Below are 55314 nucleotides of genomic sequence, written 5' to 3' on the forward strand. Positions count from 1 at the left end.
GAGGCTGGACCGAGAGCAGCTGAAGGGGTGCTCATGCTGAGGCTCTCGGCTGCAGGGAGCCCAGCCGGACCAGATTTACCGCTAATCCAGCATAAGGAGGGTATAGGGACAACCTGCTGGACTTTCTTACTTTTCATTTCCTACCAGGACAGTCAGAGGAAGTTGTGTTCTGGCCTCTCTGGGGATGTGAGGATGCCATCTTTGCAGGCTTGCTGAGGAAAACCTGTTTGTGCAGGAAATTCATGGCCAAATGTAGAGTGGTGGTGGCCGAGGAGAAGCAGTTTAGGGGCACGATGTCGGCCACTCAGGGGATGAACCACAGCGGCGTCTACAACTACTTCCTCAACATGGTGGCCTATCAGGTGAGAGCTGACAGGAGGCAGTGAGTGCAGCTGGAGGTTGAAGTTTTTACAGGTTGTTTAGAGTTGATTTTTTTAAGTAGATGATTATATTTTTACTCTTGAGTTGATTTTTATTAATAACAATACAACAGGGGGAGTTAATCATATATTTAAGTAAAAGTAAAGAATAAAAAAAGATAAACCCAAAGTATCAAAAGTTAAAGTACTTGTTACGCTAAATATCCCCTTTCAGTGTTTTGTATAAGTTTTGTATAAGTATTTTTATCATATTTATTATCACTAATGATGTATTGATGATAAGGAGAAGGTGCTTTTTAACATTGTTGGGAAGAAAAGTCTCTAATATTGCATCATCATTTACGAAGTGATCGGCCAAAGCATCAGAAATTTAAGTAACCAGAACATTTAGTAACCCAACTGACAGAAGAAATGTTAAGCTAAATACATTTCTGCAAAACCACAGATAAATTCAAACTGAACGTTTCTTTATGTTGCGACTTTGTGTTTGTTTAAGTTAAATGTTCTATTTATTTCTCTATGTTTATGCTCAACACACAGAGACCACTTGGTTAGGGTTAGGAAAACATCACGGTTTGGCTTAAAGAAACTGTTTTGGTCGCCACGATCGCTGACGGAGATGATGGAGGTCCGACTTCTAATGAAAAACAGCTGGAAATGTCCGCAGGTGTCCTTAAAAATATCCAGTGGTGCAACTCAAACTCCAGTCGGTCGTTTGGCAGTCTTGTTGTCTTTTAATAACTCCACCTCTGTCTCCTCCACCTGCTGATGTGAAAGTCAGCTAATAAGCCTATAATGTGAAGGTGATATGACACGTTTGGTACAGATGTCAACCTCAGACGTGTGTGTGGTTTGCAGAAACGTTAACTGCTAACGTTATATCCTGGAGCCTGGGCTGAGAGATGTTTGTCCGGTCAGAGAGTGAGTTGGGATGTGTATCTGTGACTTCCCTAAACTGTGTTCCAGAAAACATTTAGGTAACTTGTCAGCCAGTGGAGGGAACTTATATGGTTGATTTGTTCGGGTCTATTTTCAGAGGTGGATGAAAACACCCTCGGTGCTCTAGTGAGTATTTTTGGCAGCAGGATGGCGTGTGTGGGAGTCAAAATTGACAGCAGTGTGCGTGTTCATGGTGATGAAGGAACAACAGTGAGGCTCACTGATGTGGTTTAATAGATTTTGGACAACAATGGAGCTCTGTGGCTCAGAGGAAGAAGATATATCAGGCTGTGACACACATGATACCTGTTAGGAACACTACCTGTGTGGCTGTACGGGACCACCACGCTGGGCGAGACTGAAATATTTGAACAACTACTGAATGAAATGCCAAGAAACTTTGTTTGGCATTCGGATGAACTGCCTTTAGTGAGCTCCTGACATTTCCTTTTAGCTAACCCAGCTGCTCATTTGTGGTTTTGAGAGAATTATCTACTATTAGATGGATTATGGCAATCCATCTAATAGTAGATATTTGGTTCAGACTTTCACGTTCCTCTCAGGATGAATTGTAATAACTCTCTCGCCATCATCAGTCAAATACTCGGTTTGTGACTAAATACCTGCAGGACATATTAATCCCCATCAGCCCCACCTGTACTTTGTGTTTAGCACTAATTTTTAAACGTTAGCTTGCTGTAAGCATGGCTGCTAAGCCAGACAATACAACCACAGCTGATTGAATATGCTAACACCTCAATTTAAGTGTACAGTCATGCCAAAGGTCATTAGAAAGCTTAGATTCTTGTGATTCGGTCAAAGCAAACCATTTCAAGTTAAAGCCACATCAGAAAGGTTTAATCAACGAACAAACAAAGGAGCTGGCTGAGAAACAACTCCCAGATGAAGGCTCTGGGTCTTCAGTTGTCTTCTTTTATTCCTAAATGTCCAGTAGATCTATTTCAGTAACATATTTAGTCCAAAGCACAGTATTTCTTGGATAAATGGCGACCAAATTGCAACAAGCTGTGATCATGGATGCTTTAGATCTGATGCAGCATGTAATCTGCAAAGTAACTAGTAACTAAAGTTATCAAATGAATGCAGTGGAGTAAAAAGTATAATGTTTGCCTCCAAAATGTAGTGGAGTGGAGGTGTTAAAGGGGAAAACAGAAATACTCCACTAAAGTACAAGTACCTCAAAATCATCAATCAATCAATCAATCATACGTCTCCAGGAAACATGTTTGTTGTTACCTGTCCATTCCTCTCAGTCAGGTCACCTGTTGATGATGTCGTTAAAGAATCCAGAGAATCATGGGAAATGAAGAGCAAGTGTTGTTATCCTGTCAGTTACCATTTTTTTGGCCACCGTTCTGCAAAAGCTTTTTTGTGAAGCATCAGGTGTGAATTAAAACAACATTTCCTATTTTCATGACAACATGCTGTTTCCATCAAGACGTCCTGATGGAGGCTTTAATGGCTGAAACACGCAGGGGTGTTTTTACTGTTACGATTCAATTGCCATGAGATATTAAAGGCTTTTTAACTCGTCACTCTCTTGAGTGCCTCAGACTTCTTCAACATTTCTAAGCTATTTTCATTATATTATACAGCACAAGTACATACAAATGAAGAATTTATTTTGCTACAGGTGTCAGAACAATCAAGTAAAATAAGAACAGAACTGAAGAGGTCTAAATGAAGGCAACCTAAGCTAAAGGTTAAAATCTGACCATAATATTAAAAATATTGACAACTCTAGATACAAAAGATAAATGCAGATAATATGATAATATGACCTTTGCAATAGCAAACGTCCACACATTGTTTCCTCATTGAATTGAGTCTCATTCCCAGGACGTCAAATAGCCACATGTTGGGTTGGTAAAGCGTCCGATGCGTGCGATGACACCAAATAAAAAATAATCCATAATTATCCTCAATTGCAACTTTTTGAAAATGTAAGGGGGACAAAGTTCAGATATTTGTGTTCAGATGTCGGGAGGGAAAGTCAAAAAATGTCACGTAAATAAATACTCAAGTAAAGTACAGACACCTGAAACATCTACTTAAGTACAGTGAAAGTATTTGTATTTAGTTACTTCCTGCAAAAGTTCCATAAAAAATACTTTCTGTTTCAACCTTCATTAATACCGACTGTTTGAATCAATCAGTAAACATTATAACACTGTACGACATTAATACGCACAAAGCCATGGCGGTATGATGAAAGGTGAATGTGGATCACTGGTGCATTATGCAGAATGTGATTCATGCAAGATTAGCTCTCAGATTAGCTTCTCGGAAACATGCAGGAGATCCTTTAATCATCGACAGACAAACAAACAGACGGATTGAGTCCTCGTCTGCAAAATAACGTTCCTGATTTTAAAAGCTGTCTGAATTAATGCTGAATCACAGGAGTTAAAAGATGAAGGATGCTCTGTTCAGCTATTATTCCTCAACACTTCATCTTCACATCAGACCAAACATGCTGCTGTTTGACCTATATTTACTGTATTCTGCATTCATTTGAACTCAGTCGACACTTTTAACCACAGTAGATTACTCTGTGTTTATACCGGGTTTAGAGCCCGCTCGCTTACTGCAACATCTCTACTCTGTGCCTATTAATCCTGTATTAAACTAGGCCAGAGGACAGACATGTGCAGTGCTGAGTGCGGTCATAAAACACCTGGCTGTCTGAGAGACGGATGCATAAAGATTTACACTTTCAAAACAGCAGATTTTGACTTTTATGTTTAGTTTTTGTTTGTTTTATTGTGACAAATTGAAGCAGCAAATCCAGCAAATGAAATGGTTTGTTTCATCTCTTAAAAGCAGAATTTATTCAAAAGAAATTGTATTATTTGCCACTAATATCTCTGAGTGGACATCCAGCCACAGGGCCTATAAATGGGAGATTAATAAAAAATGATTTGATTCAGGATTTGTGGAATAAGGAGGCCATCTTTAAACTGAAAGGTTGAATACTCAGTGATTCATTCTCGGTTGGAAACACGCAAATAAAGCATTGGTCTATATACTGCATCCAACAAAATCTCATGTGTTTAATCTTTTTAAGTCGTGCATGGTGAGCGATGTTGGCAGCGTCCGTTCGGTTTAGAAAGTAGGTTATTTTCTGGGGTGATTCAGGGTTTCTGTAGCCTTTTACTCACATTTTCACAAGTGCTGCAGCTCCGTCTGAAACGCTCTGTTTTAGCTCCTGTCTCTTTAAGGCCCCACCCCCTTCTAAATACCCAGTCAGCTCTGATTGGTCAGCTCACACACGCCTGAGACAGCAGTGCTAACAACAACAGAGCAGCTGTGCTAATCAATTCTTACGTGCCAAACTAGTATTATTTCTGCGAATATGTCTGTGTGACGTAGTGTGATGTCACAAAGTCACTGAATTACAGGCGGGACTACTGACGAGGCATTTGAGGAGCTGTGTTTTCTGTGGGAGAGAGGAGCTTCTGTTGGTGCGGACTTTGACCTTTTTTAACCTTCAAGATTTTATCATATAAAACTCTGACGGAAAGAAAAAAAACATAAGCATAATAGGTCTCCTTTAAAACAAGGAGAAAAGAACAGTAAAACCATTAACAAACATAAGTACATTTATAGATCGGTGTGTGAACCTTTGTAAGATTTTGAGATTGGAGTCACAATAACGACCTGAGAAAGAAGCTGAAGGTTCTGATCGGGGCAGTGTGAGCAGTCAACGGCAGAATTTGGACAAACTGTCCCTTTAATCTTGTTTCATCTGTTCCAGGATCAAATCATTTTTTGAGCTACTGTACGCGATTAAAGCTCTATTTTTATTCAGTCTTCGATTCAATGAGAAGATGCTGGATTATCTTCTCTGCATTATCCATCAGATCACGACCTGCACGTGATGAGAAATAATACATCTGCATTCACTGCGCCGGCATTCAGTCATGCATTCATAAATACGATGCAGGCTCAAAGAATTGAGTTTTACTTTGGCGTGTTACATCATGTGGTTATTCATAGATATTAAACATGATCTGACAGAGTGAGGCAGGAGAATACCACCACATGTGAGCGGCTGAATCCATCTCTCCTGTCCCGTACGCGACGTCGTTGCCCTGATAATGCAGACAGACCTCCAGACTGTAATCTGCAGGAGTTGACTGAAGCACCAGACAGATGTGCGTGCACGTTTTGCCTCCTTAGATTTAGTTCAGGATCAGCGGTGATGGGCTTACGTCCAGTCGTCCGCCACAGCCCTGATTTATCAGAATCAGAACCAGCCAGATGCCGCTGGACTCGTCAGATTAATCTGCCGCCGACCCCCGCGCTGCCAGACACTGACCTCCAAAAGTCTTCAGACAGCTTGAGTTTGAACTCCACGACTCAATCACAATCTCAAACTGCCCGGGCGGTGTTTGCAGCGCGTTGTGATGGGAACCTTTCCCTTTCAGAGCCACAGTGCAGATTATTTGATCTGTTTGTTGCTTTTAATCGGTGCAACATGTCAGAATTTAAAACATCAGACATCAACAAACAGAATGTGAAAAAATCAATAGATTTGATGTCATGTAAAACACATTTATGTGTTGTGTTGCAGAAATGTCTACTGATGTTAGCATGCTAATCAGCTAACCCCCGCCTGTCTTGTCTCATAAAAACAGATCTCTCTGAATCGCTGGCTGCACGGCTAACTGAGCGAACTTGATGGCAGCTACAGTTAGCAGTAATTAGCGGTTGCTCTGCTGATAGGCTGCCCTCTGTCTGTTCAGAGCGACCTTCGACAGATTGTCACTTTTAAACATTGCACCTTGAAGCATTTTGCATTCATTTGACAATCAACATGCAGAGCGACTGCAAAACATGGGAAGAGAGAGAGACAACATGCAACAATGATAGAGGCGGAAAAAATCTACAGTCCTCTTTCTATAAAAATGCATCCTAAAGTTCAGCAGAAGCTAATTTGAGACTTTAAGGAACAGTTCAACCAAAAATAAAAATTCAGGCATCATCCCCCATCATTAGAAGTTTAGTCCACTGACATAAACTAACGACCGGCTTCCAACACAACACAGAGGTTCAGCAGAGCCTCTTTTAAATGTAAAAAAACAAAATAAAAAATCAGCAAAAGAAATCAGCACTTAAAATAATAATAAAATGTGTTATCAATCAAAGTTTTTTAAATTAGTTTTTGCTTTGTGTGTACTGTTCCTTTCTGTACAGCACTTTGTAATCTAAAGAAAAAGTGCTATATAAATGTATTATTATGATTATTAGCCTGTATTACATCCTGTGACACGACATCCAACCTCATACATCACATGTGATGGGTGATGGATCATCTTTTTTCTTTTTGCAATATGTTTTAGCTGACGCACAATGTGCACGTACAATAGAAGAGGTCAGGATTAGGAAAATAAACTTATTTATTTAATACTGATATAAAAGAGGATTAGGGTCACTGTAAAACATTTTTTAGTTCTGTTGTTATAATCAGAATTCTGAGAAAAACTCAAAAACTAAATGTTTTAACAGTGACCCATATCCTCTTTTATATATCAGTATTAAATAAATAAGTCTATTTTTCTAATCTTGGCCTCTTGGTTGTGTTTGACTCATCAGACCTCCTCTCCTGTTGAAGGTGTGTCTCCTGTTGTTGTGTTTGTGTGGATGCTGAGCTGCCTCCGTCCTCTCCTCCTCAGATATGCTGTTGCTGTGGACCGGCTCCCTGCTCGCTCTGCTGTGCCTTCTGTCCTCCGGTCAAATCCTCCACCAGCACGCGGGTCATGTACACCCTCTTCCACATCATGAGCTGCGCCGTCTCCTGCCTCATGCTGTCCCGCACCGTCTCCGAGCTCGTCAGGGAAAATGTGAGTGCATGATCTGATCCTCCACGATGACGGACTGTAGAGCGAAACATGGCCACAAATCAAAGAAATCCACTGAAATATCACCACCAATAAACTCCTGCAAGAGAAATGTGCAATTATTTGGCTGGGGTGGAAAAGTAACTAAATACATTTACTCAAGTAAAGTAGAATTTTGAGGTTTATTTGCTGCTTATTGCTAATTAAAAACACTATTACTAATAAAGTACAGGCTCTGAAATGTACTCAGAGTATTTGTGTTGAGGAAAAGTCAGAAACTGCCAGAAAAATAAATACTCAAGTAAAGTATAGACACCTGAAACATCTACTGAAGTACAGAAACAAAGTATTTGTACTTAGTTACTTCCAACCTCTGTCCAAACTGTATAACAAGTAATTAATATGGGTCAATCTGTATAATTAGTACTTTAACTTTTGGTACTTGCGGTAAATAAAATGTGATGTGTGTGTGTTTCAGGTGCCTTTCTTCAACATGGTGTGTGACCAGGCGCACGGCGGAGGCCACTGTGAGATGCTGGTCGGCTACTCGGCGGTCTACAGAGTCTGCTTTGGCACTTCCTGTTTCTACCTGATGATGGCGATCTTCCTAATAGACGTGAAGTCCAGTCAGGACTTCAGAGCGCTCATACACAACGGGTCAGTCTCCGGGACTTTTGTACTTGCACATGAACAGTGTGAAGGGCTCACCAAAAATCTACAATCAACCCAAAACATTGCCCCAAAAAAATCTGACTGGATCTGATCGTAGCCACAAATGTTCCCACACCTCTCCTGAAATACTCACATCTTTAAATACTCCACTGCAGCCTTTAGGTGTTTCTCTCACCTGAGCTGGCCCGCTGCTCCATTTAAAGCTCTTTATTGCCACACTTTCCATTGCAGCACAGTAGATTAGAGCGGTGACGTGGCTCAGATTAGGATTTGACCGGCTGGATTGCTGCTGCTGCTCCTCTCTGGTATTAATCTACTCACAAGAGTCTTACTGGTGCCACAATGAAAGGCTTCAGGGTCTTTGGCAAAGGTTACAGCTCTTAATGGTCTGTAGGGAGCGACCCAGTGACCTCGTATGTTCTCTTATAGACCAGACAGTCACATGATCGTGCAGACTGAGCTGTTGATACCAATTTAAAATCTAAATGTTTACATATATATTGAAAATGTGCAACATTTAGCATGTATGGTGTATTATGGTAAATTTGTTTGATGCTGTATTTGGACTTTACACAGTAGAGATAATCTCAAAGTGCCAGTTTCAAAAATAACAGCTTTAACATCATGTTGATGGTTCAGTGTTGTAATAAGTTGAACGGTGTCTCTATCACTTTTTTCTGCACTGTGTAACTTCAGTGAGAGGGTCACACAAAATCACACAAAATGACAATTTCTACATAATGTTGCTTTAAAGGTACAGTAAGTAATAGTACGTTCATGTGGCATCGGAAAAATTGGAAAAAACGACATGGAAAAATTCAGCAGCTCGGAAAGTCTGAGAAAATCTCGGTACACAAGTTGCCGAGTCAACGTCATATGACGCTGAAACATGGTGGACGATAGTAAAAATTGGGCTGAATGTAAACATGCATATTCATGAAATATATTTCATGGTTTAGATGATGATGATGATCCATTTTCTTCCTTGTCACTCAAATCCAAGAAACAGCTGTTAATGTCTTGTTGAAACTGTCGCGATAAAATGCAAAACATCTTCCATGTTGCTCCGACACTCCGACTTGACGCACTGGAGTCGGAAGAACGAGGAGCACATGAATGCAGCATACAGTTGTCGATTGTTGAGTTGCATTCCCGGATTTTCAATAACTGACACCGGCCCAATGAATGATGGGAATGACATGAAAACGCTGCATTTTACATATTATTTGATATTTTCGACTTTAAATGTCACCAGAATGTCTCCAGTCCTTGGATCTTTTGTTGTTGTTACTTTTGAAATCTTTGCTGCAACCGTCATGGTGTTTTGGGAACAGTGATATATGTGGTTTTGGGAAATCAACCTATTAAGTGGTCTAGAAATGAGGATGTGTTAGAATCGCTTATTGCACCTTTAAATAATTGAATATAAAACAAGGAAATGTGACTTGCAGAGAGGTTAACTTAAGGAAAGGTTACCCACAGACGTATGTGCATGGAGAGAAGAAGCAAAACAAAAGATCCTGAAGAAAAGTAACACAAGAGTTAATAAATTAATGCAAATTCCAGTAACAGAGAAGATATTAGTTGAAGTTTCTGTTTTTAGATTTAAGCTTAACTGTGAACTGTTTCATCTCTCCTCGTGTCGACCTGCAGCTTCTGGTTCCTGAAGTTCATCACGCTGCTCGGGATGTGCACCGCTGCCTTCTTCATCCCCACAGAGTCCTTCCTCCACGGTGAGAAACTGTTTCCTGAATGTGATGATGATGATGTTGTTGTTGGTGGTGCACCTCCCTCCTCCTCCTGCCAGAGGGCAGCAGAGACCTTCTCCTGACAGCTCGCCTCAGGTTGTCTCTCTGCTGTGAATTATTGGACCATAAATCTCTGCAGCTGAATCTCACTTTGTTTGTGAACAATAAATCTGTTGCAGATACACACCTGATATGACAGCCGCTCGGTGATTTACAGCTCGCTCTCTCCTGCTTTTCTTTCCCTCTGTTTGTGCCTCCTCACTTCCCTGAGATAAATCAAACTGTATGGATCATGCTTCTCCTTTTTTTCTCCCCCCCTCTCTCAGCCTGGCATTATGTCGGTGTGGTGGGAGGATTTGCCTTCATCCTCATCCAACTCATCCTCATCACAGCTTTTGCACACACCTGGAACAAGAACTGGTGAGTGAGCGTGTCATATGTATTATATATATATATATATATATATATATATATATATATATATATATATATATGATGATTTATGACCTTTTCTGAACACTCTAAATAAAACGTAGTGTTGATGAAAAATACCTGAATTATGTGACCAAAAGTAAGTGGACACATTTCTCCACATTCTTTAGTGGAGCGATGAAATGTCACTTTTAATTGTATTTTCTTTATATTTTCCGCACCACTACATTTTGATGGCAAATATTGTACTTTTTAGTATTTGATAACTTTAATTACTAGTTACTTTGCAGCAGAGGTACTTAAGTAGATGTTTCAGGAATCTGTACTTTACTTGAGTATTTATTTTTCTGACAACTTCTGACTTCTCCTCCCTACATCTGTACACAAAACACACTTTCTCCTCCTCACATTTTCAAAATGGGCTTGTTTCTTTGACTTGAATGCATCTGAGGGGAATTATTTTTATTTTGCGTCATTGCACGCCACAATTAGCCAGTTAAAAAGAAGCAGGAGGAGATTTTTCTTTGATTTACATTATATTTTGAGGTGGAATCACGACCACTTTTGCCCACAGGGGCCTCCAAAATCAATGAAATATCAAAGTTACTTGTAGTAGCTTTAAATGAAGATGTAAAACTATTAGATTCAAATTTCAAAGTACCAAAAGTGAGTACATTATACAGACAGGTGGGAAGTAACTAGGTACAAACACTTTTTTCAGGTATGTGTACAAGTTTTTATTCCCTACACCTGAACACAAATATCTGAACTTTCTCCTCCTCACATTTTCAAAACAGGCTTGTTACTTTAGTTTGATGCATTTGAGGATAATTATGGATTATTGTTATTTGGCGTCATCGCACGCCACCTTCCCAACATCACAAGACTGATGTCGACCTATCAGAGCACATCACGCACGGCAGACGCAGCGAGACGAAACAAAGACGTAAAAGACGTAAGAAGACGTAAACAGACAGAGAGGGAGGCTGGAATGGGGAGAAAAGGCGTGTTAGTGTCTCGTATCTGCAGAATAAACATCCTTTCGGGAGTCATTCTACTTTTTAGGCTAAGTAAACCATCGGGGTGTCCTGGTGGTGTAGGGGCTGGACCATGGCCTCCATAGTTTGTGTCCACATTGACAAACAATGCCAAAAAATAATTCAAAATAATAAAAAAATAAAACCCAATTCCAAAAAGTTGGGACGCTGTGTAAAACATAAAACAGAATATGATCATTTATATATCACAGAAGGCAATCAACTCCACTGATTTTGATAAATTTATGCTTCTTCTGAATTTTTAGCAACACGTTTTTTAAACAAGTTGGAACAGGAGCAACAACAGTCTGTCAAAACTGTGGAATGATCCAAAAACACCTGTTTGGAACGTTCCACAGGTAAACAGGTTCATGTGATGAGATCATGATTAGGTATAACGGCCTCAGTCATTCAAAATCAAGGATGGAGCGAGGTTGTAGCTGTTGATGTAAAAACAGAGGTGTTGATGATGTGTTACACATCGAGACTCCAGCCTGGTTCACATCTGGAGAAGAGAGTCTTCTTCTCTTCCACACTTGTGATGATGGATTCATCTTCTGTCCAGCAGAGTAAATCATATAGACAGACTTCAGCCACATCTGTCCTAACCGTCCCAACATCTGGAGCTGTGTTTCTGTTTCGTTTGTTTTCACAGTTTGTGGTTTACATTTTTTGTTGTTTGCAGTTTTTGGACCCGTGTGGTGAATTTTTTTATTTTAGAGTCATTCTTCCATCTTATTGTTACAAAAAGTGAAATACTTGTCTCATTGTTTCCTGTATTTTCTGAGAAAAAGAAAACTTTCTCCCTGTACTGTTGCAGAAAATTATTTTCATATTTAAGTTTTTTTTAGCTGTTATAAGATTAAAGCTTGTTGGATTTGAAAATATCAGATTTTGAGGCCAACACGTCTGATCCAGCAGCACACAGACTGGAGTTTTATGTAAGAAACACACTGCAAAAAACTCAAAACTTACCAAATATGTTTGTTTAGTGTCTACGGAGCCCCACAAGGGTCATGGCGTGAACTTTCTAAGACTATTGTTGTGTTCCCTCGCAATACTTTTTAACTTCCTTTCCTTCTTAGGATCAAACACACTGGCCTCTCTCCTTGTCTTCTGCTGCTCTCGTCAGCGTCGCTCATCCTCTCGTCCTCCACTCGATTTAAGACACAATCTGCAAAATAGCATTTCATTGAGATCGTTTTTGTCAGAGTTCTGAGTACAATGAAACGCACCATGAAGCTAGAAAGTTTGGTGAATGTAAGTGCTGTTGAAATGGAGATTTCTGGCTCAGTCTTTAAATATATGTACTGCATAATTTCATACATTTTAGACAAAAGACAGGGAATAGGATTTTACTCAATGGATATCACCATAAAACTTCCCCATGTTAAAGTTCATCAAAAAGTGTCCCAAACTCAGGAAAACTCAGAGGCAGGTAGGTTAAACAACAAAAGTGAGCTTTAAAAACAAAGGTGATTTTGGCAGTCAAAAACAGAAGAAAATTAGTACAAACCAAAGAAGCACCGGGAACACGAGAAATGAAACTGGACCGGGGAACAGAGAACGCAGGACTGAAATGGAGAAACTGACAAACAGAGGGAAAGACACAAATACAAAAGGAGGGAAGACTAATAAGACAAGAGTGAAGCTAATAGGGCAATCGAAAGAAACAGGAAGTGGGAAGTCAGAATAAGACACATGAGGATGAATCCATCAAAATAAAACAGGAAACAGCTAAAACATGACACCCCAGTCAGTTACAGTACATGCATTACTTTTTTGTATTTTCGAATATGAAGCTACATTTCAGGAGCAGAATCTGAACTGAAATAAACACCTAAATCTGTATTTTGGATGTTTTCTTTCCACTCGTCTGAAAGAAGAAGGCCCAAAATGACCAGTGCATGAAAAAAAATAGTGTTTTCATGTGTAGTGTTTCTCCTTCAAACCGCCAACAGGTTTCTGTGATATCACACAGGACTAAAAAACATAAACCAAAACATTCAAAATGTTTCAGAGCCTCTTCCTCTGTCCTCTCTCAGGTTGACCGGAGCAGCGGAGAACAAGCGTTGGTATCTGGCGGTGATGTGCGCCACCCTCTTCTTCTACACTATCGCCACCATGGCCTTCACCTTCATGTACAAGTACTACACACACCCCATCGCCTGCCACTTCAACAAGGCCCTGCTGTGGATCAACCTGGGACTCTGCGGCCTCATGTCCTTCATAGCCGTCACACCGTGCGTGAAGCAGAGTGAGTTGATGAAAACACGTCTGTCGTCGGTCTCCAGCGGTGAAATAACACTTAGCCCATCTGCAGCCACGCCAACATCCTTCTGTTGAAACTGGTGCTGCTGCAGATAATAATAATTAGATGTAAGCTGATGTTAGCTGTTTCTCCCTTTAAAGACTAAATGTTGACTGCAGGCCGGTTTTGTCTGCACATGTTTTATGATTGAAACATGCAGCTGCTTACAGAGGTGCAAGTATTTACTAAAGTATTGGTGCTCTGACACCCGGAGATATTAGTTAGTTTGCAGATTGAGATTTGGCATTGATACACCGAACACGGCTGCTGTCAGGTGAAACCTTTTATCTGCAAAAACGATCTCACCTTCAGGTCCATTTAGTGGCTGTTGATCATATCACATGATCTTCATCAGTAGATCATTTTGTCAAAGTTGTTGTAGAAGGTTTAGACGTTTTTTTCCCCAATATGTTAAAGATCATATTGACAACATTTTCTACAAGCTCTACAGAGCTTATGAATCAATAATTTCAAAATGATTGTTTTGTTTATCTTTATTGGTTCCAGCTTCTAACAAGGTTTGTAAGCCAGTAGTATAACTCTGTTGGCGTCTGTGTTTCGTCAGCGATCAACAGTCTTGGTAGTTGCCAGATTTTTGGAAAAATACTGCTGGGTGCTACAGTATACGCCCAGCAGATTGTGCTACCCTAACATTAGCGAGTATTAGCAACAATAACACTACAGTAGCTAGTGTCAGCAACGTTAGCTACTGTGGTGCTCGTGCCAACTGGCAACCACCCGAGGGGGCAGATGATTTGAACCGTCCATGTTGGTTGGGTTTGGATTTGTGCCTGAGTCACGTCAGATAGATTTTCCTACGCTACTTCATGACATCATCAAACTAGAAACTAGAAACCTTTTAGTGGCAGAAATGACATACTGTGTGTTTAAAGGGGCTCTGTGGACCTTCAGAGGCGGACTACAATTTTTAAACTAACGTTAGCTACTGCTGCTCTGTGTTAGCCCTGACCCTGACCCTCCCTCTCTCTGTCTCTGCAGAGCAGCCTCGGTCTGGACTCCTTCAAGCCTCCATCATCAGCTGTTACGTCATGTACCTCACGTTCTCGGCGCTGTCCAGCCGCCCGCCAGAGAAAGGTACGCTAACCAACCAAACACGGAGCAGAGGCTCAGTGGCAGCTCCACCTGTAACATTAATACACTGCTGAAAGATTTTCAAGGTTTTTCTATGAGCTGATTAAACGAGGAACATGTGGTGAGACATGCAGACTGATAACAGCAGCCAGTTACATCTCGATTTGTCCAAATGGAAATCTGAACCTCTCCCTAGATAAAAGCCTCTTATTGTGAAGTTTAGTGAAGTTTGTACCTCATGATCCTGTCCTACTTAGACCTAATACTGAAGAGCCCGCACACACACACACATGGTAAAATCCTCCATAATTTGCCTTTACTCTCATCATAATGACTCACCTGTTGGCTCCAGGTAAGACAAAGAGCCTCCACATGACTGAGACATGAGTGCAGGGGCTTGTCTGAGGCCCCCCGTCTTATCCGGAGTTTACATCTTCATGGCACACATGCAAATATACGTACATACACACACACACACACACACACGTCCGCACGCAGATAATCTGGGATGAGATGTGCTCTGACATGCTGCCTGCTGGGCTGGTGGCCTGTGGTGAGGGCAGACTGAAGGATATTTGTTTCACATTCCTCATGGATCCATTGACAACATAATAACACAGGAATACAGCCTGGCACCGTCGTTACACGTGTTCTCACACAGCTCGTCACTCAGATTGATGTGCAATACATCATTCACATGTGCCAGAACGAGGAAAGGGGAGGTCAGATAACACAAGAGGTTTAAGATAAAAACACAAAACAGAGGTTGTGTATTTTTTTAGGCACTTTAAAGTCAAGCTGAAATTTAAAAAATGCATTTTTAACCATTTTGATCACATCCACAGTCATGTCATGCACATATTTATCAACATATGTCAAAAAATGACCCAAAAAAGATGAATTTCTTTGTGTTTTTTAAATCAAAATCCAGTCATGTCTTCTTCCTATAAAACTAAATGTCGTGTGTTTACGTAAGCTTGAAGCAAACAGTTTCAACCAGTTATATCAAGTCATCCATCCATCAATCCTAAACTTTAAGCGAAAAACACAAACAAGAAAAATGCAAAATTATAACTTTATTCACTGATTTGGGTGAAACTGGATCATATTTTCTGTTGTCTTCCCTCCGGCTGCTCTGCCTGAACCCTCTGTGTTTTACTGAGTTTCCTGATGTTGCTGAAGTAACAGCTAAAAGCGGTTACGGGCTCCAGGTGACACAGCCGGTGTCGGAGCCGAACACAAACACAGAGAGCAACTGCAACCATTTTGACGACAGGGAATCCAGTATCAAGATTAGTTAGCGCTTGCTTGTTCGGTCATTAGTGGTCCTATTAGCTGACTAACGTTGGGAACCAAACCTGGCAAGAAATCCACCTTGGTACTGTGTTCCCTTTTGTAAAATTGGCAGCTGTCGGTCTTGGATGAGATCAGATCAACTGTAGGAGAGCGACATGAACACATCTTTTCCATCGAGGGAAGCCTTCAGTGTCGTTCTTTGCTCTTTCAATGAAATAAACTCTCCACGTTTGACAGGACTGACGCTACAGCAGCCACCGAACCTCCTGAGGATCAAAATCAACGCCTGTAGCTACCAGTAGTTCCTCATAGGACGCTGATTGGTCCAACGCCTGTGCGTTCGGCCACAAGCGTATAAACAGGAAACCTGGCAAAATGGATTTACGAGATTACACGATCACGTAATCTTGTGAACCCAGCTGCCTCGCAATGTAATTCAATGATTACGATTTCTCCCATGTGAGAATTTAGTTGCTTTTCCTTTGAATTTGACCTATAACACATTCTTGACTGGTTTTAAATGTTTTACAGACCAAAAGTTTGATCAATTCAACATATTATATTAACTAAGCTGTCTAATAATAATCTCAAAACATGAAATCAGGAGTGTTTTTTTTATGTTTTGATCCTTTTTTTCAATCCAAACTGAGCGCTCTGTAAGCGTTCGGTGTAGTATTTCCTTTAATGCCCCTCTCTGTGTGATTTCCTCTGTATTTACCACGCTGCTAGCCACAGAGGCGAAGTGTGTGTGTGACTGTACAGTACGAGTGTGTACAGTAGGTGTGTGTCCCGGGGCAGTGCAGGACATTGTAGCAACTTGTTGAGAAAATATGCACTCAGAGTCTGTTATAAAAACACCTTTTCACCACAGACTGTGATCCACACACACACACACACACACACACACACACACACACACACACACACACACAATTTGTAGTATTTATTTTAGTCCAGGGGATCCTCACCTGTCACGGTAACGTTCTAGGGGGAAGTCTACATGTGTGTGTGTGTGTGTGTGTGTGTGCGTGCGTGTGTGCACGTTAGACAGAGAGATCCATCGCCGTTACTGTCTTTTTAAGGTCTTTGTTAGCCTCGTCTGTCCCCGGAAGGCTTATTCTGCTCTATGACCTCACCATGACAAACACACACACACACACACACACACACACACACACACACACACACACACACACACACACACACACACACACTCACAGTAATCCGTATGTTTCTGAGAGGAAGAATTAGTCTGCAGTGCGATTGAAAAGAGAACTCAAAGAGCACGACATGTTCTCTCTCCCTTGACGACTCTTGACCCAAGTGTGTGTGTGTGTGTGTGACTGTGACTGTGTGTGTGTGTGTGTGTGTGTGTGTGTGTGTGTACGATATAATCTGGGTCCTGTAATTAGCCAGTGTTTTCACTGAGCTCAGGTTCCTTTTCCCTCCACAACACACAAACACTTAACTTCTCTCAGGAATCCACAGCAGCTCAAACTAAACTATGGAGGTGTGTGTGTGTGTGCGTGTGCGTGTGTGTGTGTGTGTGTGTTTGGGAGTTAGAGCACACATACATGCATGCATGTGCATGTGTGAGCATACAGTACATATTTGTGCGAGTGCTCTGTCCAGAGTGCGAGTCTATAAGAGAGAGTCCCAGAGGGGGAAAGTGCCGCCGAGCCCCCTTTTTTACAAGAAGGAAAGGAATTTCACAGAAAATGAAGCGAAGGAGAAAGAATGAAGAAAGTGACACAACACTTGACCTCCATGTGTCTCTGTGGGGCCGGCATTTAAAAAGCAAACGTGTACTACGCAGTCAAAGTCTGCACGAGCGCTGCACACAGCTATGAACAGTAACAGTAACAGTGTTTTATGTAGCGATGCAAATCACACGTCTTGTTTACACAGTAATATGGACTGTAGATCTATTTGTGTTGTGATTATTCTGCTGATGCGACACAAACAGATTGTTTCCACAAAAACCAGCAACCAACTGATATTAAATACATTTCCCCTGAATGATACTGATGAATCTAACGTGATGTCTTCCTCTCTGTCTCAGTGGTGTATCAGGGCATGAACATGACCGTCTGTTACCCCAGTGTGGGACAAGATGGCATCCAGAATGAAGGCAACGCTGTGGCCATAATCGGAGCTGCCATCATGTACTGCTGCGTGCTGTTTGCATGGTGAGTTTTGGACCCACGAGCACAATAACAGAATTTTTTGTACTTTAACGTCTGTAGAGGAAAATGTGTTCAAATCTAATTTCTCCTCAGTAACGAGGCCTCCTACCTGGCAGAGGTGTTCGGCCCGTTTTGGATGATCAAAGTTTACCGTTATGAGTTCCAGAAAGCTACCTGCTGCTTCTGCTGCCCCGAGGAAGAGGAAGGTTTGTACCAACATTACATAACTGTCTCCTTTTTAGATGCTTTGTTTTGTGTTTTTGCATAAATAAAGCGCCTAAGATCCAGGATCAGCCTGGCCAGTTCTGCAATCAGTTGAATCATGAAGTTTACAGTTTCCAGACAATTCAATCTCTAACTGTAACTCTACATCCTGGGTCCTGGATCTTATCTGGCTGCACAATATAAAATAATGAATGGGCAGATTATCTTAATGACTGTCTGTGTTGTCCTCAGTGGTTTGAGAGTCTTTGAGAACATAAATTCATTGATAAATTTGTCTCTTTCAGTCGAGGAGGAGTTTGTGATCGACGACGAGAACAAAGGCTGTCAGAAGGTCATTCACAACGAGACCCAGAGAGTCGCCTACAGCTACTTCTTCTTCCATTTTGTCTTCTTCCTGGCCTCGCTGTACGTCATGATGACCCTCACCAACTGGTTCAGGTTCGTTAACAACAGTTCCTGGTTTTACATTCAGCACTTGAATTGTTTTCTATCTTTCTGAAGTAGCCTGGAGTTTAACTGTATTCCCCTCCTCCAGCTATGAATCAGCAGTGTTGGAGACCACCTTCACCCACGGCAGCTGGTCTACCTTCTGGGTGAAGATGTCGTCCTGCTGGGCCTGTGTGATCCTCTACCTCTGGCTGCTGCTGGGCCCTCTGTGCAGCTGTCAGTCTGAGTCCAGACCTCGCCGCGCACGCATCAAACGCCGCTCGGCGTCCTCCCGTCACGTCACCGTCAGCGTCTGACACTCTCTGTGACGAGCCGGGCAGGAGGGAGGCGGACAGGGCGCGATGTGGACAAGAGGCCACATGACTCCGAGCCTCCCCGCGGGGCGCCGCAGGAGTCGGGGGTCAAGTGTCAAAGACTCACAGTGCTGTGAGATGGACCAATCAGAGGGCTCAGTGCTGGATAAAGACCTGATGTCACAGGCTGGACTCTAACGAACCACTAACGAGGACTTGACTGTGGTTTGGAAACACATTTACAGTATGAATTGCCAAAGGGATCAGAGGGGGTGAACTCTCACTCCCTATAATGTTGGAACTACAGTGCGTAGGTGTAACGGTGGATACATTTATGAATTTTTATCTTTAATTTTAGTATAATTTTAAATTTTTGGCTGTATTTAGATTTTTAATATTATAACAGAGGAGGAATCATAGATATTTGCTGTAGTATTGCTGCAGAAGCACACATCCCGATATGATCTGTGTTCTTATGAACAAAAAAAAAACCTGCATTAAACAACAAAGTCCTGTCGGTCCTCTGATCTCAGACAGGCAGTCGATAGTTTTGATCATGAACAAATCTTTCTCAAAACTAAAGAACTGTGGGCTCGAGATTTCAGTAGCTTACAAGAACTGAACAGAACGCAATCAAAGAAAATAACTCAATATTCAGGCTGATCGTTTATGGCAGTGGTGTCAAACCATGTGTGAGTCTTAGATTTCTTCTCATCCAAACACTACAACAGTGTTGGGCCTCTGTTTTAAAAATGTTGTCAACTTTCCTCCCAAAAGTTCACGTTTGGGGTCACGTTTGTTGTGTTTTTTGAAGCGTTCATTTAACTTCCAGTTTCTATGTCACCATCAGAGTTTGAGTAAAGCTCATAACTAGTCATGGATGATGTATGAGCAGGACGTGCATGAACGTGACATCGTAGCAAGAAGACAAAATTTATTTTAAAATTACATTTAAGTATTCTAATTCATAACTCTGCAGTATTTTGATGGTTTTAACTCTATGTTTTAACTAATTTCATTAAAAAAAATAAATTCTGGAATTCCTCTGCGTACCACTAGAGACAGCTTGTATACAGCGTTGGGAAGATTACTTTATAAATGTATTCCGATACAGTTACTAATCACAAGTATCACAATATTCAAGTAGATTACTTTCCGTTACTTTTGGATTACTTCAGTACCAACTTCAACTTGCTGCTGGGATGACAATGAATGGAGGCCACGCTGTAGTTATATAATAACAGCATGAGCTTTATGTCGTTTAGTGTTAACAGTTACAAACGTACAGACAGAAACAGTTTAATTGCGTTCTTATATTCAGTGATGAACTTTGTCCTTTAAACCTGACAGTGAGGCAGCTTCAGTTTTGGTTCTTAATTCAGGCCCAAAGCCAAAGAAAGATTTGTTCATGTGTTCATATAAAACCTGAAGAACAGATTCTCCTCTGATCTATTTTTTTTAAATAATTGTTGACGGAGCGTCTGCAGAGCAACTGAGAGGCAGCTACACAGGAATGTAAGATGTGCATCATAGTTCGATACTTAAACTGGGGCTAAAAACACTTTGCATTTGACTTTAAAGAAGAACAAGCTGACGTTATGTTGCTTTACATCATTCACTTCTATTTTAATTTAAAATGTCTCGATTGATTCTTTGTTTACATTTTGTGTTGCATACGTTACTCTATTTTTAAAATGGAAACCAAGAGTGCTCAAAAAAAGAAGAACTAGAACTCACTTGCAGAAGGGATGGAAGCTTTTCTGTCTCATGCCTTCAGATGAAGTAGTCGTGTCTGCAGGACGCTGTGTGACGATGTGTTTCAATCTGAAAAAAAGCCCTTCAGAAACCTGGGACTGGTTTCTACGTCCTCCCCTCCCTCCTCTACTGACGGGACACTGAGCCGAGTGTCTGCGATGACTTCCTCAATGAGCAGTAATCTGGCTCGGTTTAGAAATAAATGTCTAGAGTTATATTATGTGCAGTTTAATGTAGTGTTTCCTTTGTTGTAGATGTGACACTTTTTTTTTGTAAATACATTGTTTTCTTACAAATGCTGCTGTTCTCACGTCTGGTTTGTGAAACTTTGTGATAAATAGCAAAAAAAAAAATCACTTTAAAAAAAATGTGTAATCAGCTTTAATTCAAAATTCAGTTGCAATGTTTTGTGAATATCTACAATACGTTTACATTTTTTAAAGAGTGCGTCACACTGGACAGAATAAGAAATTCTTTTTGGCACATGTAGATGAGGTTTTGACCGAAAACGTTATAATTTCAAATGCAGAACACAAAGGCACAGACGTTATTTAACAGACTATAGTCAAATTATACTTATCACTTATATTTGTAGCTAATCAGTGCCACACAATAAAAATACTGTATATTTCATAATCTCTTTCACAAAGCAGACCTGATTTAAAAAACACTATAAAAACAATTAATACCACAGAGGAGCAACACAGACGTTAAACAAGTGACACACGAGTTATGTGTTATAGTTTAAGCTTATTCTTTTATACATAAATACACTGTGAAGCAGTATGTTGATATTATATCTTGAGTGAAAACTAAAAGAAAAATCCACCTTTAAATCCTGACTGTGTGTTGTAACGTGCACAATGAGCTGCACTTAAATGATTGAAAATGGTGATAACTGTAATAATAGATAAAGGCACAGTTCACCCTAAATCAAGAATACATATTTTTCCTCTTACCTGTTGTGTGATTTATATAATAGATAGCTTCGGTGCGAGTTGTAGAGATGTCTCCCTGTCACTCGGCTCGTGGAGCTCAAAGCACCAAAAAAATACATTTGAAAAACTCAACAGACATTATTTTCTTGGACAAGAGGCTTGTGCTCGTGAAATCGTAGTAGGATGTGAACATAACCTAATCACAAATCCAATATTTAGACCTGGATTTGTCTTGTGTGTCCCATCCTGTCTCCACAGAGACAGGTCTGGCTCCACCAGATCTCATTCTCTTACAGGGATATACATGCACTGGCTTGTTTGCATGTCTTTAAAGTAATCACAAATGTCTTGGGTGGTGCTTAGCCCAGGATGCAGCGATGGTAACCCCTGCAAACTAGTGTCGGGGAAACTGTTGTTGTACGTAGCGATGGGGATAGCGGAAGGAAGAGGGGAATAAGTGACAGCTGACAGGCATTAACCCAACGGTCTTCATCTGGTAAGTCCGACTAGACCTGGATACGGTGGCGCCACTCAGCCTTGCGTCCAATTTTGCCCAATGGCCACTTGCAGTATTGTAGCGAAAAAAGCATTTTCCCCATAGAGCACCATTATAAAAGAGACGTCCATGAAACTGTTGACAGGACACCTTGAACTGGAGATTATACATTCGTAAAACGTTCCTCAAGCCGAGATAAGTGATCCGGCAGAGCAGAATCTCATAGGAGAAACTCTACCGCACATATTCGACGGGCGGCATAAACAGGAAGTAATCCTGGAAGCTAGAAAACTTTTTCGGCCTATGTGCCAGAGAGCAACTGTAGCCTGAATAGGCACCATCTTTGTCTGCAATATCTAGTTCTATATAAATCTATGGCTGTAACAGTAGCTAGCTTAGTTAGCAACATTAACCAGCCTCTTACCCATGAGCAGAAGGTTTGGGAGGTTTGGTAGAAAGGAAGTAGTTTCTACACAACGAGCTGTGTGAATTATCTTTGGTAACCGGGTCAAGATTGCTGTAAAAAGACACTGCTGGCAAGTTTTTCAAATGTATTTTTAAGGCACTTTGAGTTCCATAAACCGAGCGCCAGCTTGTTCCATTATATTGGAGCGAAGGAAACCGATATCTCTAAATTTCAGCAACTCACGCCAGAACAATCTAGATGGATTAACAGACCTACAGGTGAGAGATTTTTGGCTGACGTCTTCACTAACTGACTATCTTCTGTAACTGTAGCGGTGGTTCTGGAGTCTCATGTGCAGTTTCATGATACACTGTTGGTATTTTTAGGTTGCTGAACATTTTCCAGCTGTATCAAATCCAGATGAGACGTAACATCAAATGATTTGGCACAAAGTATCCTCAGGAATGAGCAGGAGACAAAGTCAGAATGGTGATGAGATTGACATGGCTGTTTTTTTTTTTTTTTGGGTGGATTTTTCCTTTAAGTTTACACACACAAACAAAAATATAACAGTATAAAAAAATTAAATGATAGCTGTGGAAAAACAGCAATTACAAAAAAAAAAAAAAGTCCATTTCAGTCAATGTTCTTCTCTTTGGTATGTGTTTAAAGGTGGGCACAAGCATCCACCTAAAGTGCTCTATATGGTACAGTAAGCTGGTCAGGCTTTTAAATAAACGTGGAGTCTTTTTGGCGTCTTAATGTGGTTTCCAATGAGGCTGAAACTGTCCGTCGACGATCATTTTTCTCCAGTGACACCGCTCTGGAATTCATGAGACCCTCACGTGGAGTCTGATGATGTTCTGAAGGTCCAGAAATGAAATATTGGAAGTGAATAAGGCTTTATTCTCTGACACACTTACAGTCTGTCTCATCCCCTCAGCTCTGCCGGCTGTTTGGGTCCTCTGTTTCTGCACAGTGTTTCGAGCGGTCGCAGCTGTTCGTCCTCTCTGGGTCTGTACGGCACCACGTAGCTGTCCTCCTCCAGCAGGATGCGGTTTAGCGTGTGCTCGTAGTTAATGTGACGACGCACCATCATTATATACTGTTTCCCGTCCTCCAGGTGGGGGCAGTCACACAAATTAGGGGCCCACAGGAACTCCCGGTGCTCCAGGCGGAAGCTGTTCCGGTAGGTGTGGAGGATCTGGACGTCGTAGCGCGTCTCCTCGCCTCTGTACAGCTTCCCAAGGACTCGAGCCCGGAAAACTGACAGGAAGCAGATAAATCAATAAAATATCTCCGTTCACATGTCAGAATTCTGTCACAAGCTTTTTTGGAAACAGCATCAAGTTCAGACTCACCAAAGTCCTTCTTGCAATATTGTCTCTGACGCTCCCTTCGACCTTTCACTCGCTGACATTTCCCACAATGCCCTGCACAATACAACAAGCAACAACGTCGTCATGATACGAGGAGCGTACATGTCGTACAACCTTGACAGCCTGATTGCAGGCCTCTGAACGTGGATGTATTAAGAGAGAACTGGATAAAGCGCTGCCACTAAGCCTTGCAGCCAATGTGTCGTTGTAAAATAACTATCTGTAACATGGTGAATAAATCTTTTTGAGCACCACAACCCCTGCGAAATGACTCGTTTTAACTATCTTGGTTTCAAATAAATGAGCATCCCTTTAGTGTTTCTAGTGAGTCATTATTAGCTGGCCCTTAGCAGGACGGGGTGATGAGGCTGATTGAGTTGAGAAAACAGTGAACATACTTCCAGGTGAGGGCTGAGGCAGGAGGTTCCTGTGGTTCTCCTCCCGTTCCAGGCGAGGCAGGATCGGCTGGCGAGGGCGCTGGTGGCGGCTGTGGTGCGGTTGGCGTGGCGGCTTCACGGGCCTTAAAACTGGGAAACACACATCACACACACAGTTGTCACCAATGGGTACATTTCAATGAGGGTAGGAAGAAGCACTTTTTCCCTACTTCCAGTGATCAGCACCTCACAGTCCACCTGAAAATGAAAATTCAGCTGTTATCTCCCCCCGCCATGTTTCCCAGCCTTGTTCATTGTATTTTCTGTAACTAAGAGTATACAATCTGCTTCCTGTTTAAAACGGCACATGCAATCCCAGTGTACTATTGGCCATGACATACGTATATGTTTTTTAGATGTGTCATATGGACCCCATTTCTAAAAATACCAGTGTACTTGTGGACTGTTTGCTGGTGTTCATTTAAGTTGGAAGATCTGCAACTACAAGAGTCCTGGATTGAGTTAATGGCCAGGCTTTGAGATCAGTACCAAAGAGTTAACTCAGACCAACACACTTCTGTCAAAACTGCACTTTGAAACACTGTTGAACATGAAGAGACACTCAGCTCACTGTGTTGCTCAACAGATCAGAGAAACCTCCAAATTCTATGTTTGGATATTTTGGTCTGAAAGTAATGAAACAGCAGGACTCCTTCAAAATGCCAGAGGTGTTTAAACAAACCTACTTCACATGAAAATGACATTATGAAACAAATGTTCATGCAGTTCCAATTAAATCCTGCACAACATTATAAATCATGTCCGAACTCAGCGACTGGAGGCTGCACCTTGTTACCCAAATAATCAACACACTATTTTTTGGCAGCCACAAAGAAGAATCAGGTTCTGTTTGGCTCGGATCCATCAGCTGGAAAATGCTTCCAGAGAGCCTACTTGGATTTATTACAGCACTGGATAGAGTCCGACAGAAGGCGCAAGTCCTCCGGCTGCGTGCAGATTTCCATGTGAATGAGAGTATTTAAGAGGAGGCTCAGCACATGTGTACTGCAGGCTTATCATGGGAGATAAACCAGCTGCATTCCTCAGCAACCAGGTCAGCCTGCAGATAAACTCCTTTAAAATCAAATGTGACCCGAGGACGGATTGTTTTAACTCATTGTCCACCACACAGGTGTTTATACTGTTCTTATTGTGCCTGATTGGAGGAGGACTTTGTGGGCATGTACAGACTATGGTCGGCTTAGATTAGGCTTTGTTGCACCTGTTAACTTTGGACAACTTTCTAAATCATTCTTATTAGAGCGTAACAGAAAACACCTGTAAGGGTTTGCAGAGAAATCAGCATTAACAAGATCAGTGTATTTAAACACAATCCTGACTAAATCCTTTCAGTTCCTCCAATTAAAATAAAAGAAATGTATTATGCTGTTGCTGCTGCAGACTGGGAGTCTTCTCATGCACAGGCAGGAAAACACTCATCTGCTAATTTTCTTTTCCAGGAATCTTACTGTTAAAGTTCAGCCATCGTTTGATCCCCATTTACGCTGAAACTCCATTAAAGGAGAAGTTATGCTGAGAATTGATCCAGAACCAAAACATACGAGATGACGATCAGATTACTTGAAGTGCTCCAGGTCCAGCTTCTCTATGCAGCAGCTGCTGCTGCATCATCTAAATGCTTTTAACTTGCTTTTTTAAACTTACACCAGTGCGGTCGGGTGGTGACAGGAGGAGCCCGGGTGGTGATGGTGGTGGTTGTTGTGGTGGTTGTGGCTGTAGTGGCAGGTTGATCCCAGGGGAGGTAGTTTGCAGTGTGGTGAGCTTGACGCAGTGGACTCCTTCTCCCATGGTAGAGGTCATACTGGTCTGGTGGTAACCAGTACTCGTACTCGATTCCTGGGTTTCTGTCCGTCGCCAGCACCTGCACACGAGGACAGCATGGAAACATTAAGACCGGCCTGCAAAGGTTCTGAATATTGAGTTGGTAATCCTAATCCCCAACCACTCGCACATGTGTAGAACAGATCTAGTGTCCGGTATGGATCGGGCACTGACAGTGATCATATCTGGACGAGAGGGTGGAGCTGGGGAGGATATCTGGAGGACAGGTTGTGATAGCCACTTGTCACTAACAAGGTAGCTACACCCTAAAGAAGACCCGACTTTATCGTCTATTTTACTCTATATGGGACCATCATTTACAAACTGAACATCATGCTGTGTTAAAGAAGACTTGAAACTAACGATTGAGACCATAAACTTGTTAGGAAACTGTTTTCTGAGGTGATGAATCAAGTTGTAGTTGAGGTGATACACCGTCTCGTCTCATCGCATTGATGTGAACTGGCATGTTTTCAGACCGGCACATCGCGAGAAGTTGCAAGTTTCAACTCGTCCTGCAGATCTTTGGACTAAGCAGAGCTTCAGGGCTACAAGAGTACTAGGACCAATTAAAGGCGATGAACTTGAACACCAGTCGCAGTACGACAGCAGGCTGTTCTTACAGTATCTCAGGTTGAAGCAATCGTTACCAGCTGTTTGGTAGCTGAGCCAGGTCTGTTTGAGAAATACCTGCACAGAGCCTGAACGGAAACAATCAGTTGTTTATTCAAACCTGATGTTTTATTTGCCTTGTGAAATATTAACGATAAGCTGAATTAATTCAGTTCAGCAGTACATTGCACAATGTAGGTTATCTGGTTTCGGTGCCGGCCTGGCTCAGTGGTGTCAGGCTGGTTGGTTGGTGGTGAGGCAGGCGAACCAGAAAGGCCTCAGTAAAGTAGGCCTGTACAGTTTGAGATGAAACCTTGTGACGGCTTTACAAGGAAAGCAACATTTTAAAAGAACTGTTAAACATCAGGAGATATCCAGCTCCTGAGACTGCAGCTTTTGAACTCTCACCATCAGATGGAGGTCTTCCCGGGTGGGTCCGGGTACCTCGAAGCTCTCCCAGGTGTCCGCCGAGCGCCGGTACACCAGCTTCGTCCCGGCCACGTTGTACTCTCCTGGGATGCTGATCTTCCAGTTACCGTTGATCACAAACTGGGAGCGACCGTTCTGGAGGGCTTGATGAGGGAGGATGATGAAGGGGGGGAAAGGAGGGAAGGAGTTTGGTTTGGTTAATCAGTATTGATAAGTGAGTCAAATATTTCTAAGTGTGAACAGTCTAATATAATCGGGTCATGTTGAGGTAAAGGCACCCTGTCAGAAACAGAAATATGCCAGCTGGCTTTATATGGCAGCTGCCTCTCCTCAGTGCCTGCAGAGGGAATTTCCATGACATGAACTGGAAACAAGTACCTTCACCTGCCTGCACCAGTGGTCAGATAAAGCCTTTACGAGCGTCCCTTTCAAGACCACAGTGTGTGCCATTTTGGGGCCTGTTTTATTTTGGTCTCATAAACAAGGATGAGAATAGATGTCCTTTGCTTATTATGTTCCCTGGAAAAAGTCACAGCATGTCCAGAAGACCAGCTGGGACTCTTGTCTCTGGGGAGAGGAAGTAATAGAAAAGTCCAGGATTTTATTTAAAGTGCCTGATTTACACTGCAGCCGCGGAGCCAGTGACGCAAAGTGAGTCTTCTGTGGAAAGCTGAAACTGATACACACAGATGGCCAGGTGTCCTCTGTGTGTGTGTGTGTGTGTGTGTGTGTGTGTGTGTGTGTGTGTGTGTGTGTGTGTGTGTGTGTGTGTGTGTGTGTGAGACAGGCTGAATCTTACCTAGATAATTCCTGCTGTTATCAGTGACTCTGATGTGAGTGGCTCCAGCTGGTATCATGGCCACTTCGTTGTATCCAAAAGGTCCGCCTGGCAAACAGAGACACTCAGTTAGAGGCTTGGTTTCCTCTTTTTAAAACCACTTCACATGATTAAAAGCAGTGTTTTACAATCAGGAACACACGTGCTGCACCGAAAACAGCTTTACAACAAGGTAAAATCCGGCCAAGAAGAGGAAAGCCTCAGATGGCTTTTAAACCTTTTAAAGATATTTGAGTCTTAATGAAGGAGAACATTAAAAGTTAGTTACACAAAATCCCAGAGGAGTGTCTGTTTCATTGCAGAGATAAATCTGGGTTCAACCTGCAGAGGCAAGTAGAGACTACGAAGCAGGATTTGTGGTTAGCGAGGTAACTCCAGGTTTAACTCTGGGGTTTTCAGGGTTAAGATGGCGGTTCATGGTAAATTATGCTGCACAGCTAACTGCACATGTAACCACAGTAATTGTGTCTGAATCTGCGCTGCCAACATGCAGGTGACCTACACTGAGTACTGTGCCTGAATGCATCCTCTTTGGACAATAGCCTCATTCACACTGTCTTTTCAAGGCGGGAATCTTGTGCCGATATTTCACCTCACCGTCAAAGGAGGTAGTAACAGAGGTGAGACAGCGTCTGTGTGAAAGTATAAACTGGCAGCGCGGGACGGGGGTGTGTCGAACTGACGGTGTTCAGTCTGACAACTAAACAGATCCTTCACTCGTCAAATAAAAAAGACATGTCCCACACAGCTGGTAGTGTCTTTGACAACAAAAAAATACAGAATTTAAGAGGCGAGCCTTCGTTGCATAGTCTCTGTGTGAGAAGGGCTATTGTGTAATGAATGTAAAGTCTGTCTAATATAATAATAAATCACAGGAGCTCGACTTTAAAAGTGACATTTTAAGATTTGTATTTCCTTGATTATACTCTCTTGTGTTTCTCATGTCCGACACCTCTATAATGATGATGATTCATTTTCCTAATCGGCGGCCGGTGTCCACATGTTTTGCATGTACTGTAATTACAGACTGTGTAGTTATGGTGTCACAGTTTGTTACTGTGTTGATCAACATCACAGCAGAAACAGTAGCGACACGCTCTCTGAGTTTCTCTTCATAACTTAAAGCCACACATATTTAAAGGGAAGTGTGTCAGTCAGTCCTTATGTGACATTTCTTGACCCAAACAGAGAGAAGATTGTTTTTAAAAAAGCTCATTGTGACCTCTCAGGAAACATTTTAAATGCAAGAACTATTTTGAATGTGAATCTAAGAGATTCATAGTTTTGCCATTAATATTTTAATTCTAACTTTTCGACTATTGAGACTATTGAGAGCTGACCTATTTAGGCGTAAATAGGTCAGCTTATCAAGACGACAATCTGCAGAACATCTCAGATATTCATTGAATAATAAATCCATTAAAAGATTCACATGCATCAATGAATGACCTTTGAAGAGTTGTGGATACACTCCGGCAACAGCTGCATGTCGCTTAACATTTTATAGCACCACTGCTGCAGTTTGACTTCAGTTTGTACTATGACTTCATATTCAAGGTTAATCTTTGGATAGCACACTAAATCATCTTCTGCCATTTTTCAGCAATCAGTAACCGATAGGCAATCAGTAACTCACAAATAATCTGGATTACTAATCAGATAATTATGTTCTTTCGAAAAGGATCTGACAACCCTGGCAGGTTGTGTCTCGTATCACGACGCAGCTGCAAAGATTATCTGCCATTATCAAACAATCAAAATCTATGATGTCACTAATGATTAACTGTGATTAATGGTTTACAGGATGGGTTTACGAGCACGGAGACAATTTATGAATGAGCTGAAGTCAGAGCCATTCATTACAGAGAGATATTTCACTTCTGAGCCAAAACAAAAAGAGGCCAGGACAGCTCAATAGTTCCCCCGCTGCTCCCGAATAAAAAGCAGCCGCAGGATGAACTCCATTTATTACAACCTCTGAAGAGCGTCTCACTTTGGTTGCCCCTGTTTACCCGTTTCAGAGGGAAACTATGCACAGGCTTCATTAGCCGTATGAAGATGTGACTGAGGAAGTGTCAAAGTCAGAGACAGGCCGCGATGAAGCTCAAGGCCGTCGGCATCCGACCTTGTGAGGAGCGACTCTTTCGCGGCCGCCCTCCATCAGTCCTCCCTCCGTTGGGAAACGCAGCTGCAGGAGGAGAGAAAAACCTCCCAAGGCTGTCGAGTCGCCCAAACAAAGCGGCCATTATCAGCCTGTTTTCCTTCTTGCTCAGTCTGAGCCATTATGGCCGGCACTCTGCTCCGTGTGAGGAAGCCACTGTTACAGAGACGAGTCCCGAGCCAAGTCGCACGCCAGAGGTGTCAGGCACTTTCTGTTCGTGTGTGTGTGTCCATGTTGATTCTCATAATTTGATTCAGTTCTCAGTAAAGAGAAAACAGGATCTAAATGACATTTTTGTCCTGCATTGATCCCACATAACTCAATTCTCCTTCCTCTTTACATCACTGACAACATTGTTCCATCCCGGTCCATCCCGCTCTTCATCACAGCTGGTGATTATTTACTGTGCTGACTGTAAGATACCAAAGACCAAGAGGAGGTACAACAATGCCAGACCAGTGTTTTAGAGTTATTTATATATAATGTTGAAACGTTTGAGGTTCCTGCCTGCCTGATTTAACTCAGCTTTGGTTTCAGTCTCTGGAGAGTTGACCCAGGACATAATGGTGCTGATTTGTGGGATTTTACAAACATGAAGAGTTCACAGATCGTCTCTGAGAAACCACGACCGTAGCTGCCAGTAGTTCCTCAAAGGACACTGACTGGTTCAACATCTGTGTGTTCGGTACAGTAAGTGTATAGTTTCTGTAATTTTTTCCCAGGTGGAGTGAAGATGAAGGTAATTTAACATTATTATACTGCTGCAGAGGTTTTCAAAGTTTGAGAGCAGAGCCCCTCCCAGAAAATTCAAATGTACAACCTGACAACTGACTGTTTCTAGTAAATGCAGTCAGAGCAGTGTCTCATTTCAGACATTTGCATGTTTATGTGTTATTCTCTGGATGCTTGCCTCTACTGTCTGAACACTAAACACCTCATTTCAAATGTTTGCTGTATTTTTAAGCTTCTTTTGTTTTACACATTTCAAAGCAGGCTGGGAGCTGCGTGTGCTCAGAGGCAGCTTGTTGACTCGACTGTGTTTTTGGAAACCTGTTGTCAAATTCCTTTTTATGCGGACAAACCAAATAAAACCCTGTAGAAGTTGAGCTTCCCGCTGCATGTTTAATGTGAACAGTCAGATCCTATGTCAGCCTCTGAACTGCAGATACCACCGCAGGTTAAAAAAAAAATGTTTGGGTGGCTTTGAGCCAGAGTGTCATTTGGGGCCTTGACTTGGAGTCTGAGGAGCTCTGTGTGCTTCCTCCTCCTCCTCCTCCTCCTCCTCCTCCTCCTCCTCCTCCTCCTCCTCCTCCTCCTCCTTGAAATCTTAACGACTGTAATTTTGGAGGACCTGTTGTTCGCTGAATTTCTTCCTGGAAGGCAGCCAGCAGGTTTTGTTTGGGCAAAGCGGTTACCATGGTTAATGTTCAATTTCTCAGAGAACAATAACCTCTTGACTAAACTTGATTGACTAATAACACTTGGGAGGGAAAACCACAAAGAGTGCCTGGAAATATCCTCCGGATCGTGTCGGTCCAGAGCTGCTGCAATTGATTCCTCGTGGAGATAATATGATGAGTGTGTGTGTGTGTGTGTGTGTGTGTGTTTGTGTGTGTGTATCCTACCTGCCTCCAGATCGTTGCTCTGGTACACACTCTTGTGGTGCAGACAGGTGTTGTTTTGTCCTCCACACACCATGCAGGCGTCCTCCTGCTGCTTTGAACCCAAGATGGAGTCACAGCCGGGTTTCTGTATGTCACAAGAAGATACAGACAAATATTTAGGAAACAACAGTTTGATCTGGTTGGACGTCTCTTTCTCTGCCAGCGTGTTGATATGCAGCACTCAGACTTCACACATTTTCTGTGGAGAGCCCTGGCAACTTCTAAGCTTTTCTTTTTTGTTTTGTCTCTGCTGCACGGCCACCTTGAACCTTCGAACCGTAACTCAACTCAACCCGCTCTGTCTCCTTCTCTTATTTGCTTCTCCCTGTCATTTTCTCTGTCACACAAACATTTACTTTGGGAGAAAAAGAGCGACTCCGGGCCTTGGGAGAGGAGGATTGGTCGGAGAGTTGTCTCTGTAAACGTTAAAATGCCAAAGCAAAGAGCACGGAGGATGAGCTGGATGGTTTATGGTGTGTGGAGAAGCTCGTTGCGAGATAGATTACAGTGAGCCGCTTTCTTCTCCGGCCTTCATCTCCCGCTCTGCAGAGCAAACCAATCAAGGGGGAGGTTCCCAGGCAAGAGAGCAGCAATCTAGGGGACCTATAATCAGCCCCCTGAGCCCCTTAAAAACACAAAAACACTCCAAGCATCTGTGTGTGCACAACAGGAAATGAAGCCTCGGTGACAGAGTGGCAGAGTGCACGAGGGCCCCACGGAGGGAGCGACCGTGGCCCCACAAAACACCAGAAAACACTGGAGCATGAGAGAAAAGTCATCCAGGTTAATGTAACATTCAGAGTTAAATGATCAGCTCTAGTTGGTTTGGAGCAGCTGATCTACTCTCGAGCTGATCAGTATAAGGATATTATATCGTTATCGTGATATGAGACTATATATTATCTTCGTCAGGATATGGCACGAGTGTTGTCTTGGTTTTAAAGGCTGCATTAAAATAAAGTGATGTCATTTTCTGAACTTACCAGACTGGTCTACTTGTTCTTATACTTGTCTTTACCCTGATATTTTGTGCTATTTGATTTTGTGATCCAGTCCGAACATTTATGGAGAGTTTTTGTTTAAAACATAAAGAGAATTTATGTTTTAGTCAAAATCTGAAATTTTGTGGCCCTCATGCTGTCAAATTTTTTCCCCTGGTATCGAACAAGGTATCAAATATTGATATTTTACAAGGTATCATTACAACACTAGTCGAGACTGAAATATTTCAACAACGTTTGGATGGATTCTCATTAAATTAGATGCACAGTTCTCCAGATGAGGAATCCTAATGACTTCATCGATCACTTGGCTTTTCCCCTAGAGCCACCGTGAAGTTGACATCTTTGGTTTGAGTAAAAAAAAATCTTAAAATCAATTGGGTGGATAGATGTGAAATGTGACTGTTGATTTCTTCAGAAAAAAGAAAAACTGTTGTGCACCACAGAGTCGCTTTGATTGATGAAGCAACAGCCAGCAAACTAGAAAATAGCCTACATAAATAGTTATATACACCTGCAGAAAAAGCTTGGGAACCACTGTCCTAATACACGTCGAACGCTAAAGAGGATGTCCCACTGTATCCGGTTGCATTGTGCAGTATAAAAGCCAGCAGGTTTTCCTGGTTAATCTGTCCCACAATCCTCTGCTCAGTGGAAGATACGTCACATCAGCAACAGACCGATGACAGATCATTAGCTGCCTTCCAAATCGTATGCTTTTCCTTTTTACTTCAAAAATGTATGTATGTATGTATAATGTAGGAGCAAGAGGCTCAAAGTGCAAGGGGCAATGTTATGACGAAGTAGTATGTCCCACCTTAAGAGCAGCTGCAGGACGTACTGAAAGTAAAAGGAGGAAATATGTGATTTGGATGCAGCTCTGCTCTCGCTTGTGAACCGAACAAAAACCACATTGACACTTTGGACTGTTGACTGAAAAACAAAACAAATATTTTGAAGACATCCATTTGGTTCTGATTACTTCTGATGGACATCAACAGTTTTATGGATTGTCAGAAATTGTAATTAGATAATAAGATAATTGCTCTAATTGAACCAACTCTCATTTAACAGCAGCAAAAAAAACACTTAACACCACAGAATGCATCCACACACACACACACACACACACACACACACACACACACACACACACCAGCCATGTGTTCTGCGGTCTGATCTCAATATCTGACCTGCAGCCCTCCACACCAGCTGCAGGCTGCATCTGCTTCCTGTTTCAGGCCCTGTGCTGTTCTGACCTCGGCCAGCCGAGTCAGAGGTCCATAAATCTACTTATTTACACCACACGCCAGACGTTAGCATGCACACACACACATTATATGTAGACATATGTAAACACAGACACACGTTAATCCTTTGTCAGTGGTGTAAAAATAACCTTGCCTATGAGTGTCCCCTCATGTAGCAGATGTGTCTCTACTGAGAATTACGTATGTATGTTATTAAGCTGCATGTGCTGCAGGACCCGTGGGACACAAGTTCACTTCCAACCATCCCCATCTGTGTGAGGGTGAGAGGGGTGAGCAGGGGACAGGCTGGATGTGGGAGCAGGACTCTGGACTGTGTGCTGAGCACAGCTGTAATGCTAACTGAAGGCTGCAGTCCACACTGATGAGTGCACTCTGGCCCTAACGCGCAGCATGGAGTTCACTTCTCCAGAGAGCTCCAGTCAGAGTGGTCAACATCACTTACACCACAACAGGGTGGGAATGAAGAGAGGAGAGGGAGAGAGACTTCAGCTCAGTCAGAGTCAGAGGAGTTATTTCAGGCATCCTGGTTCTGGAAGTAGAAAGTCCTGCTCATTGTCTCTTAGACGATGTTAGGAGACTGACAGTGGGAGCAGTTTCAAGTCTTACTGACGATGGACATGAAACACTTTCGGCTCTGGTAGAACAGATGAACAACTACATCTGGTTCATTGATTAAAAAGTCTTAAAAAGCCTGTGTACATCCAAACATTTGCAAGAGGGGTGAACTAGAGCTCAAAAATGCATTTTGGGAGGAAACATCGAGCAGAAGCTTCATTTTATATTTTGTAGGAAGCTTGTGAAAGTTTAAATTCAAGATTTTTGGTACATTTTTGAGGAATTCGGCGTGTATGGTGCAGTGTTTTGGATCACTATGTGAAATTAGCAGAAGATCATCAAGATTATACTTAAAATAAAACTTGGAAGTTGGAATTTGTTGTGAGGAAAGATGCAGACACCAAATCATACTTATTTTTGTACTTAACACTGGGGAGGAAAGGGTTTTGGTGAAACTAACTTTATGACTCTGTTAGATGAAAAAGATCTGCCAGCCAAGCACAGTTTTTACCTGCCAAAATGTACACATATTGAGTACAACTTCAGTAATTAGTTATGAACCTTAATGCACCACGAAGACCCTGTCCCTTCGTATGTGTCGAACTCAGAACATAATGGAAATAATGGAGCATTTAGCAGCTAAAGAGCCAGATATTTTCCTCATGAGTTGTTTGAGACCAAGAAGAGCTAAAATGAGAGTAAATATCGGACTTAAATTTATTAATTAGACTAAAACACGACTCTAACTGTGTCAGGTGGACGAGCAAATAGGAAAATGATTCACATGAACCACAACATGTGGTAATATGTCAGGACTGTGTGCTGTGAAGTTCTTTCGCCCTCTAGTGGCCAAAAATCAATAAATGCAGCTTTAACTGAGTATCAAATGCATGAATACAGTATGCAGAGAAAACACCAACACAGACACACACACACACACAGTATTGTTGCCACTCACCAGGCAGCGTCCGTTGACACACACTGCTCCGGGCTCCTTGTCGCAGGCTGTCCCGTCGAGCACACGGCCAAAGTTGTAGTAGAAGTTGTGACCCAAAGCCAGGCAGCTCAGTTCACAGGGGTTCGAGCCTGTGCAGGGAAGATGTTCAGTCAGTGGCTCATTAGTTTATTATGGGAATAAAAGACGAGGCAAAATGACAGGGAGGGAGGTGGAGGAACAGAAACATGGAGGAGGTGAGGAGAGAGGGAACCGGGAGGGAGCAGAGAGGGAGAGGAGGCAAAATGAGGAGATGATGTCTGAATTTTAATTTTTGGGTGAACTGTTCCTTTAAAGACAAGGGTGTATCTCATCCACTGTAGTATCTCACTGACCTCCGTGAAAGGTGGTCCATCTGAAGGACTGTCCAGCCACTAACGGTCTGTCATTGAAGGCAGCACACTGCATCTCTCTGAAGTCCTCCGAGCTGGGGGGACACTCCTGCACAAACACACACACACACACACACACACACACACACACACACACACACACTGTGAGAACATTGTTTTCGTTTCACCTTAAACTCAGCTATAACAACTTCCTGCCTCACCCCAACTCTGACCCAAACCATAACCCTGTCATCACTCTAATCTTAACCCTGAAATGAAATAATAACCTCGTGATGAGTCCTCGTATGTCACACTCGAGTTGAGGATTTATGTCCATTCATCCGAGAGCTAATCACTCCGTACTAACTGCACATACATCAAACACGCTTAAACACGCTGCAACACATCTGTGTGTTTTTCCTTTAATCAATATGGGCTACAGTGACTTTCCAAACACACCCACACCCACACACACACAACCCGACACAAAAGCAGGTCTGATACCTGACTGCGACTGCAGGATGTTAAATCCCTGAGTTCAGAGCGGAGCAGTGGAGTGAGGACACAAGTTAATATGTCAGTGAAATTCCAGATCACGCCCTGAAAGCCCTCGGCTGCTACACCTGCCCTGAACACACCTATATGGGCAACTTCAAGAGCAAACGTCATCCATTGTTCTAAAGTGTTTGCATCAAAAGTCGGTTTCATGCAGCGTGAAAGTCTTTACGCTGAACTGACCTTGGTGTTGCAGATCTTGTACTGTCTGGGATCTCCTGCACATGGTCCACCCACTGGGTTTCTGCAACACAGAAAGAAGAGACTTATTGAGTATATCAGACACAGCAGGTTTATTTACCTAATCAGTATTATTCAAGATTATTCAAGTATTGATTGAGGTTAGGCCATTCTGTAGCTCGGAGTAAACGTTCATTTGGACGTCGCTATGGACAAAATGAATAAATGTAAATGTGGTTTAACATCACAATAGAGTCTGATCAGGAAACCAAGAAGGAAGGAAGGAAGGAAACAAAACTCCTGAGTGCACGGACGCATAAAATCTGAGCAAACACTGGTTCAAAAACATCTGAACTGTTTTTGTGTTCTGTTTTTGTCGATCTTGAAATGCATAAAGTATATTTTATTGGCAACTTCTTATATTTAAATAATATTTAAAATGTGTTAGCAAAGTAACTGAATGCTGATCCAATATATTTGTAAAATATAATACTCAAAATACACGAGTCACCCATCAAGCAAACGCGTTGTTAAAAGTAAGTTTATCTATCCAACCCTTAAATATATCTAAGTTTTCCTTCCAAATATACTGAGCTGTGTCACCCTGCAGGTCACAGCTGGTATCTACCTGGTGATGCAGGTGCGCGTCCTTACTGAGGCTCCGCCCCCACAGCTACGTGAGCAGACGGACCAGCCGCTCCACATCGCCCACTCGTTCCTGAAGTGCAGCTGCTGGCGAACACGTGCCGGACGCCCCACTGAGGACTCAGCGGAGGGACCCCACGCAGAAACCCAGGACTGAAACACAAATGACAGAGAGAGACTATAAAACTGGCGTTTAACACATTTTTACAAAGTAACACAAAGGAGTGTAAGCTGAGAGGACACACTGAGACACTTCACTTCAGGGTTGAGTCTGATATTTTGAACCTTAATGTAAAGATATAATGGAGTCCTAAGCAGAAAATGACGTCACATCAACTCTGTGTGTGCTGTGATCTGACAAAAAGTTTATTGCTGATCGCAATAAAAAACACTCACCATAAGTTGATCCTCAGCGTTTGTTTCTGGCAAATTCACAGTCAAACTTCACAGGTGTGCTAATTATATGTTCCCCAAAACTGCACATCAGATATATCCCAATAGGGGGAGCTGTATCCTTTTCAAGGAGAGCCCAGGACCACGCAGCGTCTCATACAAACAAAATCTCAACAACATAGCACATATTGTGAATTTGCCAGAAACACACGCTGAAGAAGGGCGTCTTGGCCGAAATGTCTGTGTGGCAAGAATCAACAGTTTAATGGGAGTGCTGTCCTTTATTTTTCTTTTTGCTCATTTACTATGGACATCGTCATATGCCAGTTCGGCAGACATCGCCCAACCCTACGTGACAACGTCTGTGGTTCCAGCAAGGGGCCGAAACTAGGGAGGTAGGAAGTCAGAAAACGGGCCAATCACCCCCCATTTTACGGCCCTGTCCCACATTTTTTGCAGGTCACTGTATCCCAGTTCCATCATTCTCGTCGCCTCTAGTGCTGCTGGTTTTATTTTCACCTTGTCTGTTGGCTGAAATTATAATAATGACTATAAACAGCCAGACAAGATGCAGTCATGAAACTTTACAGGTGTGCAGCTGAGGTCAAAATAAAGGGTGTGTTCAAAGATGGGCGTGGTCCGATCACGGGGGCTGGAAGTAGGAAGGTGCTACTACAATGTCAATTTTAAAAGTTGACTTCACTTAAAACAAGTCAAGATACCGATTACCTGAGAATTACCAAGAAGACTATTAAATCTAAGTTCTGAAAGCTAAAAAGTTATAACAATTTATGATCATTAGTCTACTTAATTTGGTAATTTTGAGGTAATTGGTTCGATTGTCAGATTTTACAGTGTAGTTACTTTTCACATAACATTTTATCAATCCTGAATACAATAACTGATCAGAGTAAAAACTTGTATAACGGCGTCTGTGGAGTCGCAGAGTCGAGTTTGAGAGACAACGAATGCTGAAAACCTGCAGGGACAACACGACTCTCTGCTCTCTGATCGCTTTGCAGCGTCGCTTTGCAGCGTCGCTTTGCAGCGTCGCTCTGCAGCGTCGCTCTGCGTCGCTCTGCAGCGTCGGCCTGCATGTTCAAAGCTGTCAGGTGGAAACAGGCAACTGTCAGCAGCTCACATTCCCTGCATGTGTGTGTTTGTGTACACGAGGAAAACAGAGAGACCAGTGTTGATGGGATATCATTTGTGAAAAGGAACAAGAGTGTTGGCGGTAGTTTTGTGTGACACCTGAGAAACCCACGTTATTTATAGGCAAGAACCCAACAGGCGGATAAATCTATTCAAAGAAAAAAACCTTGTGAGCCTGGTGGATCGGGATCGTCAGAGCCAAACAATAAAAGTGATTAGAAAAATCTCAATGGCGCTCCTCAAACACATTCCAGAGTGTTCGCCCTGGAGGAGGACTGAAACTGGCAGCGTTCCCACCGGTTTCTCATACAGGAGCTGGCTCACACACACGTTTAACTCTTTACACACACTACCTGTCTGTCAGGAAGTCAAAGTCACGTGGAGTATCTGCCGTGCAAGACGAGAATCAACACTCGTGACGGACGTGAAGAAGAAAAACACAACTTAAAGCTCTTATCCTCGTTTCCCGCCACTTTCATCATTAATATGCAAATGTATGCAGCAGGATTCTCCGGTGTGTAATCAGATCTCATGGTGTGTGGTGGAAGAAGGATGTCTCTGTCATGTCATTAATTGTACTCAAACAAATGTTTTTTTCACTAATCTCTCAATTATTTTTCCATCTATCTAATAATATGTTTTCTCTGTCAAATTAAGAGTTTCTCTTTGAATCCAAACAGTCGAATTTTAGCAGCAAATCTTCACATTTGAAAAGCTGGATCCTGCACAGGTACTGTACCTACATCATGTGCCACTGATGGAGGGGTTGTGTCCCTCCGTCCCCTTGTCACTGCAGAGGTTATCAGTGCCACTTGTTTAAGGATCAGTGACATCGATCTATTTATTTCAATTAATAACTAAACTTCCCGTCTCCCCTGAACTACTCGTTCTTCAACAAACCAAAGAGCCGACTGTTTATGAAACATCAAATTAATCATTTATAAAATTATTACTGCAAAGCCCTCTGAACCCCCTGGCCTCAATAATAACTGAGTTTAATGAAAACATGTATTATATGGAAAGTTGCCAACCCTCCTGTGTAATGTCCCCATGGAAACACTGTTTTTTGATTGCTGATATCCATAAATCTGTGTGATAAAACTTTCATTGTTCAAGTGTTCGTCTGCAGCTGAACATTCATGTTTCTGTACAGCGAGAGAAAAAAAACAGCTGAGGCCGACTGAGGCTCTGTGACTTTACACACACACACACACACACACACAGCTGAGAGCGACCTGTGCTATGACTCTGCATCATTTTCCATGGCAGGGTCACCTGAGGTCGCCCTCATTAGTGTTACCACCGGCCAAATTAGCGTTGATAACAGTTGGAGATGGGGTCGGCCGGCTTTCTAGATTAATGAAAGTGACCTTTGACCTTTACACTGCAGCCCCCCCCTCCTCTTCCTTCACATGAGCAGAAAAAAAAATCTGCTCTTGTGTTTGAAAAGCAAACTGCATACAATAAAGAAGGACCGACTGTCCCATCAGACCAGTTCTCCCAGAGACACAGACAAACTTTCCACCTTAAAGGCAACAAGAGATCAGCAGGTGAAAACTACATTTCCCACCCATAATCCAAATATTCACATTATCAGCTGCCTTTGACAATAACTTGATAACAACACAATCTTCATCTTGTCCATTTGTGCACCAACGAAACAACAATAACAGATCAACTGACCGTCCACACGTGGAGAAATGAGCGGTTCAGTCCAGTGAAAATTCCAGTAAAACTCAAACAAGATGGCTGCTTCCTCAACAATGAAAAACAGACAGTGTTACTTTTTCGCCATTCTTCTAATAACAAGAGCAAGAAGTAACAAAGAAAAGCACGCAGATGTCTGGAAGATGCGGACAGTGCGGAGTCTGGTCTGCAGTGAAGATCAGTTATTGTTTCATTACAGGAAACTTTCCCGTTTCCTTTCGTTGATAAAAGCATGATGACCTCATTCTATCGAGCTTTTATGGAATCAATTTTATCTTTTTCTTTGGTGTCATGGTTTGGAAATCTTCCTTTAAAGGACAGAAACTAGATTAGATTTCACTAAAAATAAATGAAGAACAACACCTGACTCCCTTGTTTTATCAGATCTGATCATTTTATTACTTAAGTTAATATTTGATCATAAATATTAAACAATTTAAACATTTTTTGAAGTTTATTTATTTATTGTATGTATTGTAAATGACCCCAGCCCTTCTGGAGGAATAAACACCCCGAGTCACATCAGATTCTGCTCTGATCCGACGGGAGGAGAGCTCAGAGATGACTTTTTTAACTTTTGGGATGAAAAAATGGATTTATCTTCACTCCTGTTTATCAACCTGACTGCAACAGTGAATTTAAGCACACAGACACACCCTCGGTTCGTGCTGTTGCTCTGTACCTTGCGGCTTAACTTATCTATCTATACCTCAGGCACAAATGTTCAAGGATAAGGTAATGTTTTAAAGTTTTATTCACGTTACGTTAAGTCTCATTCGACTTCCCTCCTCACAGGCAACCAACTGAAACGCACCGTTATCTTGAGTAAACTTGTGGATTTCTCTGGTTTGAACATTGTTGGAAACTTTGGAGATCATGTAAGGACACAACTCAACAATATATATGGCAAAGGTCTTGTTGTTTTTAGATATCCTTGAGAACTTTTATCATGTTTTTCAAGACAGCTGCTTTGTCTCCTTCCACTGCAAACCAAATCTACCTGCAGGTATAAATAAAGTCACCTAGACGTTTCATATCACAGCAGCCTCAACATGTAAAATACTACTCAAATAATATCCAGGGGTAAATCTGACCATGCAACTGCTCAGGCTACGAGACAGCTGACCAAAATGTATCAATTAGACCAAGTGATCCCATGAGAGCAAGGAAAAGTGACTAATAGTAAAAGAAAATGTGTGTACACTTGACAGCCATTGTGTTCACATCACTCTCAAAAGGAGAAAATCCATCCAACCATTTGGCCTGTTCGTCTTGTTTTGTCGACAACAGAGACACTGCCAGTGCAGCTGTGGTGATGACTCGATGCAGAAAATGTTTCCGTAATCTAAAACAACTCTTTAAAAGTGGCCCGACTTTGTTTTCCCCACAGTGTCATTACTTCTGTTTAAATGTCACCAGTGTGATACTGGTTTACTGTTTTTCCCAACAACTAAACTTGAGAAACTGATGGTGAGTGTGTTGACCCGTCACTACATTCCTGTGCTTGATGTGACGGAGCGGGCTACGTCTGACCTATCTCTGTCTCTGTCGGGTTATTCCAGCCGGGCCTGGGGGAAGGTTTTTTGGGGGGGGGGCGTCTGCCTGACAACAAGACAAACAGTGATGAAAGATGGACGCTGCAGCAGAAAAAGGTGGTGCAGCAGCAATCAGAGCGTGGAAAGACCTTACAGGAACATTTTCAAGACAGAATAACACGCTGCAAAAACAATCCAATCAGAACGCTCCCAGACCTCAGCGACCGGCTGACCTGCTCACATCTGACGGGCCGTGATTGGTTTATTATCTAAATGAGCTGAATTTTCCTTCTTGGAACCTGAGAGCTGGGTTTTTCCTCTGAACAAATTGGCTTAATCACAACAATTAACTCTGTCAAATGTAAGAAAAAGAAGACAGAAAGGCAGGAAGAAGCTGGAGGGGGAGGCTGTGGGAAACAGCCTTGAGCCCTGACAGGTTTAAACTACAAAGACCTGTGTGTAGATTCAGCGTGGTGCGCTTGTTGAAACACTGTCATCCAGCAATTAGCTTCGTATATTTACACAACACAACACAAAGGTTGACATTGTGGCTGCCGACGGACTTATTGTGTACAACTGAACTCCTTAACAACCTACATGAGAACAGAGCTCCGTTATAATAATTCAAATATACCTAATAAAGACATTCAGACTCATTAAGGCTTGATTAAACTTTAATCAATTAAATGTTATTCAGTTTATAATCTCATAACAGCAATGAATCAGATGATGTGTATTGTGAAAGAGGTGTCCCACATTAAAATAACTAATTTTGGACTTTTGGTCGACCAAAACACATTTCATTCACCGAACAATTATTTTAATACATTGATGATGAAAATAATCCTTAGTTCCAGCAGTCTCTGGAAAACTTTGTTATATATTTTGGTGAATTTTGTACTTACGTAAGTTTCCTCCAACGTTAAAACTAGGGATCGACTAAAATATTGTTTTCAGGGCTGATAGCGATACGGATTATTAGTAATCAAGGAGGAAGATAACCGATATTTGGAACCAATAAACCTGCAGTATAAATACAAATCTTAGCACATTTATATTTACTGTAAATATTTATTTTTATACTTTCACTCCACAACATTTATTTCATAATTTAGCTCCAAGTTACTTTGCAAATTCAGATTTTTCGGTGATGATAGGCTGACTTGTGATGTGTAACCAATCAGATAGTGTTGTGGACAGTGAGTGACTTCTGACAGAGAGAGGATGCTGCATCAGAGCCTAATTAGTGCAATAATTAACTTGTTTTATCAGCAATCATGCACATGCTGCTGACGCTCATGCATGGTGCTGATAATAAGAAAAATGCTGAATACTGGACCCGATAACAGGTCAGGCCAATATTCAGTCTATCCTGAGGTAAAACAGATGAGATAATGGCCACCGGAGCCAATCGCGTCCATTCTGGACAATGCTCACATTTTCATCAGCAGCACCACGGCACGTTTCAGCTGCATCCTAGAAGCGGAAGTCAGACTTTTTTGAAAAGGAGGAAAATTACACCTCTGTTTCGCATAGACAAGACGGCAGATTGCAGCCTTTACCTGGCTGCAAATGTGGCGCATTTTCTAACTAAAAGGGACTATTGAGAGACCTCTAGTGGCAGAAATGACATAATGTGCATTTAAACTCAGCGTCGGGTTACATCATCTGAAGGAGTTGAAGTTGACAATCAATCCAGGCTCAACATAGTGGGAAGTGTTGACACCCAGCAGAGGCATTTCTGTCGAGGCCATGCAGTGACTTGTGTTGATGTGTGGTGGTCAGACTTACACTCTGTGGGGACGACAGGCAGACGGGAGCGACCAGCAGCAGGACAAAGGTCAGGGCCTGGCACAGAGTCAGCTTCCTGGGGACAGGGAGAGAAACAAGCATGTCAGTCGCTGTTTTACATGGATTACACACGGGAACGCACAAAGATGTAGAAGTTGTTACAGCAGAGGTGTTTGAGAAGAGAAAGAAAGGACTGAGAGGAAACCGAAAGAAAAGACACGACTGACACTTCAAACAGCCGAGGTCTTTAGGTCATTGATAATATCCACAAATAAGCTGCCACACAACTGCGATCCCCTGTGGGCAGGAGCCAAGGTCAGGAATGCCCCCCCATCCAGCAAGTATCATTAATTCCCCCTGCCCTGCTCCCCCACCCACAGCAGCGTCTTATTAACTCCCACACAGCTGCCTGACTGAACCCCAACTCCCATCATCCAGCCCGGTCACACTGTTGACCTCTGCTGCATGAAAAGATGCTAAAAAAACTGAATCACCTGCTGAGTTTACATGAAGCCTTTTCAGGTCACCAATAATCTGAATAAGAGCTCAGTTAGTGTAAACATCTGGATACACCGGCTCTCCATGATGTAGACTTGCAAAGAAAAATACAATAAAAAAAAAATACAAAGGTCAATTGTCATCCTCATGTATGACCTAAAAGCTCAACATTGGCTGAATATTTTTGGCATATCAAAAACTGAGTCAAAAGCAATTACAAGCAGTGTCGTACGAACACAGTGAGCCACCTCTGAGGTGCTGCCAGGTAAGACCTCAACGGAGGTGCTTTGTGTTTGCTCTACGATCTGCCTCACCTCCTCCTTTACCTGGAGGCAGCGGTAAGACGTGGATTCTCCGTCCTTTTCTTCTTCTGACTCATCAAAGGTCGAGCGCTCGTTTCTGAGAAGTGCTAGCGATTCTTGGAAAGCCCCTCTCTTTGACTGCTTCCTGGCACTGCTTTACTGACGGTGTGTCATCTTTAACGAGTCTGTTGTGTGACTGGAGGTGTCATTTTCATTAATACACTGCGAGGAAAAATCTGTACGACAGGTTGAATGAAGAACAACTCAATCTTCTCTGTTTCCTTTGCCCTGACCTTCTCTCCCACGTCTCAGTCCGTCAGCTTCCAGTCCGTCTGTCATCTATCTCTCTCGGGCTGTTATTTTTCTCTCTTATCTCTCCCTGGACCGTAAACACAGAGCTGGTCCAGAGCTTTTGGAGTTGGCTGTTGGCTCGGTCCCAGGTCAGTAGTTGCCCTGTCCAATTAAACGATACACATCTCCCTCACACTTGGCTGAGCAAGCCCTTCCCTTCAGCTCCCGTCCTGGCCTTACATGGGGGAATTTATATCAGTGGAACGAGGAAGGTCACGTTGACCGAAAGAGGCAACAGGCTTCTTAACGACCATTTTCACTCAGACTTTATTTTATTTCCCACATCTCAGCTTCATGACAGAAGGGCCATTGTGTTTGCAAAGTTTGACCTCCTCAACTTTAAATCAATGACACATATTTTCTGAGTAATTTCAAATGTGGACAACATTACCAGAGTGTATTTTTCCTAAACGAAACCAAAAGTCAACGGTGAGCTGCAGTATTTTAACTTTGTAAGGGAGTAAAGTGGCATCACGTACGTACATAACGTAACAAAAGTTCATATGTGCATAACTGAAGTTACATAAATAACATCGTGTTTCTGAAACCTAACCATGTACTTTTCTTGCCTTCGGCCCAGCTCTGACAGCACTATCAACAGCTGACAGGAGAGAAGCTCCGCGTGTGCTGGGGTTTTATAGCTGAACTATGCGCGGGATGCACACATCATCCTGACACACTTGTCTACAGAATTCAAATAAATATGATGATTATTTCTACGGTTTCAACACGGCACGTCACCAGACGACACAGAATCAACAGAGCTGATTATTCTTGACAGTGGCCCAGAAAGTTTATTCGCCTACACCAAGTTTTTAGATTAGGCTAAAGAAAAAGAAAAAGATGAAGCTACACTAATATCATAAGTATTATAATATTTGGCTACGTAGGATTGTTTTACCAACTTGTGTGATCCAAACATTTCCTGTAACTCCAGAGCCTTATGAAGTCCAAGAGTCAAGATTTGTTGAAAAAAGATAGATGTAATAATTTCCAGAATGATCATGTTTTTACCTAATGAAATACTCCATATTTATTTGCATCATTTTCACTGTGGTCAAACTGTTTAAGCACACAAAGGAACCCATTTTTATTTATGAGGCGGAAGCAATCTGCCCCGAGAAGCGACCAAACAGCGCCATAAACTACATTTATATAACCACAACAACAAAACGTCACATTATTAAAACTGAGGATGTTTTTCAGGGTGATGGTGTCATAAAATCTGATGACTGACATTCAAAGCCTCACGAACACCTCGATAGAAGCTTTAAATATACCGTAAAAAATGACATCCGGTGCAGTCTAACTAACGTAACCCACAAAGACGAAGCCGTTTCTCTCAGTTTCACTTCTTGATGTCTGGCTTCAGGGTTTGAACATGAAAAGACAGCAGCTCCGGTCACTGACTGCCTGGCCCCCCCTCCCTGCAGGGGCCCTTACAGAGGTGAGCAGGGGTCAGTCCGCCTCCTCCTGCTCTCATTAAGACTATAGCAGCACATTAGTGAATAGCTCCGGGGCAGGGAGAGGGAAATGGCTTTAATCAATACGAGACTAGTTGTTTATTTTGACTGACATTAGTCGCTCTGATGACCGAGGAGGGGGAGAGAACACCGGCCCCACCCGACACAATTAACACCGAGCTGCTCTTATCATCAAACACATGATGAGATGATCAGACGAGCTTTCATCTCAGCCGACCCCCAGAAAATATATCTGTAGTGTTTCAGCTCTGTTCATCTTTTCTCCTCCGAGTGACGCAGCAGCTCGTCACAACTCAAACATCCTGTAGAGGTGAAACAACTAACTGTTGCATGTTAGTTACAGCCGAGTATCTTAAAACAGTTTACAGAGTTTAGTTAAAATGAAGCGAAACTTTAACAACCAGATAATCGATTAATTCATCATCGGGCTACATGTGACGATTATTTTCATTGTTGATTAATCTGTTGATTGTTTTCTTAATTTAACTGTAAGTTGGTCCAAAAAATGTCCAAGATATCGTCCTCAAATGTCTTGTTTTGTCCTCAAACCCAAAGATATTCAGTTTACTGTCACAGAGGAGGAAAGAAACCAGAAAATATTCACATTTAAGAAGCTGGAATCAGAGAATTTTGACTTTTTTTCTTAAAGACTTACTCAAACGTATTTATCGATAATCAAATAGTAAACAATTAATTTTATGGTTGGCAACCAATAGATTAATGATTGCTAAAAATCCTCTTATATTAGCTTCTCAAATGGGAATAATTTCTGTTTTTTTTTAGTTGTCTGTCGAAGTAAACCGACTATCTTTGGATTTTGGATTGAGAAAACAAGATATATAGAGACGTAATTTTTCACTATTTACTATATTTTCATATTTTCATGGACTGTCCCTCGTGTCTGTCTCTCCACACAGAAGTTTACATACTGAAAAATTCCTACCACTGTGTATTCTGAGACAGATTTGGATCTATTTATTTTTAATAAGGTGATTTTTTAGGATTTCGTAGTTTTGGCGTGGATAAACACTGGAGCTGTAACAATAAATCAATTAGTTACCAACAATCAAATTAATCTCCTTAATATGGAAAAATGGAAATATTATTTTCGTACATTTTTATCAACTTGTTGAGAAAATGACCTTGAAAATAATCTCTAGTCGCAGCCCTTACAAACACTTTCTTGTGCTCGAGAAACCCTCTTGATGAGAGTCCAATATGAAGATCACCACCAAAATCCCACTTGACATGTGAACAAAGTGCGATCTTCCCACATGAAGAGAGTCAGATGGAAAACAAACCTCCATCCAGCAGAGCTCAGAGAGGCTGAACTCTCCCCACCCCTCGCTGATAATTCCTCTGTAACGACTGAACTCGCAAACCTTTGCTTGAACACACCCTGACAGACAGGTAGCTCTCACAGTCCCACCCTGCACAAATAAACAACAGCTCCATGCTGTTATCATTCGATTACACTGAAGCCATTATCGCGCTCCGGTTGAAGTGCGCTGCAGGTGAGAATGTGTTCTTCGACCTCCGGGAAGGTGTGAGTCATGTCAACACAGGAGACACCTGACTGAAGATCTCTGCTCCTTCAGCTTCTTAGTGAGGGTCTGAGTGTTTCTGTATGGTGACCCACAGGCGTCCTTTTTACAATTGTCTGCACACCCACCAAGTTTGGAAAAGCAATACGTCTTCCAACCAGGGGCCGGTCTTAACCTTTGACCCCGCCAGAGATTTAGCTGTGACCCACCCAGCGTTTGGGGAGAGCCTGGTGGAGGGTCTGATGGTTATATGGAGCACGCTGCTGAATGAATTGACACAACCTTTAACAGATGTTCAGTGTGAGGGCTCTGCGGTCAGCTCTGACCCCTGGATCTGTATTGACTATGAATGAGGCAGCAACAATCGAGCGCTCAGAGGCGTAGGTCAGCATGCATTAACCAAAACAGCCTCTTTGAACACAAGCGGAGGGTCTTTGTGCCTCAGCAGCTGCTTCTCCTGAAGACGTAGTAAAACATTTAGGAAAAAAGAAATGAAACACTATTGTATGTTCGGACAGAACACCCAGAAAGGATTGCGGTGAATCACTGAATGAAAGACAGGCGTTGGTATCGTGATGTTGGTTTTGTTGTTGCCAAAATGTCTAGACTCTGCCTCTTGCTCAACCGTGGTCCCTTCCCCTTCGCTTCGCTGCACTCAACTCGCTCCTTCCACGACAGGGAGAACAAACTTGGTACACCGTCATACCTCAGGGATTATGAGATTATCTTTTCACAGCCACTTTGACTGAAGCAGAGCCTCTCAGGTCATCTACAGTCATGGTCTAATAACATCAGAAACGGGCAGAGATGAGTAATAAAACAAAACAAACGTGATAAACAATGAGCATAAAACATCTACCAGGCAACAATGAACCACAGTGAACATAATTTTAGTATTCAGATCTTCTACTTAAAGCTGCTACAAGGAACTTTATCTTTTGTTGATTTTGGAGGCCCCTGTGGACAAAAGTGGTCCTGTTTCCAGCGTCAACACCACAAAATATGATGTCAAAAATGAAATGATTTAGAGAAAAATCTCCTCCTGCTTCTTTTTAACTGGCTGAGCCTGGTGCTTGATTACCCACAATGCAACTTAGCCACTCAGCGACATCAGTGGAGCCAATTTATCAGATTAGCTGCAGCTTCCTCTGGAGCCACAAACAGCTCAATACTACTTTCTTCACGTATCTAGTGGTACTTCACAAGACCTGAAAACGCACCTGAATGTGTAAAATTGGTGGAGTTACCCTTTAAGTAAATGTACTTAGATACATTCCAGCACTGCTTCACACCTAGCTGTGAATGTACCCGCAGGATTGGGAGTTTCTAATGTTTTTTTTTTTTTTTGTCTCCATCAGCTTCATAATTACAGTTTAAAAACATTAATGGTTCCAGAGGCAGAAATCCCAGATCTGGATCTCCACCAAGACCAAATCAATTGTTCCTTGGCGCGAAGCCGACACATTCATCAAATCTCATGGAAATTCTTGCACGAGGTTTTAAAAAACATCCTGCTGACAGACGCAGGAAGACAGTAACTGCGTAACAACCGCAGCCCTAATCCTTTCAAACAGTAAAAGACGAGGCTTTTCGTCGGGTTTGTGCAGAGAGACACAAACACGGAGCAGTAAACTCTTATCTGACTGAACCTTGTCCGTCAGTATGATCACTGCCTGACTTTGTTGTTTTCATGTTCAGTACCTGGTTCAAACGTGACCCAGAACCAGCACTTGGATGATCAGGATGTTGTAGAGGAACATGACATGCAGGAGATGGTGGTTTTCAGCCTTCACCATGTGTTAACCTTCTGTTTGACAGCTGCGGGACTGCAGGTTTTGTATTATAAGAGTTTATGTGGTTAATAAATCTTTGACTGGATTACCGACTGGAATCGCTCCAGGGTGTAGACACTCAGACAAAAGGTAGAGCAGAAGTGAACCTGTTCAGTACAAAAGGTTGTCGCCGGGGCAGAACATTACGGTCCGTTTCTCGCTTGTCAAAAGTTGATACCCTCCCTGAAGAACAATTACAGTCCACAGCCACAGCAACAGTCGGCCTTTTAACTGCAGACATTTTGATTTGTCATCGTAGGAAAAGTACAGGTGTAATTAATTACAATAACCACGGGTCTGAGTGAGCCAGCATGACGAACACCAGGATCCTGGAACCGAAGCAGCTGAATGGAATTCAGACATAATTCATTTAATTTTAACCTGTAGCCTTTTCCGACTGTGACATGTCCAAATCCCATTGAGAAGAATCAGTGTGCTACTGACTTCAATCCCTTGTTGCTCTTTGCTCCCATTCCTGGGTTTTGTATTCGTCAGTATGAATAAATTCAGCAGCTGTGGCCTCGGTTTCAACATCTGGACCTCGGTAGGTTTTGTATTCTGGCGTTAGGGGAGAAATCTGTGATTGGTTTACTCACTGGAGGTAAGTTTAAACACCTGAAGGCTTGAATGGACATGCATTTCATCTAGTTGAATCATCAGAAAACTAGAAAAACCTCCACCAAGGCCCAACATCCCCTTCAGCTCAATCAGGCCTAATCCAATATCAAACATTATCAACATGTATCACTCTAGACTTTAAAACACAGATAACTGCTGAACCGTAATCGAAGCTCACCAGATGTAGTCTGCAGCCTGTTGTACTCACTGATAGATACCAGCCACCTGAATTTGTCTCCATTATTCCCGGAGAAATTAACAAAAGTGTATAAAAAACGTCCTGGTTCTGAATCTGTACCAGAAGTTTATTGGGTCCACAGTATATTCATTGACTGAGATCTTGGTTTTAACATCTGCTCCTCTGTAGGTTTTGTATTCAAGAAGTTTGTGCGATGTTATTGAGAAATCCGTGACGGGATTACTCACTGGAAGTGAGCAACTCAAGGCTTGAATAGACATGAAACTGTTCCAGTTGATTCGTCAGTAGAAAAGATGAGTAACTCTGGAAGAAAATATCTGTTTTTGGACAACAAGTCAAGGATCCCAAAAACTTTAAGAAGATCTTAAAGATATAATATATAAACCTGGAAAAGAGAGTCTGGTTTAGATCCAGACCTTCTGGAGGAATAAACACCCGGAGTCACATCAGATTCTGCTCTGATCCGGAGCTGTTTAGAGGAGAGCTCAGAGATTACTCTCAAACTTTTGGGTATATTCACTCCTGTTTATCAACCTGACTGCAGCAGTGATCCGTTGAGGTCACCTTCATTGTCGGGTGTTTATGTTCTGTTATGTCGACTGCTGACTGGAGCTGGAAGGGAAATGTACTTTACTTCATGAACCTACAGTAATGTAATCAGGCTGTTTGGGCCGAAAAAACACCATTAAACAACCACCATGGCTCAATAAAGTCTATCAGACATGAATCATGTTCATGGACGAGGTCATATTTTAGTTTAGTTAATATCTTTATGTTCATGTTCGCAGACTTCCTCCCTCTCTCTCCGATTCTCTCCCGGAAGTTGAAATGCACCTTAACCTTGAGTAAACTTGTGGATTTGACATTTAAGATAATATAAATACACAATTTAAGTGATACATGACAAAGGTTTAGTCGTTTTTAGACATTTTAATGCAGAATTCTTCCATATTAGATCTTCTGGGTCAGTTTGGATGCATTCAGCAACTGTGGTTCATTTTATCTTCCAACAATGAGACAATGAAGCATTTTGAGTTCACCACAGCTGTGACTCGTCCCTGACTGGCGTCTTACACATCGCAACTGAGGCTCAGGGGTATCAAGAAACATCTGCAACTGTCTGTGCTCTGACTGAAATCTATTTTATTTATTTTTTACCTTGAACCACTTTTAATTAATCTGCTACCCTAGGTCTTTTTCATTAACTGAACTTTTAGTTTCTACTCTGTGACTTTACTGTGGATCATGAGCTGTGTGCACATCTGGGGCCCATCACAGAAAGTGCACGTGATCATACATCTGTAAAAAATGAGCTTTTCAGCACAAAAAAATGCACTAAGTCAGTTTTTTGACAATTAACACAGTCTTTCTTAAAGTAATGATGTCCCTTCTCTTGTGCTCGAAGTCCTCAGAGGGGAAGAAAAAGGACTGAAATTCCTCCCCGCAGGAGAGAGTGACATCACTGCATGTAACGCCTAATTAGAGTCCTCGTTTTGAAGCTATATGCTCAGCGTACCATGGTAAGTAGATTAAATCTGTTCATGGGGCGGATGGCTCCTTCCCAAACAAACATTCCTCCAAAGAGTTATCAGAGAGACAGAAAATGTGCCCTGAGCCAAATCAGTCCGGGCTGACAGCGGTCCGCCTAACAGACGGCCTACACATTTCTCCTGACACATTAACATCGAATGCAGCCCATAAAAGGGAAAAGCACACGGTAACATCTGAGGTGCAGCGTGTAGGAAATGTCAGCTAACTGAGAGGGAAAGACAAAAACAAGGTAAATTAAAGTTTATGATTCTGAAGGATAATTTCACCTAAAAATTTTATTTTATTTTTTTCTATCTGTCAGGGAGCTAAGCTTGATGTATTGATCTTCTGATGGTGCGGTCACTTCGGGTCCACCTGATCATGTTCAGATACAACTGTTTTAGAGTTCAGTGCACTGCCCACTTATAAAATCTTTAGTCTCGCCATGATGTGACACTCTTTCCTTAGAAGAAGAGTTCTTATATGTTCAGTTACTTTCTGAAGCAGCTGGCGACTTGTTTTAAAACGTAAAACAACTAAATGATAAAACATAAAATGGCTCCATACAGCTTGTCTGATGTAGTTCAAGTCTCAGGAAGCCCTGAGATCCCTTATTGATATTGATTTGAAAAGACGTTATTTACATCATCGATGTCCGGCCGAGGTCGTGCACCAACTTCCAAAAAGGTGTGCTTTTAGCTTTGCAGCTACAGCTTAAAAAAGGGTGTAAATAACATCTTTTAAAATCAGTTTAGGATCTCGGGGCTTATGGACACTTGGATTACTTCAGATGAGCTTTATGGAGTCATTTAATGTTTTTTTCTGTTGTTTTTTTAAAACAAGTCCCCAGCTACTTCAGTTGTTTAGGAGACTGCTGCAAACTCTGTTTTGCTCTGAAGCTCCAGAAATGTTTTGTGGACTGAATCTTCATTTTTGTGGTGAATTTATCCTTCAAGACAGACATCCAGAAGAATCAAGTCTTCATGTTGCAGTTTGAGCAAAAGATTCAGACGCTCTGCCGTCGCCTGTGTTCATGTTCTCTGCTGCAGGGACGGGATTAGATAAAATATGAGCTGGGTATTTATAGCCGGTGACATTTAGGAGATAAAGGTAGTGCAGCAGGATGAGTGGAATGTAGAGCCAGGAGTTTGCAATATCACAGATACTGTGTGGCAGGAGGATTACCTCACCCCACGGGCAGGAAGTGGCCTACAGCAGGCTGGATGTGACTTCTGCCCTCAGAGCAAACACACACAACTGCACAGGCGACAGCAGGATTATTGAAAACTCGAGTTTGTGATGAAAATGACAAATAATGGATGACACACAGGCTCCAGGTTGCAAATATGTACCCAGAATAACTCCTGAACCATCACTTTTCCCTTCAGCGCTTGTGATGAAGTGACCCACAAAACAAACAGCTTCCAACCGGGTGAGAATAACTCAGCTGTCCCTGGAATTTATCACCTCCCATCCTTCACTGTACTGCAAAAAAATGTTCAAAGCTTTTGCAGCTCCTCGCAAGCAAAATGACTCAAGGTAAATATTTAAAAGCCACCACATATTTCCTCCCCACTGAAATGCAACTCTGGAGTACAAACAGCCTCCACTCTTTAAGAAAGAAACCCTCAACCTGTCTCTGGAGCTGATCTCATCCCATCCAGCCTGAACACTCCTCATAAATCACCTTAATTCAGTTCTCATGCTCTCCTTTCTGCAGGCAACCACAGACACAATTTAAAGCCCAGTGTCTTACCTCGTCAGTACTGAGGACATGGTAGATCCTTGTGGATGTGGGTTCAGGTACATCGGTCGTCAGGTGCGGTTCTGCTCCCGGATCATGGTGAGAAACGTCGCGGCTCAGATGCACAGTGCATCCCAGCCACACGGCTGTCTGACCAAACACCATCCATATCCTGCGGGTTCCTCCTTCCTATTCTTCTCGTTTTTAAAAAAAGGGAAACTTTGCATGAACTTTTTTCCTTTTTGTTGTCACTTTCAGCTGCAGAGCTCGTCCATCCGAACAGACCTACCACTCAGCCCCCCAAAACAAATCACAGGGCGCGCAAAAAAAGACGCATCTTGTGCCAGACATCCAGGAGGAGTAAAGCCCCAAAAAGTAACAATCAACAGCTGTGATTCACACTCGTGCTGCACATTATTCCAGATACAAAGCAAGAAAATTGTGTCCCTCCAGGCAGGTGACTTCACTTGTGTCCATAAATCTCCTCCTCCTGTATCAGCAGGTAGCTCCGGTGCCTGTTTCTTCTGGTTTTTGACCTTCCAATCACGACCGATGTGCGCACTGAGCCCCGGGTGCAGCGCTCCAGCCAGTCCGCGGTGCTCGGCCGTGTGAGCGCGGTGCTGCTGTGTCGGGTGTCTCCCTCTCTCTCTCCCCACCTGAGCGCCGCATTCCTGCCCGGAACACACGCCTCTCTCCTCCAATCACAGCCCGGCAGCTCCTCTGAAGTCAGAGGTGACACGACGTTTCCCTGCAGAGAAATCATGAAGGTGAAGAGGAGCTGAGTTACACAGCTGAAGATGAACTCAAGGAAACTTACAGAAATCAGCCCCATGCAAGTAAAAAACCCTGCGGTCATAAGTTAAAGGGGCATTATGTAGATTTCAAACTCAATATTTACAATTTTAATGAGGTAATAATACAAACTCAGAAATATTAATTTTTTCCATAAATTAATAAACAAGCTGTTCTCAGAGGAAAATAAGTAAAACAGTATGAAACTGTGTTTCTGTTTGTTTATTCAGATTATTAGAGAGAGACTCTCCAAAACTACAGAGTGCTCCTTTAATAGTGACCAGGTACTGTGAGTAAAATGTCTCCAAGGATCACGGGTGACTGAAAAACAGTCGAAATAAAACCCCACGAAACACAAAACTTTAAACTTGGCACACAAAATCAAAATCCTTAAAACTTGATGTTAAATTGTTCCTTTTTATTTTTTTTA

The 55314-nt window shown here is 42.2% G+C and overlaps 2 protein-coding genes across 2 annotated transcripts; one reads left to right on the forward strand and one right to left on the reverse strand.

Moving 5' to 3' along the window:
• Positions 1-242: 242 nt before the first annotated feature.
• Positions 243-18925, forward strand: serinc4 (serine incorporator 4). The gene is made up of 11 exons (XM_073465115.1): positions 243-362; positions 7019-7186; positions 7662-7840; positions 9509-9588; positions 9930-10023; positions 13118-13329; positions 14383-14478; positions 17834-17960; positions 18051-18163; positions 18467-18620; positions 18718-18925. The coding sequence occupies exons 1-11, from the start codon at positions 243-245 to the stop codon at positions 18923-18925; spliced, it is 1551 nt and encodes a 516-aa protein (XP_073321216.1).
• Positions 18926-21040: 2115 nt separating this feature from the next.
• On the reverse strand, positions 21041-54650 carry adamtsl5 (ADAMTS like 5). Its single transcript, XM_073463794.1, has 13 exons — positions 54105-54650; positions 43991-44066; positions 37396-37565; positions 36771-36831; positions 36036-36141; positions 35665-35792; positions 31841-31964; positions 28016-28102; positions 27196-27359; positions 25999-26215; positions 24295-24423; positions 23879-23950; positions 21041-23783 (listed from the first exon to the last, which is right to left on the reverse strand). The coding sequence occupies exons 1-13, from the start codon at positions 54155-54157 to the stop codon at positions 23449-23451; spliced, it is 1722 nt and encodes a 573-aa protein (XP_073319895.1). The 5' UTR covers positions 54158-54650; the 3' UTR covers positions 21041-23448.
• Between the last annotated feature and the right edge of the window lie 664 nt (positions 54651-55314).

Source organism: Pagrus major, chromosome 4, assembly GCF_040436345.1.
Source record: "Pagrus major chromosome 4, Pma_NU_1.0".
Taxonomy (NCBI): Eukaryota; Metazoa; Chordata; class Actinopteri; order Spariformes; family Sparidae; genus Pagrus; species Pagrus major.

What these genes read in the sequence shown, in the direction of transcription:
- adamtsl5 (XM_073463794.1), bottom strand. Translation starts at nt 54,157, where the DNA reads ATGTACCTGAACCCACATCCACAAGGATCTACCATGTCCTCAGTACTG. An exon ending in ATGTCCTCAGTACTGACGAG is followed by an intron (nt 44,067 to 54,104) that starts GTAAGACACTGG and finishes CCCTGTCCCCAG; the next exon opens with GAAGCTGACTCTGTGCCAGG. An exon ending in GCCTGTCGTCCCCACAGAGT is followed by an intron (nt 37,566 to 43,990) that starts GTAAGTCTGACC and finishes TTTGTGTTTCAG; the next exon opens with TCCTGGGTTTCTGCGTGGGG.
- serinc4 (XM_073465115.1), top strand. Translation starts at nt 243, where the DNA reads ATGGCCAAATGTAGAGTGGTGGTGGCCGAGGAGAAGCAGTTTAGGGGC. An exon ending in CACACCGTGCGTGAAGCAGA is followed by an intron (nt 13,330 to 14,382) that starts GTGAGTTGATGA and finishes CTGTCTCTGCAG; the next exon opens with AGCAGCCTCGGTCTGGACTC. An exon ending in CAGCCGCCCGCCAGAGAAAG is followed by an intron (nt 14,479 to 17,833) that starts GTACGCTAACCA and finishes TCTCTGTCTCAG; the next exon opens with TGGTGTATCAGGGCATGAAC.